At 44.3% G+C, this 70,732-nt stretch overlaps 3 protein-coding genes and 1 long non-coding RNA gene across 4 annotated transcripts; all 4 read right to left on the reverse strand.

Annotated features, from left to right (window-relative positions):
* Window positions 1-9,774: 9,774 nt before the first annotated feature.
* Window positions 9,775-16,495, reverse strand: GABARAPL1 (GABA type A receptor associated protein like 1). Its single transcript, XM_059817044.1, has 4 exons — window positions 16,350-16,495; window positions 12,536-12,614; window positions 11,460-11,578; window positions 9,775-10,009 (listed from the first exon to the last, which is right to left on the reverse strand). The coding sequence occupies exons 1-4, from the start codon at window positions 16,437-16,439 to the stop codon at window positions 9,944-9,946; spliced, it is 354 nt and encodes a 117-aa protein (XP_059673027.1). The 5' UTR covers window positions 16,440-16,495; the 3' UTR covers window positions 9,775-9,943.
* Window positions 16,496-25,758: 9,263 nt separating this feature from the next.
* TMEM52B (transmembrane protein 52B) lies at window positions 25,759-28,964 on the reverse strand. The gene is made up of 5 exons (XM_009807616.2): window positions 28,932-28,964; window positions 28,266-28,309; window positions 27,544-27,582; window positions 26,445-26,611; window positions 25,759-26,009 (listed from the first exon to the last, which is right to left on the reverse strand). Exons 1-5 carry the CDS (start codon window positions 28,962-28,964, stop codon window positions 25,759-25,761), a joined length of 534 nt encoding a protein of 177 aa, XP_009805918.2.
* A 28,851-nt stretch (window positions 28,965-57,815) lies between these two features.
* On the reverse strand, window positions 57,816-63,586 carry KLRD1 (killer cell lectin like receptor D1). Its single transcript, XM_009807618.1, has 6 exons — window positions 63,460-63,586; window positions 62,015-62,113; window positions 60,512-60,598; window positions 60,069-60,223; window positions 58,294-58,406; window positions 57,816-57,936 (listed from the first exon to the last, which is right to left on the reverse strand). Exons 1-6 carry the CDS (start codon window positions 63,584-63,586, stop codon window positions 57,816-57,818), a joined length of 702 nt encoding a protein of 233 aa, XP_009805920.1.
* A 4,180-nt stretch (window positions 63,587-67,766) lies between these two features.
* LOC104253993 (uncharacterized) lies at window positions 67,767-70,056 on the reverse strand. The gene is made up of 3 exons (XR_009483971.1): window positions 70,003-70,056; window positions 68,608-68,723; window positions 67,767-67,793 (listed from the first exon to the last, which is right to left on the reverse strand). It is a non-coding gene; the product is annotated as an uncharacterized LOC104253993 (long non-coding RNA).
* Between the last annotated feature and the right edge of the window lie 676 nt (window positions 70,057-70,732).

The raw sequence follows: 70,732 nt of genomic DNA on the forward strand, positions 1-70,732 counted from the left end.
ATCCAATCCATGTGTTTTACTCATTTTCCTGTGCTCTGGTGTAGGTCACCCACAGGCTGCAGTCCTTTTGGGGGTGTACCGGCTCTGGTATGGGTTGTCAACAAGCCACAGTCCCTCAGGCATGTCCCTGCCCTGGCATGGAGCTTCTCCTTCCAAGGATGCATCTCCAGCAATGTCTTGTTCCATGTGTCTCCTCACATATTTCCTCCCCTTTGTGGGTGCTGCTCTTTCTTAAATCTGTTTGAGCAGGGGTGCCACGTGCTCTGCCATGGATCTTCTGACTGGCTCTGCCAGTCGTGCTCCATACAGCGTTGTGCCCTGAGTACATGGTGCCACTCACAGTCGTACTGGAGTTTTCAGCTGGGGGTGTGTGTTCTGCAGAGAATGTGTGTGTGTGTGCGTGCACGCGTTTCGTAGCTAGAAAATTGCCAGCCACCCACTAACACCATCTCCCTTAGTAAATACATCTTAGATCTTAAGTCACTGAGTGGCATTCTTTTCTTGTGGCTACCTCACCCTAAATTGCCCAGCACAGCTTTCTTTCCTTTTAAAATTGTTTCTTTATTGTCTTGTTGAAGAATATGCTGCTAGACCTTGATGGCATGTTCAGATCCTCTCTGAGAGGCAGGCTCGGACCAGGAATCCTTTGCAGGGAGGTACCTTCAAGGAGATTTTTGTAGTCTGGACAACCCAACACCAACCGCAGAAAAAGAAGAAAATGTCCCTGCTGTGGGAGCAACCAACCTGCAACGCCTGAGTCAACAGAAATGTCAGTGCGCTACAGCAAATTGAGCTCATGCTCATTGCTACATCATGCTCATGGATGTGTTTTCTGCTTTCTGGAAAAATATGAGAATATTACAGCAAAAGAATATGCTAAAATAGACTATATGCTAAAATATGAATCTGCCTTAGCAGCTTTGTGATTTTTCCAGAGCTCAGAAGTTGGTCCAAATATGCACTTGATTCTGTCTTCTGGAATAGTCAAAGTTTTAATAAAAGGTATTTTCCCCTGTGGTTGAGCTGGGGAAATGCAGTTTTCTTACAGGACATCCTCGAGGCAAAATAAGCTGAAACCTTTTATAAGAAGCAAAAACATCTCAGTCACTGCCATAATGTCGCTTCTCCATTTTATTAGGCAGCCGTAGGGCCTTCAGTCTCTACCAGTGGGTAAATGCTTTCTCATCTTCTGAGGTCAAGACAGTGTATGATACTTTTCTCTAAGAGTCAAACACTCTAACAGTCATCTCCATGACATCCACAGCAAATGTGTAGATTTTAAAGTGCTAATTTCTTTTTTTTTTTTTTTTTTTTCCAGCCAGGAAATGCTATCCCAAAGGATAATGTTTCAAAAAGTGTCTTATGCCTGACTTTTTTATTTAGACAACCACAGCTGCATGTAGCTATATAGTTTCAAAACCATCAAGATTCTTTCTGCTTTGTCATATGACTGTGTCTTTAAAAATACTACAAAACAAAATATCACTGAAAGTCTGTGGCTACAATGTTGTGTTTATTTCAGCATTTTCATGAGTGAGTGGGACTTTAGCCCTGAAGATCTAGAGCTAAATGCCTAAATTCTTGTCAAAATGACATTAGGCTTCTAAATCATTTGGATCCTTTTACAAATTTTATGAAACATCTTCATACTGTAATAGAAGAGCATATACTTAATGCTTGGAATTTGCCAGAAAATCCAACAAAATGCAAATGACAATAAGAAAAAATGCACATTTTTTTCCACGCTTACACTGTGATTTGGTTTTTGTTCCAGAGAAAGAAGGCACTGATAAATGTATCAATGAGCTTTGAAGAGAGCTGTTGCTCAAAGACAATTGAGCAGTGTTTTCTTGGCAGTGTGTCAAGAGTAGGAGCTACCTTCTTTTTGCTGGTTCTGGCAAAGAAATCAGAGCTTTTCCAGGCCACAAATGGCAGAACATCAAAACATTACAATGCTGTGTTCCCAAAGATGATGAAGGGTTTCTTTCATTAATGAAAGATGATACAAATATACAGAATCCCCATTTCAAATTTTCCTGTGCAATGAGTATAATCCTGTTATTAGAGGTGCTAGAGATCAGCGGGACACGGCTATTTTTCTAACTCTGCTTCTAATTCGTTGCCTTGAGGCAAGCCAGACCGCATCTCTGCACCTCAATTTCCCCAGCAGCAGGCTGGAGACAAAAAGAACTACCCCACTGGGCTGCTGTGACTCCAACCAGATCAGTATTTTTGAAAGGACTGAGGCTGTCATATAGAACTTGTTATATAAGTGTGAAGTAATAAAATGCAAACTAATGAAATATGATCAGACCTGTCACTGCTCATTTTCTGTTGTATGCCCCTTGGAACAAATGAACTGTGAGGGAGACCTGAAATAGTCCAATGTTACATCTGAACAACCACAGTAAAATGGAAAAATAACTTATTTCAGATTCTAATCTGTATTAGCATCTTCTCCATCGTTTTTATATACGTAGTTACACAGTGCATTGCAGCTCGACTCCTGCCTTTCTTGGCTCTCATTCTAAAAGGCTTGTTTTGCCCGCTGTCTTCCAGTTCTTCTCTCCTAAATATTTGACTCTGTTGCCCATTGTATCTGCGTGGTGATACCACTCCTTTAACTATACGAATATTTTACTCTTGGGCTCAGAATAGCTCTTAAGAAAGAGGACCATCCCCGTGATAACTGTTCACTCCCTCGCCCTGCCACAGATTTCCTGCGTGATGTCAAGAAAAGGCATGTAATCCCTCCTGTACCCCTGTCCCCCCGCTGCCACAGAGGTTAATTGATAGCGCTGAAGTAGCACAATGGTCACAGGGAGCCCGGATGGCTGCTGTAATGACTATGCATGATAGAGAGACAGGTAGGTAAATAACCACGGCTTCACCGGATACTCAGCTTTGCGAATGAGCCCTACGTGCCGCTGCGGTTCTACTGGTAGCGACAGCAGTCTGGAGGCACAGGTACCTGTTGGAGCCACCATGCACCTGATCTAGGAAGAGCTTTTTCTGCAATACCTTTGGCATTAGTTTAAGCTGGCTGTATCTTTTCACTCCTGCCTTGGAGCCACTGTGTTATTCCAGTGCTGGGCTTCCCACGCAATTCTGCCGGGTTCACTTATATCCTGCAGCCCTTTCACTAGTCTGTTCTTGCTCTCCTCCCACACCTTGCTCTGCCAGTCTACTACCTTCATCTGCGCTCCACAAACTGCCGATACTCCAGTTTTACCTCCCTCCTATTCTCCCAATCCAATCCAGTTCTAGTCAGAAGGGTCCTGCTTTTCCAGACTCTAATTGTCACCTTCAATTGCAAAGGATAGAAGAAAAGGGGACTGCTGTTTCTTCACCTTTGAAATGCGGCTGTAGGTAAGAGGCTCCTTTCCTCCAAGGTGTCCTAAGACCTGATGTTTTCTTGGCGTCCTTTGCATTCCATAGATAAGAGGCAGTTTAGTGGGTGTAGACTGCGGTACCTTTTCTGAACGCTCCATGTTCCTTTTTCACTCCTACTTTTACAGAATCACAGAATCACTACAGTTGGAAAAGACCTGTAAGATCATCAGGTCCAACCATCAACCCAACACCACCATGCCCATTAAACCATATCCCACAATGCCTCGTCTACACGTTCCTTGAACACCTCCAGGGATGGTGACTCCACCACCTCCCTGGGCAGCCTGTTCCAATGCTTCACCACTCTCTCAGGAAAGATATTTTTCCTAATATCCAGCCTGAACCTCCCCTGGTGCAACTTGAGGCCATTTCCTCTCATTCTGTCACTCGTCACTTGGGAGAATAAGCCAACACACACCTCTCTGCAACGTCCTTTCAGGTAATTATAGAGAGCGATGAGGTCTCCCCCTTATGCTTGCTAACTTTTCTGTAGTCCCCTGAACCCCATGACTGTGTATTAGTACCCTCTGCATTTTTTCCATCCCGTGTTTCCCTGTTGATTTCCACTTCCCAGTGGCCATTTTTGCCACTTGCTCCACAGAATCACAGAATCATTAAAGTTGGAAAAGACCCGTAAGATCATCAAGTCCAACCATCAACCCAACACCACCATGAACAACCACATCCAGTTGCACTGAATACGTGCTAGCACACGATGTATGTTTGTCCATCATCCCAAGGCCGGGGTGAAAACCAGTGTGCACAGGCATATATTTTGCTGTGTTTCTTTCTTGATTGCCTGGATACACTATATTTGACGGAGTGACTGTACCTCAGGCCTGTAAAGTGTCACGTTCAGTGTGTGCATGCATCTTCCTTTTTCTTTCCTTTCTGCTGTATTTTTCACACGTGTTATCTATGTGGGGAGTTGAATTTTATTCTAAGTGTGCAGTGTATATCACTCTCTCCATTGCATCCCTTCTGCTTCCATGTGCTACGGTTGAACACTGTCAGACTGGTACGTTTGGCGTATTTGCTGCGATACAATGCTTGGTATGGGAACCGCATAATTTTTTGACAATATATCATGGGAATGCATGCAAATTCACTGTGGCATGGGGTACAACCGAAGACACAGAGTGAATTTTGACATGGTAATATTCATGTTGTGGCCAGTGCAGCATGTGAAGATGTACCTGTGTTTAATGCGGTGTGAGGCGTGGCGGAAAAGGTGCGTGTGTGTGTACAAGTGTGTCTGGGATGAGCAGGGTGTGGTATTTCCAGCATACAGTGCGGGATGTAGAATCAGATCAGCTTTTCCTTCAGCTAATAATCCAGTACATTCAAGCTTAATGCAGTTCTAGCAATGCCCTCACTTGAAAACGAGGATCTTTATGTTCTCCTGCTGCTTCCACGTATCACTATTTGTGATTTGTGTTATTAACAATTTTTAATTTGTGATTTGTGTTATTAACAATTTTTAATTCCCAAAGAACAATAAAATATCCAAATGACACTGGCCAGAGTGCAGAATCAGGGAGAATCAGACCCTTACTTTACAGAAAGGTGCTGCGAGATCCAGCTTTTTCCAGGGAACATTAACAAATTCCTGTAATGCGTGTATACCCGGGCATGAGCTGTGCTTTGAGACGCACGCAAGCTTCCAGGAACACAAATACCACACGACTTGCAACATCCTCCTAAAGACTGGCAGTGCAAGCTGGGGCAGCTGCTGCTCATGGTCAGATGTGCTCTGCCCGGGTCAGTCCTGCGAGTGCCCTGCCAGCAACGAGCTCTCTACTCACACTGTGCCTCATCCTGGGGGAGCGTTTATCTGAGATTGAGTGGCAGGAATGAGCTGGAGTTTCTCCCTCCGGTAGTCTTATTTCTGTTTTAATCAGTGTTTCTTTCATCTCGGACATGACTGTTTTATGGAAGTGAAAACATCAGTCTTTAGCAGAATTTGGGACTTGTTACGTTAGCCCAGCTATCCTTCCCGGTGATGTTGTGAGGCTCTGATGCCCCAGGCCATCTTTTTCCTTCGGTACTCTCTGCTCCAGGAGAATGTTTCCTTCCAAAGAAAGCATCCGAATGACTGGAGAGAAGATCCCAGGTGCAGCAATAGTGACCAAGGCAGAGTGTTAATTACTTAACCTCTCTTAACCAGCTGAGCCCCTGGTTTTCCTGCAGGCCTTGCTCCAATCCCATTTCCATAACCCACAGAAGAAAGGTGACAGCCTTCGAGCGCAGGCAACCATTTCACACAGGGACCAGGCAAATCACATTGAGCAAATGTGCCTGCCTGCTGTTTCTCTCGGGGATGGCACTGACGTGTGCAAGCAAAGCAGCAAGGCAGGTACAAACATCACCAGTGCACCGTTTTCCTAGGAAAGGGGTAAGAGGGGGATTGGGAGAGGCCTGCTTGGATGTGGCTACAACCCCATAGCTGTTTCCTACTTGAGCCAGCAGACAATACTACAACCTAGACAGCAAAATGTGCCCTATATTAGAAGCTGAAATTCAAATTATTTCAGGTGATAGTGCAAGCTTTTAGCTGATCTCTGCCCATCTGGCTGGAGTCACAGCACCCTTCTGCTGTACAGCGGGAGCTTGTTTTAGTCACGATGGTGGATAGAGCACAGAAACTGCTGCTCTGGGCAGGCTCCCAGTTGACACGGTGCAGGATGAATTACTGCCTTTCCCTCAGCTCTAGCAACAAAAGCTCACGCTGTGGCCTCACCCTGTATGCAGTGGGGAAGACAAGATCCATTAGGCCCAGCAAGTTTTATTCCTGTGAGTTTCAGTGCCGTTAACTCTTGACTTCAGTGCTCCACGCAACCCTCCCGCTCAGCGCGCGGCAGGGCGAGAGCTGTCCGTCGCTCCTCCGCAGCATCGGCGTGGCCCGGTTCTGCTGCTCCGGCCAGCGGCACCCGCACAAACCCGCAGCTGACGAGGAGGAGCGAGGAGGTGGAAGAAGCGGCACGTCCCTCGTCGCTTCCCCAGATGACAACGCGCATCCCTTTCCTCTTCACGTGCCACGGGTGCCTGACGCGGTGTTATGGCGCTGAGCAAATGGCGCCTGCTGGTCTCACCAGCTCTCAGCAGGGCTCCTTCCCTCTCAGCACACAAGTACCTGCAAGGAAAAGCAGCCTAGATCTGCCGCCACTGCAGGCTTACTTTTCAAGGAGTCCCAGATTTCCATATCTCTGCTTTTCCAATCTTTGGAGGGCCCTGAAGCACCGAGGGGCCTCCCCGGGGCCTCCCCCACACCCTCTTGCCCACGGCTCGGCATCCCACCTCAGCCTGAGCTGTCAGGAGCCAGCGAGGGCTGGTGGCTCCCCGAGGGACATGGCTGACAGGGCACCACGGGACCTATCCTACAGCACCCAACGGGGGGAGCAGGGCAGGCCCGGGTATGGTGGCCAGGCCCAGCCACAAGCCCCGACCACAAGGCTCATCATGGTGATGAGGCGGGTCAAGATGGGAATCCCATCTGCAGGTTAGGGTCAGGATCAGGCCCATGGGGCAGTGACGATCAGGGCTGGTGGTGCCCTCGGGGCCCCGTCAGCTGGCTAGGACTGTTCAGGGCCTTAAAATGGCAGAGAATGCCTCAGTGCATCCATTATGCTCCTTAAGACCGTCTCATGTCACCCAGGTCTAATTAAAGTCCACATCGGTGGCACGGCAAGACAGAGCCATGTGTGTGTGTGACAACATAACTGAAAAAAGGAGAGATGTGACTTGGCCTGGTAGACAGGACAGAAGAAATCTGAGGTTCTGGGAAAAAGTAGCAGCAACAAGTTGTGACAAAGCTGCCCCTTTATTTACAAGCACACATGTGGGGAGAAATGCTACAGTCACTCACTTTGGACCAAGCCTGTGATTTTCAAATGCATCTTTATTGATTGGTCGATTTAGCTCAAGTAGTATGAACTTTATTTTACAAGAACCTGCAGCTAACCAACACAAAAAAGAATTACCATCATTACCTCGTACAATACCAGACTAGCGCAAAAACAGAAGTAAATGCCACAATCCAGTTAAAAGAACCGTAAAATAACTAAATTAAACTGTAAACTCTACATGTAACAAACGGCTGAGATTAGTCCCACACATGTCACTTATAAACCCAGCAGCGGGAAGGGAGGGGAGGTCTGAACACAAAACCAACCACCCCAGATGCCAACTTTTTCTCCCCCGAGCGTACCTAAGCACGGGCTCATTTGAGACAACGCACAACCACGTGCTTGGCCGCACGCGCGTGAGCAAGTGGGACAGCGGCAGAGAGATGCACGCCATCTGCCCGCATCTTGTCTTTTACCCTAGAAAGCCTCCTGGGTCTGTTCTCTACTTCAGAACATTCAGAGCTCCCTAAAACAAGAGACTGATGCGGATTTGCACCCAAAGGATGTGAAAAAAGCCTGCTAATTGGAGGAGAGTGGGTCAGAAAGGGAGGACTAAGCACTGCAGGCAGAAACTGAAGTTATCTAAGTTGGCAGTAGGTACAACTCATCCAAACGCATTTATTCCAGATGAGCACATGATGGAACAGCGAACCTGAAGTTCAGGATGAAAAACTGGGGAATACTAACCCACTCATTTCATCCTTCGTTCCCCCGTTTTCTGTCTGCCCATTATGACTCCTCTGTCCACATCCTCTGCGTCCCTTCCCTTCTCTCCCATTCATCTGCTACTTCCTACGCCACACGGGCAGTGACCCTCCTGCCCCACGACACTGCCTCCTCGACCTTCACACAGTTCTGCCAGCGACTCCACACTCCCAGCCTGCTCTTCTGCCTCGTGTACCTCCATGGAACAACAATCAGAGAAGGCTGAAACCTGATTTCCTGTCTCCCACAATCAGAGGATCACTCGTCTTGATTTCTCATTCCTGAGGAACGCAGAGAACTGGGATCTAACTTCTTGTAAATAGAGCAAACACCTTCAACTTATTTTGGAATCTGCCTGTCTTCTTCATCCTTCTTGTCTTTTCCTCCCTCTTGGTCCCTCCCTTAAATGTAGGAATGTTTACAGTAATTCAGGTCCAGTTCTCTGATTTTTCGATAAAACCCCAGAATTTTCCTGAAGGTCCGCTCACTCCCCAAACCCCATCCCTTCAGCAGAGTTATGGCAGTTATGGGAAAATCTGCTGTTTGTGCCACTGGGAAGAAACTGCTTTGGCATGACAGCATAAGGCTTGCACAGGACAGCATCTATCTGGCACCTTTCTAAGAAAAACACTGGCTTAAAATAAAATAATTTAAAAGAAAATCTACGGAGAATATATTCCCCTTCAAGTCTAAAAGCACCTCTCTCGTGGCAAAGAGTGGCACTGTTGTCCAACCACAAAAAGCCAGCAAAACACACGTGGGAGCAACCGATTTCTTCTGCTTGTGCATGTGGTGCAAGAGGTCTACAGGGATGAGACATGGAAGGGAAGGCTAAACCCACAGGACTTCTGCCATCTTCAAATCTGCAGAAGATTGGTACAAGGACAACACTGATGATAGATAATTTTCTGTATTCACCACTAATAAGACCATTAGTAGTTAGTTGCCTTAATGCACAGCAAGGGAGACTAAAGTTAGGTAGCAAGAAAAGCTCTCTCACACGTAGGCTAGCTAGGAACTGGAACAGACTATCTCAGCAGCCTCCAGGATCCGCCTCAGTGAAGTCCACTAAGAACAAGTTAGATGAGCGGCCATGGTGGACATGTTTGGTATACTTAGTCCTGTCTCAGAGCTGGAATGGGCTAGTCATTCTTCTAATGTCCTTTCTAGCCCTATGCTTATGAGTTTATCAGTTGGCTTCACCGAAAAGAACAAAAAGGTTGTCTCAAATTTTTCTGTCCAGCACTTGCAATTAAAGCAACAAAGGACAAAAAAATAAATTCCTTCCTTTTTTCCCCAACCTTCACATCTCACAGCTGAGGAGTTCCCAGCCCTCAGAGTTAGCCCTTCTAATACTGATGGAAGCAACGGGAAACGCAATACTCTTGGAACGCTTCACAGGTAGCAGCAGCTGGATCAGCGCAGGACAGCCTTGTGTGGGCAGAGTGAAGTATTTCACAGCTCACTGAATGCTCACAGGTGTGCAGCCCGTGCCATGGGCAAGGCGTGACAGGGTCAGTGTACAATACACAGCATGCCTTCTTCATCCAATGAAAGGGTTACACAAAAATGGCCATCCTGCCCAGTCAGTCTCCTGGAGCTCCACCACACTGGCTTGTCTAGCAGCCTCCAGTACTGGCTAACTACTTCCAGCTGTGGCAAGAGAAGAACTACGAACAGTGAAGTCTCCCCATCCCGCAGCGCAGAACCCCTCGTTAGCCTTTCAGTTCACCCTTTCATACAGTGTCCCCTTACCCTCCCCCCCCTCAATTTAAAAAATAATGGTTATAATTAATGCATGGAAGGTGATGGCATTGTGCATGTGGTTCACTTCCAGTTCTCTTCCCCTCTTCTCAGGCATCCTCCTTCCTCCTCTCCAACACCCCCCCCCAAATCCATTCCATCAGTCCATCTCGCCTGCATGCCTGGGGGGCTGGTGCTCACTTGCCATAGACACTCTCATCGCTGTAGGCCACATAGAGAAAATAGTCCTCCTCGTGGTTATCCTGCAAGAGGAGAAAGGAAGAAAATAACAAACCAAAGCCCTGTAACTCACTACATGTGAAAAAGCCCAACAAGGGATCATTGTAACAACCAGAAGGGCATAACCTCTCCTTCACTGTTTCTCCCCCTTTACATTGAAGGCTTCCCTTCCTCATTCCAAAAAGAGCGTAGAGCGACTCCCTCTCTCTGGCCACAGCTCTACCTCTGAATTCAGACATGTCACATTTCTGGACACAGTGAATTTAAATGAAGAGCCACAGCCAGAGTGTGCTGCAAACATGCAACAGAACCAGCTCTGACTGTCGTGGGCTGTGTAGCAGAATCTCAGTGCTGGTATGGCCCTAAGATCGAGAGGAGAGACTTGTAAGGCTTTAACAAGTCAAAAAATCACCTCTAGATACTTCAGCATTTGATAAACGTGGTTGTATTTGTTATTTTTCAGAACGCTTTGACAAGTGGCTGTATTTCTAGTTCCGTTTTACACATGGGCAGTAAAGCTGAGATGCTAAGTGATTACAGCGACACAAAAAGTCTGCAGAGCGCCAGGAACAGAGTCCTGATCTCAGCTCTGGACAGTCAGACATAGTTCCTCCTACATGTGCAGATTTGGAAAACTCCCTGCGTGTGTTAATCTTATATAATCTTCATCAGTCCACATACACCTTGTCCAGTTATTGTCAGAAAGTGACAGGTCAAATAAGGCTCACAGCACCATACTGGAGCTCTCCTATTAAAACACACTAACACAGCAGAAGGAGAAATCAAGGAGAAATCAATCCAGGCTGCAAACCAGCCGTGATATAATGGCTATATAATTGAGGAACACTCCTCTGATGGGCACAGAATATGCCTTTAAGGTCGATCAAATAACACTGCTCAGTAGAAATGCGGGCCAGCAATGTTCACAGTGTCCTACAAGGTCCTCACATATACAGCGCAAGCTATGACAAAATAATTCTGAACAGAAAGTAAGTGTTCCTTGACAATGTATTTATAGACAGTTGGTTGCCCAGTGATAACTGTGTTCTTTTACCGGCTAAAAGGAAATGTCTTTGGTATAAACAGGAAAGCTCCTGCATATGTTCTGCCCCCTGCCCCAGAAACAATCTTTCCTATGAAATATAAAGTGGTTTATTTCAACACTTTATTAAAGTAGTAGGACCAACCTGTCACTGCTGGGGCAACTATTTACCACCTGATACGACAACCCTTTCAACTAGCACACAATCAATTAAAATGATGAGGCTCCCCGGGCTCCTCTTTGTAACTGCAGGATGAAACTTCCCTAAACAGATGATGAGATATACAGCCCAGGTCAAGGGGGTCCATGTTCAGGCATCTGTGACCAAACTGCACCCACTGCCAGTTGAGTAGTGCTCAGTTGTCCTTCAGTGAGGATATGCGTTCTTCTGGACACTCCAACGAAAGGAGAAAGAGATGGGCCAGGCTTACCTCATACAGCTGGCCCATGGTAGCACTGGTGGGAGGGATGGTATTATTGACAAAGAAGAAAAGGGCATCCTCTGGCCTCAGATGGATCCGCTTTCGGATTAAGAAGTAGAATTGGCCAACTGAAAAGGAACAGAGGAGAACGCCTTAGATGCAGAAAGAAACTTTTTGGGTTTTTTTTCCCTTACCCGAACCATGGTTGTTTTCTTTTGGTGGTGGAAGTCACATGCTGTATGTAAAAAGTAGGGAAAAATGAACAACGCGGGAAAGAAAGCAATAACTACCATTACCAGGCAATGCACTTGGAGCTGGCAGTTTCTCAGGTACATGCCTCAGGCCATGTACCCTCTAAATCCACACTCCACCTACTATGGTATGAAATGCTCTACTGCGGGGACTGGTGGGAAGACCTCTATCTGGCTTAACCTTTAAATCCTATAGATTAAAGACACCTTAGAGAGTTTAGCCTCAGAGTAAACAGTCATACCATTCATGAAAACAAATTCTTTACTATTTGCTTGAGCTATGTTGCACAAGAAAGTATTCCACGATCCATTATATACTGCAAGAAAAAGAAATGGTGTCTCTTTAAGTCATTCATGTTTTCAAATGAAATCAAATGTAATCACACACAAAATGGCCATGACCATTCAGAAAATGAACTTTGTAGCCGTGACTCCAACCACAGGAGTGGAAAACAATGGGACTATTTCAAGAACTTGTCTCTTCCTGCAACATGAATACAGCCTCCAGCAATTCTGCAGCTAGGTCATCACTGACTGATGATTATGCTACTGCCTATGATACACAATTCAGTTGTTTTCATCATGGCTAGAAGTCAGCAGTGACACATGCATGTTAGCTAAGTCACTGGGATGCCTCAGATGATCTCAGAGAATTCTGCATGTTGTAATCCAGGCTGTAAGGTACACAAATATAAGAAGGGCAGCCAGGTAAACTGGGGTAATGACAAGACGTTGAACCTGCCTGGATATTTTCTTGGCGCTTACCATAGAATAAAAAGCACTTCTGACACCTTCTCACTGAAAATCAGGAAGAAAGGAGGTAGACTTCGTTACCTGTGAGGTCAGAAGGCACAAGATACTTCCTTTTGTCTAGGTCAGGTACTCTGGCTTTTGGTGCTTTTTCCACAATTACCTGGAGAGAGAGAGAGAGTGAGAGAAAGCAAGGAACAACCCATGAGCATCATAAAACGAAATGGACCAAAAAGCATCAGTGGAAAAGGATATTACCCTTGGTGCTACAGGCCTTTAGAAATGTATTTAATCTATAAAGAATGCACAACATTAAAGAACAGATAGGTGAGAAGAAGACTTTAAATCACTGGCAATAGCTGTGCTGGGAGCCCAAGACTGCAGCAGTAAGCACAGCAAGTAAAAAATGGAGGCTGGAACAGACATAAAAATAAACCGTTATAGCCAAGAAAAAAAGAGAAATCAGGTCACCTTGATGGTCCCAATGCAGGTTAATTTTGTATGAAGGAGCTGCCAGGAGGCTAATGCATGAACACAAGAAGTACCACAAGTAAGTTGAACTGTTTCCAGGTTACACTTCCACACTGCATGGCACAAAATCAGCCCCAGTCCCAGTAGTCCCACATCCTAATTTCTACATTCACCAACAGCAAGTGCTCTAGAATGAAGCAAAGAATTAAAGAGAAACTACAGCTCATTGGGGAAGATATTTTTTTTTTAATTCCCAGTTCTTCAGTAGTTATCTTCTACTCTGAAGTTCATACCCCTTAAGGTTGTTTTCCCTGCTTCATATAGTTATGTACATTTCCTTATTCATCTAAATATCTAATAATTAAAAAACAGGCTACCATCTGGGAAACTGGACCCAGAGAGACCTTTGACACAAAATACTAATCCTCCTTCTACTCTAATGTCATTACGACACAGAAAAATACGAAGCCTAGCAGCTTTAAGGTCAAACAAAACAAAGAGATCTTCTGCTACAGGAACATTTTTGTTACAAGAGCTGGACAAAATGTTTCCCTCAGAAGCAGGAAGTATTCCCAAGTGACCTGAGCTCCTTCCATGAAAAGCCTTGGAAACCTTTCCAAAGGCTGGAGGTATGTTTCCATAGAACTATTAGGTTTGTGCAGAAAAAAATCACAAGCAGTTTTTTGGTTTGGTTTTTTTTTTTGGATATGTATTTTTGAACTGGTAAGAGATACATTACGTGATTCAATCTATGTGGCTCGCTGTTCTGCAGACGCCATTTTGACCATCTAAACAAGAAGCCGGATTTTCTGAACCTCAACTTTTTAATTCCATTAGACCCTGTAATTGTAAATACTTTATCTGAGACACAGTGGGAGTAATTTCTAAGGGCTTCATGCTCCCACAGCACTTTGGCAACCCAAATCAGCAACTCTATCTGTTGTGTAACAGAAAAGGCTGAACGGCTGCGGACTAAGCCTTCTTTGGAAGCAAAACGATATTGTCACATCAGCGAGACGCTATGCCAGAGGAAAAAAGTTACGATGATGAGCTTGGTGCATTCAGCCTGCACAAAGTGCCGTACTAACTCAACTCCTTCTAGACCAAGTGAGTATCTGCAAAGCATGTTACACCGTAGAGATGCTAGCTTGGACATCTCTTCACTGTGATCCATTTGGATGCTGCCAACACAGCCAAACCCCCTGAAAATTCTAAGTTTGTTTTTAAAATAGAAACGTGGTCATCTCTGCTACTTCAAGAACTTCAAGCACCTCAATTAGTACAAGGCATTCAAGCTCTTTAAGAGAGTTTGTGGTAGGACATGCATTTCCGTACAAGATGCAGTTGGTACATGCCGTGAAGGAAGGAGGGTTCCACAATCTCACCGAAAGGTGCAGGCTGAACAGCAACAGCACTTTGCACATTCTTTTACCCATGCATCCAACAAGGCAATATCTAGCACAAATTGCAGCGGAGAGAAACCTTTAGTTCTTGCCTCCAATTCCAAAAACGACTGACAAGCAGAACTGCTAGCTAGCAGCACTGATGTGACCACCCTGACTCAAAAGGGTGGCTTGTAGCTTGGTCATTAGATAATAATGAAAAAGATGTCATGCCTATAAGGGGTGAGAGTGTCGGGGCTTCTAAACCCCCAGGAAGGATTTAAATCACATCATCACTGATCTTAAGACAGATCTGATCGCAAAGAGGCAGGGAAGGAACGGAGGTGCTCTGCGAATCTATCAGCTGTAGTCAGTTCGCCTGATAACACAGGTATCCCTTCTGAAGCACTAAACCCTTCACACACACAAACAAACCTACAAAGAAAATCCAAAGGGCAGAAACAGATTATCCGCCTGTCTGCTGTTGCTGGGTGGTGACTGTGGTAACGTGGGACTGTGCCAACAGTATAACCTCAGCAAAGTGCTGAGATGTATCAGGGCACTGCAGTGTAGGCAGCCAAACGGACGTCATCTTCAAGGATCCTGCTGTCGGGAAGGGCAGAGATAGAAGTGGTGGAAAGAACAGTTGTCTATTGCATTATTTTGCTCCGTATGCAGCTCTGACAACCGGCTATTCCCGACAATTCACATCTGGGCCTTGCCATGCGTCGTTCTCATTTTTCCTTAACTATGGCACACCTTCTTATTTTGGTCCTGGCTCTCTCCACAAAGATCTGCTGATGCCCCTCTATCCTATCTTGACCTCTTTTACCTCTCGCCAGACCAGGTCTGGTCCCAGGCTCCCCACATGGCTCTTCCAGGCACATCTATCATGATCCGCTGTACAATCTGCCGTGCTAATCCTGAGTTTACAGCTTGTCTCACCCCTACAGAGCCCTCTGCGGTTCTCATCTTAAAACCCAGAAACGCATACGCTTCACCACCGACTCGCTGCGTGCTCAACCTGCTGGGCGATGCCAGGGCTCCCAAAAACAGCTAGGACAAAAGCACCCAAATACCCACTTCCAAAAACTTTTGTGAGTCCAGTTGACGGCCTCTCCCAAGATAGAAAAATGGGGTTAGCCTGCAGGGAAAACGTGTGGTGTAAGCGTTCCCCCTTGCCCTTAGGTCTGAGGGGAGCCCGAGTTACCTTGTGTGCAGTACCCCTGGGCAGTAAATCTAGGACAGACCTCTCCGGTGGGGATGGAAAGGAAGAACATTTGCAAAACGCTTATTAAAAAGGAAGAAAAAAAAAATTAAAATAATCATGATTAATTCGATTTGTCATTTCTTTTCCCCAATTATTAGTAATTATAAAGCTAGAAGTTTTCCACAGGCGCTCCAAAGGGACCTAAGGACGAGGAAGCGAAGTTTACCCAGATGACCTTGTTTTCCAAGTGACGTTTTTTCCACAGGATGATTAAACAGGAGGGCAGAAAGCCTGAGAAATATCATTTTTTTTTCTCTCTCATGCAAAGGAAACGAACAGAGCAAGACCGCACCGAAAAGACCGGCCGAAAAGAAGTAAAATAGAAATAAAGGGGGAGGTAGCAGGTGCCGGGGGCACAGGCGGTGTTTTCCATGAGGAGGACCCGGTTAACTCCCTCATTGTTCTCCTCCATTTTCACGGAGCTCGTGGTGAGCTCCTTCCCCCCCTCCCCGGCAGGCTGCCAGGAGAAGCCGAGCAGCATTCCCGCTGCCGAACCACTGCGGATCCCAGAAAAACAAGGCGGCCTCACCCCCCCCCCCCCCCCTCAGCCCTTCCCACACAACAACCGGCCGCGGCTTTGCGCCAAAGAGAAAAGCCGCCCGGAACGAGAACCGCAACGTCGAGGCCACGGCCGCCTTCGCGAATCCCGTCTCTTTTGCCTCAAAAAATAAAGAAAGAAGCAGCCGCCACGGAAAACGAAGGCGGCAGAGGGAGGAGGTCTGCCAGGCAAGCCGGGCCGGCAGCCATGGCCGCCGCCCCCCCGCCCCACACTCACAGGGACTCTGTCGGGGTATTTCTTCCTGATCTTCTCCCCTTCTTTTTTCCTGTACTCGAACGGGTGGTCTTCCTTGTACTGGAACTTCATGCTGCCGCCTTTTCCCTCCCGAGGGCTCGGCGGTTCCCTCCCCTACGGCCGGGCACCCAGCGAGCCCCCCGCACGCCCCCCGCAAAGACAGCGCAGCGCAAACCCGAGCCCTGCCGCGGGAGCGCGCCAGCCGCTGACGGCAAATTAGGCGCTGTGACGTCACGGGGAGGGACACCCCCCCCCCCCCCCGTCGACGTCACGATGGGGCGGGGGGGGGGGTGTCTTGCTGTTTGCGGGCGGGGCTCGGCTCCGCCCGGGGGGGGGGGGGGGCGCAGCGCCTTCACGGGGCGGGGAGGGATGTGCCACCTTCCAGCCCACGCGGGATGCGGGAGCCGCGTCGCCCCCCCTCTGCCGCGCAGGGTCGGGTGGTGTTGTCTGTTGATTGATTACGCGGCAACAAATAATAAATATTTTCTTTAAAAGGCGGCAAAATAAACATAGGGTTGAGCAACGCCACAGTCCCCCCCGCCCCCCCGCGTGACTCAGGGGTTATAAATACAGCATGAGCAGGCACATAATCCACCCGGGATCGCGGGCATGGCCGCCGTGCTCCTCCCTCTCTCCCGTGCGGCGCAGCGGCGTGGGGCCGTGCTCCACGCGTGGGACCTGGGGGGGGGCAGTCCAGGGCTCCGTGTCCCCGGTGGGACCGGGGTGGGGGGGGTGGTCCAGGGCTCCGTGTCCCCGGTGGGACCGCGGGGGGGGGTGGTCCAGGGCTCCGTGTCCCCGGTGGGACCGGGGGGGGGGGGGGTGGTCCAGGGCTCCGTGTCCCCAGTGTGATTCTTGACTGCCTCAAGCCGGGGGGGGGGGGTGATGAGCCTGACCTAGTCTGAAAGCGGCCGGGAGATGTCACACGCCCAAAAACTGATGCTTTTTGTGCCTGTCCCTGTCGCTGTTGGGTCTGGTTTATTCCCCCGTTTATGCCATCTCAGCTGAACAAGAAGGGGCAGAAAGTGTGTCACCTCATGGGCCGGGCCAGACACGGTACAAACAGTGGACACTTAAAGGGAACTGTCTGCAAAGAAGCCAAAATAGCCAGCCAGTTTTAGCCCAGTTACTCAGCTGGTGCATACGTGGAATATCTTTGGGTTTTTTCCAGGAGTAGTTGGGCTCACATTTATTTACTGACCAGCAAAAGAGAAGGTACTAATGAATGGATCAGCACGCGCAAATCAGCACAAAAATTACAGAATCACAGAATCACTGAGGTTGGAGAAGACCTGTAAGATCATCAGGTCCAACCATCAACCCAACACCATCATGCCCACTAAACCATGTCCCGCAGTGCCATGTCCACACCTTCCTTGAACACCTCCAGGGATGGTGACTCCACCACCTCCCTGGGCAGCCTGTTCCAATGCTTCACCACTCTCTCAGGAAAGACATTTTTCCTAATATCCAGCCTGAACCTCCCCCGGTGCAACTTGAGGCCATTTCCTCTTGTCCTGTCGCTAGTCACTTGGGAGAAGAGACCAACACCCACCTCCCCACAACCCCCTTTCAGGCAGTTGTAGAGAGCGATGAGGTCTCCCCTCAGCCTTCTCTTCTCCAGACTGAACAACCCCAGCTCCCTCAGCCCCTCCTCATCAGACTTGTGTTCCAGACCCCTCACCAGCTTCGTCACCCTTCTCTGGACACGCTCCAGCACCTCAATGTCTTTCTTGTAGTGAGGGGCCCAAAACTGAACACAGTATTCGAGGTGCGGCCTCACCAGCGCCGAGTACAGGGGCACGATCACCTCCCTGCTCCTGCTGGCCACACCATTTCTGATACAGGCCAGGATGCCGTTGGCCTTCTTGGCCACCTGGGCACACTGCTGGCTCATACTCAGCCGGCTGTCGATCAACACCCCCAGGTCCTTTTCCACCGGGCAGCTTTCCAGCCGCTCGTCCCCCAGCCTGTAGCGTTGCATGGGGTTGTTGTGACCCAAGTGCAGGACCCGGCACTTGGTCTTGTTGAACCTCATACAATTGGCCTCGGCTCATCAATCCAGCCTGTCCAGATCCCTCTGCAGAGCCTTGTTACCCTCCAGCAGATCAACACTCCCTCCCAACTTGGTGTCATCTGCAAACTTGCTGAGGGAGCACTCGATCCCCTCATCCAGATCAGCAGCAATTAGTTGCTGCTACCCTGGGGACAATGGATGGGAGCGTATCAAATAATTCTTTCTTTGCATGCCTCATCCAGAGAAGCAGAACTTTCTCAAGGATGATCTTTTATTTGTGTAGTAGTTTTAGCTGTGCTGGCAGGCGCTGGGGGGGACAGCAGCCTGCCTCGGATGCGTAAGGTGACTCTCCAAGGCCACACCAGCGGCAGAGGTGAGAGGACCTGGGTTTTCTATAGCTGATTCAACCCTGTGCCAGTGTGTTGACTCCGAATGAACAAAGGTAGGAAAAGACACCGCCGCTGTTTTGCTGGCACTCCGCTTCTACAGTGTGGTTAGAATGGAAAAAATCCAGACTATAGCAAAGAGTCAGCTTGAATCCTGAAGAAACTGAAGAGCAAGCTGGATGCACCTTAATGATAAAAACAGGATCGGGGGAACATAAAGCCCTGGTCGTTTTCTAGAAGTACTCATGTAAATCCTTTAGGTTGCCCCAGGAGACTCATAGGACTAGTGGCTTTATCCCTAGATACAGATTCAGACACTTCAGTTGCCTGTGGGATGGGACTCACGCCGAGACCAGGAGTCGGAAGGGCCTGTTAGAAATCCGCACAGCAGATTCGGGATGTTAGCTCATGTCCTCTGCCTCGCAGAGAGCTGTTTCATATACCGGCCCCCCCCCGTCCTTGCACTCAATAGCACAGTGCTCCTTGAACTCAGAAGCCTTTTGGTAACGCTTCCTCTCCAAGCCCTGGTGCGCTGTGGTCTCTCACCTTGCACGCATGGAGGAAATATGTGGAAGAAATACATTTACTTAGATGCAGACCTGCTCAGATGGTGGCAGCTCCCAGATAATCTTGCCTGGCACAGGAATGGAAACAGGCATAGGATAGAAATCTCCCTTACGCTTAGAACGTAGGCATGTACAGCTGAGCCTGTCACTTTAAACTGCCTTTATAGTCAATGGCGATAAATGGGGTGGGATTTTTCTCACCTGAGTCATCATCTACTTTTGGATGACTGAAGCGTGCCCCCAAGAACTCCTGCAGGTGCCTTAGTGTCTAAGCTTTTACTACTCGGTATGGTGCAGCGCGACCTCCCGCACAGCTCAATGGTCAGCGCCAACAGCTGCATGCCCGAATCTCTTAAGGATAGAGCAGCCCAGGCTGGGAATGGCATAAATCAGTGTGTCCTCCCGGCCTTCGCTAGCTCACGTGCGTTAAGGTTCGTACAGGAAGCATCATCGACTTGTTCCTGTCTGTCCTAGGACACGTGAACATTTCCCCGTGGTTGCAGGGAGTGTCAGAGGATCTCAGAAGCGTGAGTCAGAAGGAAGGTATTATTTTTATACAGTACCATAGTGAATAGCCTAGACTGAAGGAATCCCAGGGTTTAGACCTGGGGAAAATTCTGGTTTCATGGCATTGCACCTTTTTATAATACCTGTGTTTGGCCACCTTGCTTCTAACTGCCTGCAGCACAGCAGTTGCTAAAATATATTGAAGGTCTGTAGTGATGTGGATGCCACTTCTCCAAGGACAAAAGAGAGGAAATTTTCTAGCCTGTTTCACCCAGGTCACCAACACATTCTGGAAATTTTAACAGGCTGATCTCAAACCTCTGTTGTCCTGTAAATCTCTGTTTCCCTCTCTGGGACTATAAGGAAGGCAGCGGAGCTAGCGTCTGGTTTGAATTTCTGTTGACAGAGAGGAGTTTCAGGGTTCTTCCGTGGTCTGCTGCAAAGACACAGCCTGTGAGAGCATTGCTAAGGTGACTTCTCCCCCCCCCCCCCCCGCCCAACAAATCCCACGTGAGGATCACAAATCTCCTTACCGAACTCCTCCTGCCCTGATGAGCAGCCCTGGATGTGCAGCCCTGGATGTGTAGCCACAAGCCTCACTCCTCCCACTTCCCCGATTCCTCCCCACCAGGCACCGAAATCCCAGCCCTCTCCTCCGGCTCAATAATAACAATAACGTCACCGGCACAACAGCAGGCAGGAAGATGATACATGCAGAAGCAGTGACAAACAGCTAATCATCTGACTTAGAGTTCCTATTCAAATGTCAACCCATGGGCATGTGACAAACCCCACATTCCGGGTCCGTGTGCTAGAGGGAGGAACTGGAAATGGGGTTGGCTAGTTTTCCTACCCTGGACTGCGAGCACAAAGTGGTCCACAGAGTGTCGAAATAATGTACTCCTAACCTAGAGCGTCGGAACACCTCTGAGCACATAGTGTGTTGCTGCGTCTGCAGCTCATGTGGGCGGAGGTTCACTCTAAAAGGGATTCCCCAAGCGTTGCCAATGCCGTAGCCATAGAAGCAGGAGATAAAATTATTTATACAGAATCTGGGGGCAGGGTTTGCAGCCCGTGCTGTGCCACCCCGCGCTCCAGGGGCACTGCTAGGAGCTCTGCAGGGCACTGCTGTGAAGTGAAGCTAGCTTAGGTACATCTACACAACCAGCTAAAATTCTGTGAATTAAGGAAAAAAGTATCCGTTATTTGCCCTGTGTTTCTTGGAGATGTCATCTGGGTGGATGTCTCTTGGGAACCCCCTGGAGCTACTGTTCAGCTACCTATAACTCTGGATTCCCTTGGATATTTCTTTCCTTAGTACCTGCTCCGGGTACTTATTCCATTTCTACCTCCACAGGCTAAATTTTTTTTCTTTTTTTTTAATCTTTAGCGTGGTTTCAGCATATCAAAGCCTCTCTTGTCAGAAAACTTCTACTTTGTAGTCTGAATGGTGATTAAACCACGGAAGGCATACCTGAAGTCACTCGTGATTCTGCTCGGTTTGATGTCCATGCATGGCACAGTCCTTGCCTGGTGTCTCTCCTGCACCACTCGTGACTGGTCACCGGTTTCACTTGACGCTGGATCTATAGCAGCCTCAGAACCAGTATGGACACACTGGCCGTGGGTTAGTCACTCCCAGCAAACAATGGCTAATTGTGTAGATGTTTTCCTTTCCGCTAGGAAATGGTTCTGTATTGTCTATGCTGAACTGCCGTCTCACTGCTCTATTTTCTACAGCTTCTTATTTTTTACAAAAAAAGCTGCCCATTCCTCCCAAACTGGTCGCATGGCCCAGCCTCAGCTCAGATTGCTTAAATGCAGACAAGTGATGTTATGAGGAGATTAAGGAAAACACCTTGTTGCGTGGTGAAAAGCAGCAGTAAAGGACAAAAACCTGAGATCTGAATAACACAAATCTGAGATCCCTTTGTTCCAGCCCATGGTTTGGAGTGGCTTGTTGGGGACGAGCATCATTGTTACCTACAGTCCTGTGAAAACAAAGGAGCAACACACCAGTGGGGTTAGTGGGGTGTTTCTGAAGACCAGTCTTTCTCAAGTACCACGTGTTCTAGGGGAACCTAAGGGTGACGTGGACAACTCCTTTGCAGCACCTGGTGTCGGTGTACTCTTGTTCCCCTCGTGTGGTTCCAGCCCAAATTACTGCATGTGCAGGCTAAAGGTAGCTGCTGGAGACTGGTTGCTCTTTCTCCTTCGATATCAGTTCTCCTATGCTTGCTCAGGTCCCACCCTTTTCCCAGTGTTTGGTCAAGGGTTGAGCGAACAAGCGAGCCAAAGCCGAGCCAAGGGCCAGTGACTTGGTTATGATATGGTTATCTTCAGTACTTGGTGCATCGTTTTCCCCATCTACAAATGGAATATTAAGGCTTGTCTGATGCGTAGGCAGCTTGACAACAAGGTTAAAGCCTGTAAAGTGCATGGGGATCTTTGGATGCAGATACTTAATTATTCATAACTGAAGAGAATTGCTTTTGATGGTATTCTTTCCCTTGTTGTGCAGGATATTGGAGTGCTCTGCAGAAAATGGGTATGTCAGTGCAGCCAACTTGACACCAGTGGCTGTACGCAGCAGCTGAACAAACCCTAAAACTATTTCATGATTAACAGAAACCTTTTATTTATTTTCCAATGTATGTTATTCTGTATTTGCGAGCAGTTCATCTCCCTATTGCTCTTAACCGCGGGGAAATCAGTTGCTACTTAAATATTTGTTTAAATGTTGTATGAAAGTATTAGTACTTGACGTTTAATCATATTTAATATTTGTACCTAATTTTCAATCTGAAAGCATAGAAGATTTCAAAGTGCTTATTGGTCAATATAATACAGCACACAAAGTATATTCAAAGTCTGGACTCAACAGTGAGATGGAACGACCACTAATGGAGTAGAAAAACCAGCTGAATAGCAGCAAGTTGCAGTACCAAGTAGCAGTTTAACTCTGTAAATAAGTAAACTTGCTATATTTTTATGGGGTGTGGTCCTGCTTTTTCGCAAAGTATGTGTGATCTTCTTTATTGACATTTTTGGATTCTTTGTGAGGAGAGAACATCTTCGAATCATAACAGATCTGAGGGCGAGAGTGAAGTGTTTCCAGTCACTGACACTTGGTCTTTGCTTCCCTGCACAACCTTCCATGGTTGAACAGAGTGTCTGTAGCTCTGCTTCTGGTTTTTGTTTGTTTGTTTTAATCTGGTGTTTTATCATGTCCTATGGGCTCTGAGTGCTCATCTGAAATCAGTTTAGTAGGAAACAATCCCTGAGCAAGTGAAGTTATATCTATCATTATTGTCACTTGAAATATTTTGGATGTCTTGCCAGTAAAAAAACCTTGAGGGTACCTGCTCTAGCACCTAACAACTAAGAGTGAGACAAGCAAAGAAGGATGTGAGCAGATGGGAAGGGACAGCAGAGTTAGACAATACTGGCTGTGGTCAAGGGAAATACGCTGAAACCAGCACGTAATACCCAGCTCCGGGTACGAGTGACCTGTAACTTTTCCCCTTGAAACTGAGAAAGGAGATAGCGGAGGTGATTTGATGCAGAGGAGGGGTAAACTCAGAATTTTAAAACTTCCCTGTTTATTGCACGTCTTAGAAAAAAAATACGGTGCAATTATTATTGCAAATTATTAAAAATTGGGCATTCCTGTTTTGCTAGGCAGGATTGATGCCCTGTGGAGCAGGGCTGCCATCTCGTGTTAAATGCACGCACAGCTTGGGGCTCCTAGGCAGGAGGAAAGGGCAGGAAGCGGCGGAGGAACAGTATGTTCCCCCTGGAAACAATTGTGAAGGCTTCCAGGAAGTTTCTGGGCTTGATAGCGCTTGACGCATGTCCAGCAGATCCAAATGTCTCTGCTCGCTTCAGAGCTTTTACTGTGGAGTAAACAAGAGCCTGCCAGGAAATGTTCTGCAGCTTTGTGGGGAGGTCAGGCTTGAACTGGACTTCACAGAATCACAGAATCACTAAGGTTGGAAAAGACCTGTAAGATCATCAAGTCCAACCATTAACAAAAACAAAAAAACCCAAAAACCCCCACAAACAAAAAAACACACCACACCCCACCATGCCCATCAAGCCACGTCCCACAATGCCACATCCACATGTTCCTTGAACATCTCCAGGGAGGGTGACTCCACCACCTCCCTGGGCAGTCTATTCCAGTGTGTTACCACTCTCTCAGTAAAAAAATTTTTCCTAATATCCAGTCTGAATCTCCCCTGGTGCAACTTGAGGCCGCTTCAGAGAGCGGCTGATGAAATAGGTAACTCCAGTACATGTTCCGCAAACAGTTATTATTATTATTTCAAGCGTGCTGTATAGCAGAAGAGACATAACCTTCTATGTCACTTATTTATTTATTCCATTCCAGTTTATCACTCATTAGTGGTACAGTTAGATATTGACTAGGCAATTCAGGAAGAAGTTTATGACCTAGGAAATCAAGACCTGCATTAAATTCCCTTGGATACAAAATTCCTGTGATTGGACAAGGTCTGGGACACCATCAAAGGTGTTTTGGTCATTCTGTTCTGCTTTATGCTATCCCTGGCGCTGTCTTATCAACCTTCTCTAAAATTCTCCATGGCTGTAATCTCAACAGTAGTTACGTTCCTTAACATATTTGAGGACCTGGTCCTTACTCTCCTTATCCACAAAGTAACTGTATTTTCTGTATTTTCACAGGAGCGTTGTGAAGATCAGCATATTAAGGACAGTAAGAATTTGGGTAGTCCAGTAGGAAGGGCCATGCAGGCACTTCAGAAAGATGTGGTATCATATCATATCAACATTAACATATACATGCAATTCATTCATGACTGCTTATCATCCGATATTGGATGTCCTTCGGCTTTAATGTTTTCAGTTGCTGAACCTGGGGTAGAGACAATACTGATGTAATTCAACAGTCACCTTCTCATGAGTACCTAGTCCAGGAAAAACATTTTACAGATGGTCCATAGCTATGTGCATCCTAACAGTTTGATTAATATTTCGGGATGATTCAAGAGATTTGAATCGATCAGGAAAGACTCACAAATTATTTCTGTTTGAGAAATGGCTTAAATATTTTAAATGGCCTTATTTAATTTGATCTGCTTTTGACAGCGACATTAGGAATAATTAACAAATGATACAATATGAATGCGACTAAAATACGATTGAACTTGACTTCAGGGGTAGCGTTCCTGCTCCTCCCCTTGTTTGATGTGTTATCGCACATTCATTTCTTTAATTCAACTAGAAGAGCTTGTGACTACTATTTCAGAATTGCTATATATCATATTCAGAACCAGTCTGTATTCATTCTATATATCCTGTAGGGCGTTTAGGGCACTATACAGCACATACTACTAGATGTATACTATCTTTTGTGTACATGCAGATTGTGTTCCTACACAGCTCCTTTGGGGTTTTTTGTTTTTTTTTAAATTTACTATAAATGGTTGGCACTTTCCAGAAGTTCGGTGTTATAATTAGGTATGAAGACCTTCTCACACGCCTTTCTTTTTCCTGTTGTGAAAACCTCTCTGCCATACCCAGGAAACTTCGGCTGGACGCAAGCAGAATGAGACAGCATCTGCAATCTCCCTGCAGGTCACTAGCCTGCAAAGTGGCTCAGCACCTTGATCTGCTGCCTGCTTGTTTGTGCAAAGGGCCATACTAGTGATGTGTGTGCATGCAATAAACGGACACGGGGAAGGACAATTGTCAGTTATCTCAAGGAGGTGTCAAAAGGAGCCATCAAAATATGCTGCATCTGAAACTATTTTAGTCTCTTTTTTCCCTTTCTCATTAGACTAAGGAGGTTAATCTGATATTCCTAACCCTGTTCAGAAGAATTAGTCTCCGCACGTAACTATTCTGTGTTATTTGCCATTCAGTAAAAACAGGCACTAGTGTCCTGGGAGGGCTGGCTGGGCGTCCTTGCCCTGGGCAGATGCCTGCAGTTTTTCCTCCGGCACTGGCTCCAGGTCTGGCACTTTCTGCCCCGCCTTGGCGACTGTGAATCTGCTCATGTGCAGAGCTTCTTCGTAGACAGGAGGAGTGTCTGAGGCTGAGAGGGGCGGCGTTCCCTGCGCAGCGTTATGGGAGTGTGCCACCGCTAATATCCTCCTGGCAGCAGGCCCAAACACAGAATGGAGAGCTGAAAGGGAGGAGACAAAAGCCGTTTGCCTCATCCTGAAAGCACCATGCGATTAGAGGGGGACGCGTGTATCTGCAGCGCACAGGCTTTTCTCTCCCCACAGCCTGAATGTTTTCCTTTTCCTGCCCCTTTATCTTTCCCTAAAATGGGGCGTGTGTGAAACCCCATCAGCAACATCCCACAATTACCCCTTCCTCAAATGCCACCAAGGCCCATAGCTGCCCTAATTCCACCCAAACATGTCTCACAGCTGCATCTGCTACATGAAGCCTGGTGAGAACCTTAATTTGTACGATGTACAGATGCCGCTTTCCCTGCATCCCGCCATGAACTTCCCTCTGCCAACCTTGGGGTGCCGCAATCTGGGCTTTTTACAGTGCAGCCCCTCACGTTGGGCTGTGCTGAGGTCCCCAGCCTCTGTCGAAGTCAACTCACAGGTAATGGTGCTCTGGAGGGTGCTGTCATGATCAAAAGCAATGACGGTGACCTCGTAGGGCTGAGGACCCGATTCCTCCCCTGCCTGATTGCAATGAAAACAGCATCTCACGCAGATGGAAACCAGGCCACACAGGAGCAGCAGCCCACCGATCACCACCACCAGCCTGGAAAGGGAGAGGAGACAGAATTAGGACTGAAAGACTTTGTTTGCAGGGGACCTTTTGAGGTCTATCCCTGCTTGAAGTAGGGCTAACCTCCAAGCTAGACATGGTCATTTTGGAGCCTTGTCCAGCAGAGTTTGGGCAGTCTCCAGGGATGGAGATCCCGCGTCCCCTCCAGGCACACGTTCCAGTGCTCCACCACCCTTGGGGGAAATATTTTTTCCTTCTGTCTCATCAGAATTTCCTTGGATGCAGCTTGGCCAGTCACCTCAGGTCCTTTTGCTGGGCACCTCTGAGAAGTCTCTGGCTCTATTTTCTTTCTCTATCCACCTTAGTAGAAAACTGCAGTTAGGTTGCCCCCTTAGCCTCCTCCAGGCTGAACAAACCTGGTCCTCATACATCATGTCCTCTGGACCCCTGACCATTTTATTTGCTCTCCAGTGGACTTGCTCCAGTTTGTCCACGTCTTTTGTACCGGAGGACCAAAACCAGACTAGGTATTCCAGGTGTGTCCTCATAAGTGGCAAGTGGAGAGGAAAAATCGTGTCTCAATCTGCTGGCTACACTCGTATTGATGCAGCCTTGTAGAGGTCCAATGACTACCGTCCTTTTTAATCTCATCCTGGTGAGAATTACTAAGGAATCAGACTGAAATTGCTGAAAAAATGGGCCTTTTAAAGGGCATATTGTGCCATGAACGCTTTGTTAATATTGTGCATCCAACTAAATTAATACATGGAATAAAAAAGGAGGCCTGTGGTGGCAAGTCAACATTTGTCCAAGATGATGTGATAGCTAAGGGGTTGCGTTGCTACTGTAGAGCGTTAGGGGATGCCAAGGGAAAGGAGGGGTGGCATCGCACTTGAGCAGGTCACGCTTTGCTATGGAAAATGTCCAGAGATGCAGATATTTAAAGTAAACATATGCCATCTTACCAGATATACCACAAACGGTCCCACTCTGTACCTGAACAGCTGAGAAAAGGGTACAAGAAATAGTTAGTCAGAGAATACCAAATAAATGGGAAGATCCCTACTGTTTCCTCTTCCAGCTCCCCTCATGCTCCTCACTTACAGTCCAGCTTCTAAATGGCACAATGATGAGAAACTCACTGTGCTTTGTGGAGGAGACAGTTGTCTGACCTCATCAGTGTCCCAGTTAGCTGAGTTTGCCTTCTGTTTGGCTTTCTCTCTTTATTGTTTCCTTGATATTTGTGCCTGCCCAATTCCTTTTGCAAACCTTAGGGATTTGCATTCACATTTGTTTTGTCTTAATTTCTGTTATTCTTACAAATGACATCACCAAGAGTATTATTCACCAAAGCAGTATATTTCAAACCAATTTTTCAAGGAAAGGTCAATTCCAAATTCGTAATCTCAGGCAACCAAAATTACACCAGAAAGCTCTTCATCATTACAGTTATCCAAATAGGTAGCAGGAACAGTACCACATGATCAGTATCTTGAATAGATAGTAATTAACAGTAGTAGATACACTTCACATTCAAAGCAACAGAAATTTTATGTGAGTTTTCAATAGTTGCAATTAAAGTAATGTTTCTGGAAAACGTCAGCCACCATGTCATAACACTGATGTCCACTACTGCCTTTGTCCTTCATTGTCTTCTTAAAAGAGTGCAAGATCGACAAATACTCACAGTTCAGTGTTGAGACAGCCTTCCTCACCTCTCACTTGGGGGAACTAGGAGAAAAACAAGCAAGACACAGCTAGAGTGAATTAAGTCTTTGTCATATACAGCTTTTATCTCTGTCACCTGGACTATTACCAGTCTGAATCTCCTACAGTAGGGACTTACTGTTACCTATTTTCTGTTGTTTCTATCATATATTCTGCTGTAGATTTGAAGTTATTGTGATACCAACTGCATTGTTTCATATCTTAACTTCCCGTAGTCATTAAAAACCTACTTAGCACTGTTCCCGGCACAGACCCTGACTTAACAAGTTTCCCTTTCCCCACCACAAGCCATGTCATGCTACAGGTGGAGATCCTTCTCCAAGCTCCCATATTAAGAGCCTTTAAACATCCTGCTTCATATTATACCCACACTGACTTAAATTCTGCTCTGTCCCTCCAGCACTCCCATCCATCTCATTCCTTTGCCTTGGGTACCCTGACCTCTGTGTTACCACCCCTGGAATAGCAGCAAATACTCTTCTGTGCGTCTGCCTTTTATATGCCAGTTCTTTCTACTATCAGGGAAGTTCTTGTGACTGTCAATTGCTAATGCCCCTCCATCTTTCCAAGGTAACTCCACAACTGAGCAGAGACCCCATAAAAAGGAACCTGAGGTGTGACTTACCCATAAGAAACACCCTAAAACAAAGCGGATCATGACTGGGCTGTGCATCCCCGTAGGGTGGTTCTGTGGCCTCTTGCTGCCTCAAGCTGCTTGATGTCTTCTTGTCCTTTCTCCTTTCAGTTCATCCTCACCAGTCGACTGACCAGGAGAAGGGGCGGATTCCTTGTTGTGTGTTGAATCCAATCTCTTCTTCCTGCTCTACCTCTTGCTGTCCTCCCCTGGGTCTATCCTTCTTCTCTGCCCTTCAGGTTTTTGCTTTCTCTCTCTCCCTCTTTGTCAATGGCAGTTCCTGTCCTTCTCTCCCTCTTTTGAAGGGATCTCTAAAGCCTTCCAGTCAGATCAGGAGAAAAGCAGTGGCTACGAGTTCATACTTCAGATGTTGAACTAGTTCAGTGAAGGGCATCGTGAGACCTCTGCAGACCTGACCCTTCTCTTCTGTGAGGAGAAAGGGTCTCTGAGTTTGTTCATTCCCAATTATTCCTCTCCCCGCCCCTACCCTGAGGGGAGTGGGTTGAAGGGCATGTTATTGACCTGTTTAAATGGAGTTCAGATTCCTCTCCCTCCTCCAGTACCTTTTCTGTCCCTGCACTCACATTGTCCTGCCTCTGTGGATCCAATCTATTGACTTTAGCCATATGATCAACATCCAGAGTGCATGTTACAAGCAAGATGTTCCTGCTGAAGTGAAAGCATTTGCAATATAATAATTATATACAGCATTTTTTGTCTAAAGTTATACACATATGTGTATGTGTATATGAATGCAACATATATATACACATATATGTATGCATATGCATACGCCTCTTATATCTCCCATTTGAAGGCTCTGCCACCGTCTCTCTTGCGTGGTAGCCTCCTGCTATGTCAGTCCTGCATCTGACAGTCTGCTCACTCACAGGTCCCACTCCTGAACTTCCTGCACGACCAGCCCAGTCCCCCCAAATACTTTGCATCACAGGGAACATATGTTGATTCTCCTATCCTGGAAACGGTTTGTCCTGCAGCTCGTTAAATTAGTGGGTTCCATTCAACGACCCATTAGTTTTCTCTCTCTTGTAGAACTGCTTTAGATTTCTGTTACTGCTCGTGGCTATTCAGAGTGTTATTACGTGCATACAACTGTGTTCACCTTCTCTTTCTCTTTTGAATAGCTGAGAGAGAAAAAAAATGCTCTGCAGTAATGTGTTACTATTTGTGTTTGGGAACCACCTGGGACTGGTGCATAAATGTATGTTAAAGGCAGGATAGCAACTAGAGGAACTTGTTGCCCCATGTTGCAATCACAATGCATTCACATTAAACTGGTGAATCATTAGCCTTGGTGATGCATATCAGAGTTGCAGAGCAGAACCAATGGATTCATGAACATAATGTATTCTCCCAAGGCAGGCTAAAAACCATTTACCATTCTCTAATTATAAAAGTAGTGGTGCAGTATAAACATGCCTTAGCATGCACTTCTCTATCTATCTATCTATCTATCTATCTATCTATCTATCTATCTATCTATCTATCTAAAGTAGTCTGCTACTGGAAGAAGGTTTCTGAGTCCTGGTGGACAGATAAGAAACATAGAAACATGAGCTATTGGCTTTGTATTCACATGGGAATTGCCCAATATTCGTCTCTTTCTCCTTAAATTCTTTTGTGTACTATAAGAGTTTTAGAAGAGAAGACCCAGCAGAACTGTAAAATAAGCTTTCTGGTAGGTACGGCTTTTGAAACTGGTGGGATTCAACGTGGAAAAGAAGTGCAAATTACTGATGTTTTTCAGGGGCTTTTTATTATCAGTGTGATAATTCAATAGATTATCACTCGATTTTTAAATGAAATTCAGTCTCATGAAAATTTCAAATTCTAGAAGGATCAAACTGGAGAAATATCAGATAAAGTAATAAAAAATTTCTCTAAAGAAAAAGCAGCAGTGTGACATGAAACAGTGACCCCTCCAAAAGCATATCGTAAGTCATTCTTGCTGAAACTTATTGATCGTTCTTTTTCTATTTCTATGGCATTGCCATTAATACTGTGCTTCCAGTCATCCACCTATGGCCCTACTAGCCTGTCATCCAACCATGGTTTAAATTTCTCCACATTCCCCTGGTATTGTGCCTCAATTATCTCAATATTTTATTTTTCTTTATGTTATATTGAAGTCACTCTTCTCTTTCAAAAGGGTTTAAAAATTTGATCAGACTCTTACAGAACTGCTAAACCAAACAAAGATATCCCATCATTGACTTTTCGCTGTTCTTTGCCATTGTTTAAAACCTAAGGATCCAATCCATAGTGAGCTATGTGATTTGAACGTATCCTTCCTGGGATGCCAGAGAAGGCAGATTGTGGTATGGACAGAAGATACTTCTGTCCTCTCTGCTTCCCTGTTTTGGTTGTATCAAGGGCTGCATTTCAAGCCTGTTCTAACTTTTATTTCTTAGGTAGCATGTTCTTAACTGGGAGTAAAGCTTCTTAAAGAGCTGAAAAAAATGCTGTTGTAGTGCTTTTAGAAGTTGTTGAGAAATTCCTGCTTGTTCCCTGTTACTCTTCAAGGGAGTATTCCACTAGAGCCAACTTGATTAGTCATACACAATACTTCCCCACAGGCATTTAGAAATGTAAAATACGGGGACACATTTGGGGCTCACAAGGATCCCTGATACTTTTACAGGTGTAGTAAGACATGATCAAAGCTTTCATGTATTTTAGACTGGATGATGATAATCCAAAAGGGCTCCGTTGCATGTAAAACAAAACCAGACCATTATTGAATAAACAGCGCATGGAGAAGCAGGACACTTCTCTCCCACGTTCCACGATCTTTCCACTGGGGACCAAAGGGTTGTTACCTCCCTTTGACAGAAAATGTGACAGGGGGTTCAAAAGCAGCAGCTCACTGGAGGCAGGGTAAGGCACTCCTGTAAATTAGCATGTATTGGTCTATATGTGTTTGCCCAGATGCTGGAGTCTAAGACGCTGTGCCCAGTTTTACCGCCGTAAGATAAAGTCCGGGAATGCCTTCTGCCCTGTACCCAGGGAGCTTTGATCTCCAGCAGCCTGGGTTGGCAGAGGCTGGGAAAGCCCCCGGTGAAACGCGCTGCAGGGAGGGTAGTGTTCTGTGCTACCTGGTGCTCATCCTTGTTCCTGGGTTAACAGCTGGTGAGACCAGCAGTTCTTGGGCTGCGTGTGGTAGAGCCATATGAAATAAAACTGAAAATTCAGGTCTCATGCCTGTGGTTTTGCCAGCAGACCTAGAAATACCAGGAAACGTAGGAGTAGTTAAGTTTCTCCATCTTATTCCTGGTACTCAAAGTTCGAGAGAGCATGGTGCAGGCGCTCACGCTGACCGGTGACCCCTCCTTGGATGCAGCAGCAGCCCTGGTGCAATGGCATGCTGCTGCGCTCTGTTGATCACACTTGCTAAAAGGGAGAGATTATCACATGTGACTTTGCCTGGACTGCTTTCAGGCCAGAGCTACTCCAAGAACACAGCAACGTACTCCGGTACATGAATTTTCTACCCAGACTCCCCGTTAGTTCAGCAGATTTCTTCGGCGCATTCCCTTTTGCAGTGCAGACATACTTGGAACGGCAGCTGGCAAACCTGGATTCATTTCTTTGTGTCCTAGGAATGGGCAACGGCTGTGACAAGTCTATGTGCTAATCCATCAGGACAAGTGCGATGTGCTTACAGGCGATAAGCAAAGGGGATCAGTATGTTTCTCCCTCCGGTCCTCCTGTGCCACTTGAGAGATTGAGGAGCCCTTCTGGCTGAATTTACTGAATATTAATCATGGTATAATAAAGCCAGGACCCCCACCCCCCACCCCCACCCCCCCGATGCTGAAAAACGTCAAGGAACTGTTTAGACTTAATCCAAAATTAATGTCATTTCCTCTTCACCTCTCCCCTTCCTTCTTTTTCTTTCTACAGAAAGGATGTACCCCCAAATTGGGTAACTCCATGCATCTGTTCCAGGAACTGAGAACTGTGAGATTTCTGTGCCCCATTGCATTTTTGCACACACAGGAGGGTTAAATACTATTCTGGGACTCTGCTGCACGTAAACAACCCCCAGCATCTCTGTGTCATGAAATCCTTTAGTATGAGCCAAAAAACCCCTTCTGACTTTTGCGTGAATCACTGTTAGCTCCCAATGACACGGAGCGTTCGTTTGATCCCAGCCAGAACCTTATCCCTGTTTCGCCTTTGGGAGTAAGCAGACTTTTGAATTCTCCTGTAACCTTGCCAGAAATGACAAGTGAAGAAGTGACATACGCAGACCTGAGGTTCACGACACTGGAAAAATCCCAGGACCAGGAGCTCCAGACTGCCAGAGCGAAAGGTAGTGGTGGTCTTGGGGGGCAGTTCTCTCCAAGGCAATCTCTCACCTTGGAGAATGTTTTTTTAGGTGACACGCAGAGAAGGATGTCACCTGCATATTGCATCTCAGCTTCTGGGAACCCTTTGGACTCAAATCTTCTAAGAAGCTGGAGGGACAGAAAAAGAGCAGGAGAATAAAAAAATTGGAAGGTTGGAGAATGTGGAAAAACTGTTTAGACTTGAGAGGAGAGATATAATTAAGGTTGTGGGGTGCAGTTGAGTAAAAATAAATATGTTCCAGTTAGACATTAAGTGTCAGCTCCTGGAAGTTAGTGAAGTAATCTGCCTAAGGGACCTTGCAAGAGTCCTTCAGCTTTGCTCATTTAAATCTGACTAACTGAATGAAGTAAATGCTAGGGAAAAAATACATTTTCTCTCAAGGGAAGGAATAGATGGACAAATACCTTTTTGTAATTAAAAAGCATACAAATTATGCTACATAGTTTCACAGAGGAAGGGAGGAATGTGACTGATCCCAAATCTATATTCTTTATGCTATGCATTAGTGCTTTAGAATCTCTCTGTATGAAAGGTAGTAGCGAAGCAAAGAGATGTTATGTTCCAGCCTGACTAAATGTCTGGAGATGAATTTGATAAATTTGATAATGATCTAGTAGATTAAAGAGCTCTTTCTGAAGGAAATTTCCCCTTATTGCCTAGGCAGTGATTATCTTATTCTCACTTTTTGAGTGGTCCTTGAGTTTTATACTTGGAGGCTGAAGCTGAACTCCCAGTAATCTAGTAGGGTTCTCCTCAACTGTTTCAATAAAGGGTTAGGGAGCACAGGGAATAAAAAGCAGAAATTCCACAGGTTAGTATGCCAGTTATTTCTGTTGGTGACTTCAACGTAATATTAGTATTCACACTGAAATGTCATACTGGAGTCTAGTAAAAGAACACAAAAGTCGTAAATTAGAAGCAACCCTTTCTTCTGTGTTTTGGGACTGTGTAAATTCACACGGGTGCTTGCGTTTGCCCACATCGCAAGAATGGGTGTGTGCATTTTCAGGTGTGAGACTGTTTCTGTGCAACTGCAGGGACGCGGTCTTGTTCACATCTGTATGCCCTAATTTCAGATTATTTTGCAGGAGCCTGGCTTTCGTTGGTGACTGTTTCTGAGGTTATTTTCTGAAAAGGTGAATTCACTCCCGATTTGGCAGGTTAGGCACTCAAAAGTGAAAATACTACAATACCTGGCTGCATATGGAAATTTCAGCCATGTTGTAAGCACGAATATTTCCGTCATGTTCTTTCCCCACATGTGAAATTCTGTGCTTTTCAGCTTTATTGGTCCAATTCATTTTCTCTTAAAAGCTCCTGGCTAAGCTAGTCTCTATGGCTTGCTCACTTCCCAGCCCCCAGCTCCTAAGGAGGAGTGGCCACGGCCAAACGATGGGAGAATTTTCATAATGTAATACCACCTACTGGTCTGAAACTCAGCAATTCACTGGACAGACTACCGGTTATGTTGTCTTGTGCAATGCAGGATCTGCAGATATGAAAATGAGAGGTTCCTGTTCTTGCTGCTTTCCTTCTTTTTGTCTATCCCAGATTCCCCCAGTCCATCTTCCTGTTGGAGACTGGCTACGTTGGCGCTTGGGGTCTTCTGCCTAAGTTCAGTGGCAGCCGCAGGAGTCTTGGCTGCCAGGTGTAAGTATGGTCACAGAAGGGGTGCTCAGAGTTCAGTATGAACAACTAGAAGTCTAGGAAATTAGTTAAGGAAAAGAATTAGCTTAGGGGATTAATGATGCAAAAAATGTCCCTTGCTGGAAGTTTACCCACTCAAGAGATCTCCCAGTCTTTGAAATTGGGTTGTATTACGTCTTGCTCTTAGGTGTGGACAAACTGTATGCAGGTCAAGAATATTCAGTCACGGGGAGGTACATGTGTCTTTGGTAAGTTTATTCAGGTTGCATTGAGCAGTTTAGCTTTAATATTAATGGCACAATTTCATTCTTGTTTTGCTGTGATTCAAGTCATCCTGGTCTGCCACCTTGTGCGTGAAAGGGATGAAAACTTCACCCTGCAAAAGGCAATTATGGAAACCCTCAACCAGCAGCTGGAGCTCCTCCAGGCTCAGAATTTGAACTTGACAGAGACTGTAAAGCAACTTGCCACCTCCAGAGGTACATAGTGGTGGGAAGATGGTGGTTCCATCACATTATGGTAGCCACAGATTGAGATTTTTTTCTACCAACCATATTGGAAGAAAAAAATTAAAATCTCTAAAATCGCCCTGAATTATTTAGTTTAAAAAAGAATTTCAAACGAGTCAATGAAAAGGCTGCATTTCCATTTTGATCATTTTATAAGTATCAGTCTTTCTGAAGTGTGTTTATGGAATTTTTATAATGGAGCTGGTTTATACTCTAAACCAAACATTTTAATTCAGAAAATACCATGATGATGACACTTTTTTTTTAAAAAAAAGTGTTTCTTATAGGTAAATCCATTGATTCTACCATTCATTGTTCCACAGAAAGTTTTAGTTAATTATAGTAAAAAAAAAATTGGTCGAAAATTCCTACTGGCTTTAATTGTCTGAAATGCTTTGACTCCTCAAGACAGCTTCATTCTGTTATGCAGTAGTGGATGCAGCAGTGTAAGTATTGCTGCTCTCTACCAAATAGAATTGTAATCACTGGCTTTAACAGTTTATAGACTATATGCTGAGGGTAATTTTTTTTTTTCCTTGTGCAAAATAATGGTGTGAAACTTTAATGATGTGTGAGCTGAATATGCTAGATTATCATATAGCAGGGGAAGAGAATCATAATAAATTAACATCTTGTGAGAGAGTGGCAAGGTTATTAGCTATGTAAATGTCTTAATTTGAATTTAGCACAAACCAGAAGCTACTTGTAAGAGTCAAGTGCACTGTGCTGTGCTATCTATTGCCATCCAGCATCAAGTACTGGCATCCCCAGCTGACACCGGTTTGTTACAATATAAATGGTCCTGTGAACTGTAGGGCAACAAACATGGTTCAATCTATAGTTGGGACCCAGTTCTCAGTCATCTCCAAAATATTTTGTCTGGCAGGTCTTTTTGCTGCTTGCCGTTATTTCAGTTTCCAACTAGAAATGGAGTTTCCCAAACGGTGCAGGAGTGAAAGAAAGATCCAACATTTTGAGTTCTTTCTGGCTTCAGTATTACTCAGGGTGCCGACAGGCAGTTAACAGAATAACGTGGCAGAAAGAATCAAAGTGCAGCTGTCAGAAGGTATTTCTTTAAGAGCAATGGGCTCATTATCTTTCACTTTGGCTGGCCATCACTACCTGACACCTGCACACTGAATCCACAGCAAGTATGAAATGCTACCAGAGAAGTTTAAGTTGTAAAGCATATAGCAGGTAAGAGCTGACCCTGATGTTGTTAACAAGAAGTTAAAAGTAAGTTCACATGAATAGAGACGTACCCATATGACTGAAAGTCTGTATTTCCTTTGACGTCCACCTAGCTCCATGTCTCTGTGAACATGGCTCAACCTTCCAAAGTTTCTCCTATTTGTGTTTTACTAGCACCTTCCAGGTTTGCTGGTCAGAGCCAAAAAAATCTTTATTATTTGTTTTTCTGATTTTCATTTAGAAATGTTTTTCTGGTCTTCTGGCAACTGGGTTTATTAAGTCTCCAAGGAAGACTTGAATTTAGCTGCAGAATGAAGGAGGAATTGTTGCTCCTCTGTGATAGAGAGGCTGTGCCCTGCTCTAATGATCCCGCAGGGATCCACTAGACCACTAGAGACTGCTGACACTGACAAACCTGATCAGGTGCTCTTTTGTTTCCAAGGACATAAATGTATTCCTTGTCCTGAGAACTGGCTACAGTATGGAGACAACTGCTACCACTTCTCAAAGGAATGGAAAACTTGGCAAGAAAGCAAGGCTCAATGCTCTGCTCTGGAGTCCAGACTTCTTAAGATAGAGAGTAAGGAAGAGCTGGTAAAGATTATTTTTTTCTCTCTCTCTAATGATACACTCTGCATTTTACCGTGGCCTGAACAGCCATGCCATCCTTCCACTGGTGCAGTATGCTATGGCATGCGTGTGCAGGACCAAGTGGCAAAAAACTGTCCATGACCCTTTGGAGCCCCTCTACCTCTACCGTGGCCGCACCCTCCCTTGTGCACCTCTACTGACTTCGGGGGAGTTAACTGAGACACACCAGCTTGGGTCTACATCTAGATCCTCATCCCACCTCAGGGCAAATATAACTGAGCTAGTACCGGTTGGCAGCTCTTTTGTTGTCTTGCTGGAGCAAACTACCTAGCAAACATAAGAAGCCTGGCCTTCAGCTTCTTGCTGTCCACAACTAGAAAGCTCACGGCCCTGGTCTGCTCCCTGGCCTCTTCTCCCACATAAGCAGAAGAGGATCCATGTCTTTTTTTGACTCCTAAGTTGCAGATGAAGCAGCAGATAAAGCACAGCCAGAAGAGCTCTTTGCTGTGAAGGAATTTCTACCCAGACCCTTAATGGCGATGGGATTGTGTCTTGAACTCCGTGGTTTTACCATCTGTATTTTGAATTTCCTGTGTACAATGATAGCAAATGATGCAAAGGCCTTTTCCTGCCTGACTTAGGCAACCAGAGTGTTGGAAGGAAGCCGTTATCCTATACCCATTACCCAGCTAATGTGCAGGCTTTGGTTATCTCAACTGTCCTTTTAGCTGAGAGCTACTGAAAGCTCTCAGCAGGTTCATTTTCCTTATCTCCAAACCAGCACTGACTGCCAGGAGTAGAAGGGACTGCCCAGATTCACTTGCAAAACAAAGTCTGTTAGGCACCGGTGTGCGCAGCTCACTTTCGTGTGCCTCTCTCTTTCTCCAAATCATAGGCCATTATGACTGAAGCAGGGATGCGATTCACAGGCTTTGTGTTTATTTCCATACAGGACTTCACCATGCGATCAGCACAGTCTTACAGTTCTTACTCTTTCTGGATCGGGCTGTCTCGCGACGGAGCTGAGGGGCCCTGGCTGTGGGAGGACGGATCAGCTTTCTCCCCAGATCTGTAAGTCACTGCATACATAGGAGCAGACCATGTCCAGTTCACGTCCAGCCAGCAGACAGGTTACCCATCGCTCACTCGCTTATCAACCTAGGCATGCCCCCATCAGAGAGCTTGTACGCTATTGTGGGTCAAATGGGTAGCAGCAGTCGGCAATTATTGTATCAGCCTGTGGCTTTTTCCATGGGATGATGAATATCTCTGTGATTTTTTCACAGGTTTCAGATCCAACGAGCCAGCTCAACTCCTTTCCTAGATTGTGTGTGGCTTCAAGGTGCAAATATAGACACTGCACGGTGTGGGGAGTACAAATTTTACATTTGCGAGAAAGTGGTGGATCCTGCAGCAGTCGAGCAAGTGAGCTACTCGGACAGGCACTAACGTGCAGACCTCTGCAGAGAGCCCAACCTGGGGTACGCCGTTGTGGGGACGAGTTCTGCCCCAGGGTTTGCGATAGGTAAAACGAGCCTGAGCTCAGGTTAATGTAATATCAGGGATAATCTAAGCTTAACTTGCTCTCTGATGGTGCACATCAGCCAGACTCCTTGGGCTTTTTCTTCAACAACTTTCTTTCTTCTTTCAGCCCTTGCATTCTTGTGTAACCACTTCTATCCACTTCTCATAACTTCCCTTCTAAATGAAACAGAATTAAGTATATGATTCCAGAACTCTATTTTAAAGACTCATACCTATCTCCCAGAAACAGGAATCAATGACCGTTTGTAAGAGCAACATATCATGCTTTCAAAATCCATCCATTGGGTATTCACAGATGTGAGCTCCCAATTTACAATAAATTTCCAAATATTTGATTTAATTTCACTCCCCACCTAGAAGGTGCAACAGAATCAGACCCTGCATTAAAAGACAAATAAAAATATTTATAGTTCTCCTGTTTAGAGAGAAAAGCTTTCAAATGGGATTGTATCCCCTATGGGCTCAAAAAAAAGAAAGGCAAACACAGAACACATCTTTATTGAGGAAAGTCAGCAATATTTAATACCCAGGAATGCCAGTCCAGCTGCTAGTAGATTGTTCTGCTGCATTGGGCATTAGCGGTGAAGGTGCATTCCTCTAAGACATCTGTCGTGATAATTATCCATGTCACATCTGATTCGGTTCTTTGATTTCTCAAATCCGTTTTCCATTCTGTTGCAGAATTTCACAACTGGAATAAATATTGCTGCTACTGACCTTTTCTGTAGTGTGTCTTTTTAGTGGGTCACTGTGCAAAGTAGGCTCAATAACCATCAAATACAAGGGCTTTAATGATGGAAAGCCTCCTGCTGTATAGGAGACTGTTCAAAGAGAAGACTGCGTCAGAGAGAGCGTCTCTCTTCTATGGCACTAGCAAACAACAGAGATCCTTGAAATCTCTCAGGAACAGACAAGTTTATGGTTGCGACTTTTGCTCCTGTGTGTATTTTGTACTAATTTGAGCCATTCAATGAAAATTGAACTGTAAGTTGGGAAAGGTGAAGGTATTTAGGCAAGCCTCTAATTACGTTTATTTCAGACATAAAGCTGTGTATCAGAAGTCTGCAGTAGCAACAGCCAACAAGTGTGCTGCATCCCTCACTAAATGAGTGTTTAGCAATATGGCAATTATCTTAATTATGGATATGAAGATGTAATTTAAAGGAGCAGGGACAACAGAGAGTGTCTTGCTACACAACTATCTCATAGTTTGGAAATGCTGCATTTCCTAAGTCTAAGCACGGGGCCTCAGCAGCTGTGGAGATGCTACCTGGGATCCCAGCACTGACTGGTCTACAGGGGAAGCAGGTACGACGTGAATGATGGAAGGGGTAACCCATACAGGGCTGTTGTTCTAACACATACAGGCCATGGTGGGAGGCCCCGTCTTATAATCCGTGATAATACAAAAGGGTCTTAAAGATGACACCAGGAGGAAGCAGGAGAGCCCTCGCTGAGGGGGCTGGTGTGAGGAGGAGCCAGTGAAGAGCTGAAGCAGTGGGTGAAACTGATGTGAGGGAACTGGTGTGATGGGCATGGGGTCAGAGGACCGGCGAGGGGAGCAATGTTTGGTTGTAGGAGCCTGGCTGAGGGAGAAGTGTGGCATGCAAAAAACACTGGTATTATGGACTAACGCTGGGAGTGAAATGCTGCAGAAAATGAAGGAAGGAAACGTTGAACGGAAGTCTGCTGTTCTGTACTGCTTTTGGGAGGAGAATCCATGACCCTGTCTTGTATCCCTGACCGGGGCATGAAGCACTGGTCCCCGTGCCTGGCTGCTGAATATTCACAAGCTCAGGAACTTATAAAACAAGGGGTAAGTTCCTGGTCCTCATTAATGTCTGGATTTTTTCATTTTATACCACATCTTCATGCCTCAATGACTTGTAATTATAACCACTACATGATGAGCGATGAGCCAAGTTGCACAGAAGAGCATATGGCATCCAGTAATTGCCCTGAGAAGTGCAGTGTACAACCTGTTTCCGTGTGTGTTTGAGTACTACCTAACCCTGAATATCCTTCATATGTAGTGTAAATCAGTTCTTGTATTTTGGCTTAAACCAGGAGAGAAAAATTTAGCCTTATACATAAGATGATCACTTAAATCACAATGCAATAATTATTTTAACAGATTTCATATCTTTTGTTATATGAGGTTAAAATGTTCAAAACTTTAAAGCAATTCAGAAATAAGCAATTTCATGCACATATCTTCTGCACTTTACCCTTTCCCATAGTCACCTACACTCATCGGACCAGTGGGTGTTGGTATCTTCTCCCATGTAACTAGCGATAGAATGAGAGGAAATGGCCTCAAGTTGCGCCAGAGGAGGTTTAGACTGGATATTAGGAAAAATGTCTTTCCTGAGAGAGTGGTGAAGCACTGGAACAGGCTGCCCAGGGAGGTGGTGGAGTCACCATCACTGGAGGTGTTCAAAAAACGTGTAGACGTGGCACTGCGGGACATGGTTTAGTGGGCATGGTGGTGTTGGGTTGATGGTTGGACTTGATGATCTTTCAGGTCTTTTCCAACCTTAATGATTCTGTGATTCTGTGATTCTTCATGCAATTCTTCTTAACTCCCTTTGAAATGTCCTCTTCAGAAATCTTTCTCAGATTGCCCAGGGTCCATAAGCTAGTTTGCTCGCAGGAGTCTGTTCTGTGCTGCTGTGTAAAGGGAGTATTCTCAGTAAGAAATGAGTTAGAGAAACAGTCTTTCCACTTAGCTTTGCAAGTCACGCTAGCCATTGCATTTTGCACAGCTATGTGTGAAGTCTGGTCCGTCGAAATTACCGAAATTTCAATGCTATTTTGTCTTAAAAGCGATGTCATCCCTGGTGTCATTTGGCTGCAGAAAGCATTCAAAACTGGCAAAATTCAAGACAGCATGCAATCATACCTTTAATCAAATGAATGGAGTCATTTCAAGTCACACAATGCCCATAGGCAAGTCTTTAGGTTTTGTTGCACACTGAAAAAGACAAAGGGTGAAATTTTTTTTTGATAGCCACCACTAGATTAGTAATTAGTTGCTCTCTGTTATTGCCATAAGGTTTTATTAGCACAGCCAGTTCTGTATTCTTGATGTTATGTTGTTCGCAGTGATAAAAAAATCTTGAGTCTATAATTAGCCTTTTCAGTTCAATACAATGTCCATTAAAATCAGAGTATAAGCATTGTACCCATGCTATGCTGTTACAAAGCAAGCCTTCAGCTCACAAGCCACTCTTGAATGCTTCTTGGCAAATAATTTCCCTACTGTTCCCAACATAAGTATTCGTCTCAATAGATCTACCAAACTCATGAACGTTTTTCTTCATAGTGCCTATGTGTTTTATAGACAAATTGTTCTGCTTGCTTCTTTTTCTTACATTGCTTTCAGTTGCTTCATATTGACGTATAGCTGCACAAGTAGCTCATTTTTCGGCGAAGCTCAGAGGTGCAACTTTGAATGGAGTGTCACAGCTTTACTTTTTAATGAGTTTTCTTCTCCGCATTGTCATGCTCTTTACCCTTGGTGGCAGACAGTCAGTAAACCACCTGTGTCATAAAAACTTAAACAAATCCAAGTGGGGAAAAATGTTCTTGTAGCAAGATCCCAATACTCATAATTAGCAGAGAAAATAGATGCGTCTCATTTCATGTGGAGACAGAAGCTGCTGTCTTTAAACAGCAGGCCTTGCAAAATATACTGTCATTTTTCAAGTTGCACAGCCACGTTATATACGGAAAATGCTGCTAAATCACCTCTGCTAAGGACTGCTGAGAAAACAAGGAAGCAAGGAGAGAAGCACAATGACTGGCTGAATATATCACAGTACATGCAGCTGCATATTGGGTGCTTTGAGCGAAATATTTAAGTTTTCTGAGGTTTTCAGTTTTGTTTAAAATGAGTGTTCATGTCCTAGACCTAAAATTAAAGCCATGAAGGATGGTCAAGAGACTTTTTTTCTGTGCACTTGGAATTCTGCAGACAAAGCCAGGATTTTGGGAACCTGCATTTAAACCTATGCATTCAAGCTTGTTTAGTCTAATCTTTTGCCCTCTCTCTAATCTTTGATTCTCTTTCCACCACCATCTCATCCCTAACCCTCTTGGATAAAAGAACCAGTTTTAATGCTAAAAAGAGAAGTAAAAAAGGAAACGTTACTCATCCTCCAGTTCTCTGTTTAGAGTCATGTGGGGATTTCTCCTTTTGCTAAATTAAGATTCCCATCCTGTAAATTTAGCAAAAAGAAACTTGTGATTTTACATTTGAAAACTAAAATGCAGGCTTGTCTAAATGCTTCCAGAGAAGCCTATTTCTATTTCTGTTTCAGAAATTCAGAGTCAGTGGTTTGCAATCACACATATGCCTGCTATCCTGAAAACTTGCCTACCCTTCCTGCTCCTCACCATTCTGGAGGCCCACCAGGTAACTGAGCAGGGAGAAATGCTCACTCCTTCTGTAGAAGGGTTGCCCTTTTGTTCTGGTTTGAAACAAAAATATTCAGAGTTGTGAAATATTCTTTGGCAGAGAAAGACCACATAAGTCTGGTTAAGCCATCAGCAGCAAAGCCAGTATTTCTCCCTGTTCAGTGATTCCTGTATTTTATTCCTCTCTCATTCTTCAGATGTGTTGGGGTTTTTTTTTTTTTCAGAAGAATAACATGATCACCTGAAACAAACAGACTAAAGTGACATATGGAGTTGGAGCACTCAGTTGGAACACACTTAAATGCACAGGTGGACTTTGTGGGTAAAACATTTTCCTGGAGATGGACAGTCAAATGACTATGCTGAAGTCATATTTGCTGCTATTTATAATGTCCAATTAAGTTGAAGGCTTGTCATAGCACAAACTGTGGTGCAGATATTTAATAAGAATCATGTAGCTGGAAAGCAGGATTTTGTAGGGGAAAGTAAATCAATAATTAACATCAATTTGCCCATGTTATGATGGCAGAGGTCTTATGCACTTAAAAAATCTGCATTTTGAAGTATAATATTACAACCCAAGGAAAGGGAGCAGTTTCTTCTGCTGTATAAGTAAGATTGTATCACAAATATCACACATTCATAGACCAAGATGTGTGATTATTGAATGTGGTGGTTCCAGTTGCATCCCTATGCAAAAGGCATATAGAAATATGCATCAAATTTCTAGACATAATGTATTAAGTGTCACAAAAATATATCAAAATGTCTTTTCCAGTTTGTCCACTTGACTCTATTTTCCATCATGAAGTAAAGATCCCAGAGTCACTTTCAAACTTGGAACAATACCAAGGGGATTTTTGTGGTCAGTGTTTCTACTGAAAATGGCAAGCACTATTAAATTGAGCACCTCATTTGAACATGGCTACATCGGTATCACAGAGAGATTTTATTCACTAGTGTCTAAAATTTGAGCTCTTGAAAAAACACAGAATCACCAAATGGTTGAGGTTAGAAGGAACCTCAGAGCAGAGGACTGGAACAGCTCTCCTATGAAGAAAGGCTGAGAGAGTTGGGATTGTTCAGCCTGGGGAAGAGACCTTCTTGCGGCCTTTCAATATATAAAGGGTGTTTATAAGAAAGATAGAAAGAGACTTTTTACCAAGGCATGTAGTGACAAGACAAGAGGCAATGGTTTTAAACAAAAAGAGGGTAGATTTAGGTTAGACAAAAGAAAGAAATCTTTTGTGATGGGAGTGGTGAGACACTGGAACAGGTTGCCCAGAGAAGCTGTGGATGCCCCAACCCTGGAAGTGTTCAAGGTCAGGTTGGACAGGGCTTTGAGCAACCTGACCTAATGAAAGATGTTCTTGCCCAGGGCAGGGGGGTTGGACTAGATGTTCTTTAAAGGTCCCTTCCAACCCAACCATTTTGTGATTCTATGACCTCTGGAAGTCATCTGCTTTAACCCCCCTGCTCAAGCAGGGCCACCTAGAACCAGTTGTCCAGGACTATGTCCAGATCGCTTTTGAATATCTCCATGGATGGAGACTCCACAACCTCTCTGGGCAACCAGTGCCAGTGTTAGGTCACCCTCACAGTAAAAAATGTGTTTCCTGATGTTCAGAGGGAACCTCCTCTGCTTCAGTTTGTGCCCATTGCCTCTGGTCCTGTCAGTGGACACCACTGAAAAGAGCCTGGCTCCATCCTCTTTGTAGCCTCCCTTCAGGTATTTATACACATTAAGAAGTTCCCCTCCAAACCTTCTCTTCTCCATGCTAAACCATCCCAGCTCTCTCAGCCTTTCCTCATAGGAGAGATGCTTCTGTCCCTTCATCATCTTCGTTGGCCTTCATTGGACCCTCTCCAGTATGTCCATGTCTCTCTTGTACTGGGGAGCCCAGCACTGGACCCAGCACTCCAGGTGTGACCTCTCCAGTGCTGAGCAGAGGGGAAGGATCACCTCCCCTGACCTGCTGGCAACACTCCTCCTAGTGCAGCCCAGGATACCATTAGTCTTCTTTGCCACAAGGGCATACTGTTGGCTCATGGTCAATTTGGTGTCCACCAGGACCCTCAGGTCATTTTCTGCAAAGCTGCTTCCCAGCTGGGTGGCCCCCAGCATGTACTGGTGCCTGGGCTTGTTCCTCCCCAGGTGAAGGACTTTGCACTTCTCCTTATTGAACTTAATGAGGTTCCTGTCAGCCCGTTTCTCCAGCCAGTTGAGGTCCCTCTGGATGGCAGCACACCCCTCTGGCCTATCACCCACTCCTCCCAGTTTGGTGTCACTAGCAAACTCTGCTCTATCATCCAGATCATTAATGAAAATGTTGAACCAGGTCAGATCCAGTGTTGACCCCGGGGTGCACTGCTAGCAACTGGCCTCCAGCTGTAGAATTCATGCCACTGATCACCACCCTCTGGGTCCATCTGTTTAGCCAGTTTTCAATCAACCTTACTGTCTGCTCATCCAGTCTGTACATCAACAGCTTCTCTATGAGGATCTTATGCGAGACAGTGTTGAAAGCCTTACTGAAGTCTAGGTAGACAAAATTCACCGTTCTCTCCCTGTCTACCAAGCCAATCATGTCATCATAAAAGGTGATCAGGTTGGTCAAGTATGACTTCCCCTTGGTGAATCCATGCTGGCTACTCCAAATCACCTTCTTGTCCTTCATGTACCTGGAAATGGTTTCCAGAAGTAGCTGCTCCATCACTTTCCCATGGCCTGTAGTTCCCTGTGTACTCCTTCCTGCCCTTACTGAAGACAGGAGTGACATTTGCTTTATTCCAGTCCTTGGGCACTTCTCCCAGTTGCCACGATCAATCGAAGAGTATCGAGAGTTGCCTCGCAATGAGATCTGCCAGCTCCCTCAGCACTTGTGGGTGCATCCCATCAGGGCCCAGGGACTTACGCATGTCCTCTTCCACCATGGATACATCTTCCTTGCTCCAGCCTTTCCCTCTGGTCTCTGGAACCTGGGATTCCTGGAGGTCGGTCTTGCTAGTAAAGACTGAGGTGAAGAAAGTGTTCAGTACCTCAGCCTTTTCCACGTCCTGTGTCACCAGGTCTCTGGTCTCCTTCAGCAATGGGCCCACATTTTCCCTAGTCTTCCTTTTGTCACCTAGGTACTTGTAGAAGCCCTCCTCGTTGCCTTTGACACCCCTCAACAGATTCAATTCCTTTTGGGCTTTGGCTTTCCTAACTTCATCCCTGCACGCTTGGACAGTGTCTCTGTGTTCCTTCGAGGTTACCTGTCCCTGCTTCCACCCTCTGTATGCTTCCTATTTGTGTTTGAGTTTTGCCAAGATCAGCTTGTTCATCCATGTAGGCCTCCTGGCATTCCTGCCTGACTTCCTACTTGTTGGGACAGACTGCTCTTGAGCTTGGAGAAGGTAATCCTTGAATATTAACTAGCTTTCTTGGGCCCATCATCCCTCCAGGGCCTTATCCCATGGGACTCTTCTGAGCAGATCTTTGAAGACGCCAAAGTCTGCTCTCCTGAAGTCCAGCGCTGTGAGCTTGCTTTTTACCTGCCTCCCTCCCCTCAGGATCCTGAACAAGATACACCAGATACACTTACTTAGATTTAGAAAATCATCCATTCCAAAAGACAATTAATATATAATACCAAAAATATGTGTTTTCCAATACGTTGGAAAATTCAGTTCCCCATTCAGCAATTAATACTTTTCTGAATACCATCACAGCATTCCAGCTATCAGTGCAGCCATTCATGCCACGTTCATTCAGTGTGCAGCCATTCATTCCACATTTCCATCCTTTCATATGATGAGATGCATTAGGTAAAGGGATGGACATATTCTATGTTAGCTTAAGACTAATGGCCCTCAGATGGCATTCTTGGAAAAATCCAAACATTATTCCCATTCTCCCTGCATAACTGCAATGGTGATTATGATAATAGCATACTGTTTATTAAAACTCATTTAACACTGACTTCTGGGCATTCTTGGAAGGTCATATGATTGCGTGCAAAGGAAGAACATCATTCTCTGGAAGTAAAATTTGAACATATCTAGAATTCTTATACCATACCCAGTCAAGAAGAGGATGAGGATGCCAAGTGATGCTTCACTGCCAAGCAGTGAACAAGGGAGCCACATGTCTTTGAGTAGTAAAGGAGAGGAGAGCTTGCCTTGGAGTTTTAGAGGAACATAGAAAAACTGAAAGTGAGTGTGCTGAAGAGAGGGCTGGAAATAGTTAAGAGTTATTGGAGGTTAGCATACCTTTACAAACAGAAGTGAGGGAAGACTCATCATCTGAGAAAGGCCAAACGGACTAAAGAGAGAGCCTTGGTAGAAATGGGTATACGTGAAATTCCTATCGGAGTGGCAAGAAGTGGTCCCACAGGCCTTTACACTTCTGATTTCTTTGGCTGTAAGCAATGCTTAAGATTGTCAGCATCGCTAAGGTAGAGGTTTCTGAGCTAGAACAATGAGATTAATATCTCATCTCTGATTAGTAGATATTTGTTACTGCTGGTTCTTTTTATCTGCAAAGGCTTTCTGTCTTTTCCATTTTTGCGTTTGTGTGAATATGCTAGGAAGAAAGGATGGACTCGGCTCTGAGTTTCTATTAAGCATTCTTTTATACCCCTTCTTTGAAAAATCTGAACATCAAAATCTTCTTCATACTCTTCCAGTTCTTTTTCTGCTGATAATGTTTTTAGATCAGCTGGACTGCTGCCTTCTCACAGATCCAGGGATATTTCTCATAACAATTCTCACTGTAAACTCTTGACTTTTTATAATACAGGTATGCACAGTTTTGCTCAGAGGACAAATCAATCCTAGAAAAAAAAACACCACACCATCATGTTAAAAACTCTCATGCACAAATTTAAGCAAAAACCATAAAGCCCTTTTGGACAATCATACATTATTGCAAAAGTTGCTTAGTCATTTTAAGGTTTGTAAAGGTTTATACAAAATATTGAAGAGCATAACAGGTCATATAATTCAGGTCTGAAGGATCATTCTCCCACCTGCCTTCAACTCAAAGATGTAAAAAAGAAAGCCTGTGTGTGGAGCATCATCAAAGCAGAAAATAGTACCTGTGGTTATGTCACTCCAACCATTGCTTTACATAGTGGTAATTTGGGTCTGGAAACTGCAAGGCAGTGGTCTGCCCAAACAGAAGGCAGATCATTCTGCCCGATGTCTGCTAGCTGCGGGAAATATAAGAGTTTGCAAGACAAAATGAGCACGTGTTTCCAAGGAAGTGCTGGAGAATCTTCACTTGAAGAAGGTTCTCCAGGCCCTGAAGAGGACTCTCACATTACTGCATACAGTGATCACTTCACATGGAACAGAATGTGAATTTGATTTCCCCCTCCCCCGGTTAGTAAAGGAGAAATACACCAAGTAAGATGATGAGATTTTACAGAAAAAGTAAACAGGTTGTCTCCACCTAATGTTGACTGGTTTTGTGTAATAAAGGTTTCAAAATGTTGATGGAAGAGAGAAGAGAATTTGGGATAATTGTGGCTGAGTAGAAGAGGCAGGTGCAGGTAGGCTTTGCAGGAGGTAGGCTGTCTTGAAGGAAGTGTGGGTTGCTTCCTATAGAATCGTGGGATGTTTCATAAAGTGCATGGGTTTACATAGTGAGAGCAGTCACTGGTTGCACTGGTTTGTTGACTACTACTCCCGCTCACACTTCCAGTTTTCTGAGACTCTATTTCAGGGCTTCCACACCTAAAAAAGTATTTTAACTTGAAATATATCTGAGGCTGTATTCTCGAAGCTTTGCCATTAATGGGATTTTGGCTTCCTCCTCCTTCAGGGCACAGGGAGGATATTGTACAAGAAGAAATAAAACCCTACCAATTATTTAAGTTCAGAAAACTTACCAGTCCATTCTCTTTGTAGAAAGTTTCGTATCGTCTATCCAAGACCAGCCATCAACTCCATATGATAATCCAATCCAATAAGATTTTTTTTGTGATATTTGAGATAAGCTAATCTATAAAAAAATGCAAAACCTTTATCACCAAGGAGCTTGTGGGTATTTTTTTTGCTGTACCTAAACAACTACTGTTGAGAAAGGAGATGATCAAGAAAGAACCAAAGAGGGTAATTTGACAATGATTCTCTGAAGTCCTCATTAGGCCCTCACAACAGTTTCCAAGAGACAACATCTCTATTTGGCACCCAAACAGGAATATTTTGTGTCTGGTGTCTCTACTAAATGTAAGACTAGGGCAACAATTCTTTTTAGAGCCCTATCTCTCAGAGTATTCAAAGAGATTTCCTGAACGAAAGACTCACTGCTTACATCTTTCACAGGATCCATGTCACTCATGTCCACTCTTTGGCTGAATAATATCCTGTGTTGCTAGCTACCTCATCGTTACCCGTTTGTGGTTAAATGCTCTGCAGTCTGCGTTGCCTCAGACCTTGGGGACAGTGCCTCTATTACTATGTAACATCAAGAGGTATTTGCTGTCTGGTGAGGAGTTTTGAATGGTTGATACCAATGCGAAGAAATACCAGTATGGTTGGAACCGTACCAACTTGCTTTTCGTTTTCACTGTAAGAAGGGTGGCGTTCTGGGAGAAGCAAGACTCTTCACTTTCCTGCCATGTGGCCTCCTTTTCTGAAAAGTAGAAACAGGTGTCGCCTCCAACCCATTTCCAGTTTACAGGGCAGAGTGAACACACGTGTCCTAGAACAGAAAGAAACCATCAGTCCCTTATAAACAGCCAAAGGAAGAGTAGAGGAGTCTACACCCATAGGCCTGGAAAGTCAAAGTGATGCAGAGCTCAAACATATATCACGCTTTATGGGTCACATCTATGCTTATTCTTTTTTTTTAAACTCATTATTTAATCTGATATAGCATATCACACCCTTGTTTAATCTGATATAAGGCCTAACAAATAGATTTCAGGCTGTGTGAGCAGTAGTTCTACTTACTGTCGTTCTTACTGTTTGCGTCACCCATCAAGCACAATCTCTCCTTTAGTCCTTGCAAGTTTTCATAATGTCCTGCAGGTGCCTTAGAACCTCCGAGACCTGGAATTTTTAAAGATATTCTTCATGAGACAAAAAAGCTGTGACGATGCCACTGCATGACACATGCTTCATCATATATTGCAAATTCACTTTTTGCAACAGCGTGCTCACATTGCAACTCTGATGCTACAGTGTCACATATTGTGAGGAGATTAGCAGATGAGAAAATGATGGATAAAGAGATTTCCAAATTTTAAATGCAGTTTAATCACAGTGCCATTGTAGACCACTTGGTAACCTGATCAAAGATTAAAATAATGCAAAAAATATGCTTAGGAAGTACTGTCTTGAACTAATCATGTTGATCTTAAAGGAAGTTTTATAAGCCTTTGAAAAAAACTAAAATTCTAAACGTACTTCAGGTTGAAAAAACCTTTTTTTCTTAAAGGCTGGCAAAACTTCTCTGAAGAAAGTGGGGACAGTTTTTTTATATATCTTCCTCAACAGTATTTAGATACTGGCTTTTGGGAGCAATGGCTTAGAATCACTATGTCCAGGCTCTGTGATAGAAGGTATAGGCACAGTCATGTTACACATGATAAAAACTAATATGAATACGAGAGTCTTCAGTTCTCTTGCACATCTCAGGTAAACTGGGATGACTGAGTGAAAGAGGCAGAAAAAGTGAGATTTCCTCATGAATCTAAGTATTAGAAGTACATCCATTTTCAACATACTAGTACGAACTAATTTAAGACAGTAGTCTACAAACACGAAAGGTTAGTCTACAAACATGAAAGGTTTACCAAAGGAATGAGACAAGAACTGCTGTTCCAGCAGAGTAGAGAGACTTGAACAACAGGGGAAGAGGAGAAGGGAAACAACAAACTGCTTTATGGAAGTCAACATTAGAATTTTATAACTGAATTCGAATTAGCAAATAAATGAGTAATAGGAGGACAAGGACACAATCCATTCCTCCCACTCTTTCCGAAGTATATAATCTTGACTTTTATATCCTTGCTCTGGGCACAGGTCCAGACTTAAAAAAATTGCTTCTTTCAAAGCCTTATGTGCACCAAGCTGCAGAGTGTTCATCGCAGGCAATTAGGAGGAGAGGAAAGGACAGTACATGTGCAGAGGATGAGCTATGACAGCCCTTGTTGCAGTCAGTCTGCCACCTTTCTTCAATGCAGTTATTCCCAACATGTTAATACGAATAAAGGGACACAGTACATTTCGGCACTTACCTAGGACTACCATTCCTATGGTGAGGGCCAGGCAAAGCGCGAACAAAGTGAAGATAGCTGGCCACCATACAGCAAAGGGAAGAGAGCGCCCTGGGAGAAATCAACAATTTACCCTGTTCATCAGCACTCCCAACCCTCCACCCCTCCATGAAGAGCCATCATCTGGTGACTGTTGAAAGAGGTCCCCTTCCAGGCTCTATTATATCTTAAGTATCAACCCAAATGCAAGTTGAGAAGATGTGTTGCCTCTATTAAAGAGGTCTGTTTGAAAGGAGACATTGGACATGGGTTAAACGGAACAGGTGGGGTTTTCTTGCCTTTGACAAATGATAAAGCTATGAAACACTGTAGTGATCCTTCGACTTAGAAGTAGGCGATGCTCCTGTTCTCCTTTGGCAGTACTGTATTACTCTGCTCTGGCAGAGCGGAGTAGGGAAGTGTTTGCATACCATCTTACACTTTGGACAAATCATTCCTGCTCTCAGGGCACACAGTGCTCGGGCTGTGTGCCAGCTCCAGGCTGAAGCCCAGTTCAGGAAAATTCTGGAGTTCAAATTATCCACTGAGGTTTCCCTGGATTGAAAAGTTCCTGAGAGTTACCATCACCAAACGGTCATGGGAATGCAGTATGATGGACCTTTCAGATGAAGAAATATTTAACTCAAGACTCAAGACTGGATGCCCTCTTGAAGTACATCGTTTAGCCCAGCTGGAGCTATGGGACTTGAAGAAGGGAAATGACATGACCTATGCATTCAGGCCTGGTGCTGCCTCATCCCTTCTGGCCTTAAAGGCTATGAATCTTAAGCATTTTATGAAAATTTGAGGTCCAGAGGGAAAAATGTGAAAGTTTTTTCCTATTAAAGTCAGATTGTCCTGTCTCTATAGCCATTTCCTATAATAATAAATAAACAATAACTAAAACTATCCACACTAAAGCTGTTTCCTACATTCCAGAGTTTGATCCTGAAGCCACCTGTCTTTTCCTACAGAAATTTAGGGCAAGTAATGGCAGCAGTTCCACTCTATGCATTTTCACATTCATGCATGCTGTTTTTTGTCAGACAAAACAATACAAATAGTGCATTAAACCTATAACATTAAACCTATGAGTACATAATTTTCTTATTTACTGAGCTGGACAAGAGACACTGTTCCTATTGTCATTCTCTACCATAGCACAGAAAGTTCAAAGAGCCGGTGTCAGTCATACCTTGGTTGATGTTCAGGGACATGTAGTGTCTGGCTGGATGCTGTGGCAGGTGATTTAAATTAGAGTATCCATCCTCTTCCTCTGTATTCGTATGCATTATCTGAGAACTCATTCGTGGTTCAGCAATGATCCTTTTAAATGACAGACTGAATGATTTGTGAAGGAGAAGCAAAAAGAAAGGCAGAAAGAGGGAGGGGATGGGAGAATGAGTCACACTTCAAATGCCCTAAGGCAAGATATTTGTATTCAAGTGTTATGCGTGACTCATCCTTTTCCTCCCTCATGGGAAGAACTCCTCTCTTCCCACCCATCACATCTCGGCCTGCATCTGCATACCCAGGTCTAGAGACGCGTAGGGATGACATGAGTTCCAGTAAATGCATGGCCTGGTAGTTCCTCTCTTTTCCATTTAGCCTTCCCATGACTTTCACCTCCTTTGAACTTCCCACATTTTAAACCAGAACAAACACCTTTCATTCATCTCAGAGGCAGACTAACTTCATCTCTGTGCCTTTTTCATTATTCAGTGTTAAGGGCTAAAAATCCAGGTGTTTCTATTCGATTGAGGGCAAAGTTCGCAGCTGCAAATAGCTGCTGAAGCTATTTAGTCACACTGAGGAGGTAGGAAGTGCTGTCCAGGGTCTAATGTCATCTTCTCAGAGGGAGAAGTGGGAAATCAGAGTGTGGGGAAAAACTCACAGATAGGATTTACCAAATAAGAAAAGTGAGCAATTCTGGCAAAGGCTAACCACATTCCAGACCGACCTAGCAAGAGTGTAGCTAACAAGGGTGAAGGAGGTGATGATTCTCTTCTCTCCATCACTCATGAGTATGCAGCTGGAGTACTACATCCAGCTTTGGGCTCCCCAGCAAAAAAAAGAAAAAAAAAAATCCCATAAAACACGTAAATACTAAAACTGGTCAAGGGGGGAACCACCAAGTTGCTTAGGAGAGCTGGAGCACTTGATTTACAGGGACAGGCTCTGACAACTGGGTTTGTTCAGCCTGGAGGAGGGAAAGCTAAGGAGAATCCAATCGCATTCTTTCACTGCATAAAGGGGCTATGGAGAAGATGGAGCCAGACTCTCAGAGGTATAGAGTGAAAGGACAAGAAGCAATGGTCCTAAGTTACAGGTAGAGTGGTCAAATATTGGAAGAGGTGCCCAGAGAGGGCGTGTCATCTCCATCCTTGGAGATGTCCTGAACTTGACTGGACAAGGACTGGGCTTCTCTGATCTAGCTTTGAAATTAGACCTGCTGAGCAGGAGTTTGGACCAGATGGCCTTCAGATGTCCCTTCCGAATTAAATCTTTCCATGACTCTGAGATCTATGAGTACGAAGGGAAGAATCACTGCGATTTTTAGGGGAGAATGCTCAAGGGAACAATAGTAGACCACCTGAAATAGCATCATTTCTTCTCCTGTCTTGTAACTTGGAGAGAAAAATTTAGAAAGTGAGAAACAGACTGGATACTACTTTCTTTAGTAACTCCAATTCTCTGCACCACGCAACTACAGTAGGAGCCCATTTTTCTTTGTGTAAAGCTTGGCTCACAGCTTGCTGGCCCTTCTGCACAGTGCTGTGCACTCTTCCATTTTTCCTCTGGAAGTTCCCCTACCAGGAGAACATAGGATGTATTAAAGTCATGATGACAAGAGAGACAGTTCTGAAAGGTTGGCACATCACCTGCTGCATCAAATGTTCCAGGTAAATAGGGGTTTATTTAATTTAAAGCAAAACAAAGACAAAAACTGACCAAGTGAAGGCAAGGACAGAGTGAAAGACCATGCCCCAGGGACAAAATAATACCAGTTGAAAGATCTTGTTAAGGGCAGAAGATGCTATGAGAAAGACCAGGCAGGCTTAGAGCGATGTGACTCTGTAGGGTGAGAGTGAGATTGTGTAACCGGAAATCTGTCATTAGAGATGCATGAACCAGAGCTGAGACCTGTGTCAAGGAGTCTGGTCACCTCCAAGAAAAGATGTGTGGCAGAACCATGGTGTCTTAAGTCTTCAGACTTATGTCTTAAGTGCCGTTGTTTGAAAGGAACCTCTGGAAGTCATGTGGTTCAACCCCCTGTTCAAAGCTGGGGCAGCTTTGATGAAGTTGCTTAAGGACTTGTCCAGTCAAGTTCACGCAGTCTCCAAGGATGGAGAGCTCCCAGCCTCTCTGGATACCTGTTCCTGTGTTTGGCCACCCCCACTGTGAAGAATATTCTCCTTGTGTCTAACTGGGATTTCGCTTACTACATTTTCTGTTAGTTGCCTCTAGTAGTGCTCTAATCAGCCCTGACAGAGCTATGAAGCATGAATATGGGGACAAGACAGAGGGCTCCAAAGGAGCACTTGCTGATAAAGAGATGGTCCCATGTCTGCTGTTGTGGCTGTGCTCCTGGGCACCTTCTTGTAGTCTTTTAGTCACCTTTTACTCATTTAAAAACGTATCAGTGAAAGATGGTTAAATGTTTTAAGATTCTGATTTGAAATAGAAAGAACAAAAGGAGAATGAAGATCCAGGGACAGATGAGCATTGAATTCTGTATTAAATTGGCTGACCTTCACAGGGAAGGGGCATTTTTCTTTGTTGCTTTCTACAGACCGTGTCTGTGAACACAGACTGGCACCATATCATTTAGCATCTTGCTGACAGTGCGTTTCAGCCTGTGAGCACAGGCATCTACTGGCAAGTCTGAACCCCCTCCAGGGCAGTGGGTGTGCTCATAACAAGGATGATGGAGGCCATTGGGAATGAGACAGGATGGACTTGGTGTAGGGCCTGGAGCAGAGAGTGTAGTGGAGGATGTGAAGACGCACTATGTAGCTGGGGTGCTTGGTTCAACGCTTTTATTTCTGAACTTGACTTCCTGACATCCATGAACTCTGCTTTTTCCTATCCAGCAGCTGACATTTAGGCTCCTCCCATTTCACTGTCTTGATTATCTTATTGTAGATGGGCAAATGTGAAGCTGTCATGCTCCTTCCACTTCAGAACGGCACTGCAGGGCTCATTCCCCCGATGCACCCCTTTATTCACTTCACCCCTATCTATCTTCTTCACTGTCCATGTCCTGTTTGAGGGGATGTTGAAGCCAACAACTTCTCTTTAGTTCCCAAACCTTTCAAGATTTATGATGTCTCGGGCTCTATAAAGAGCTTTACTCTCACACTTAGTATACAATACCAGGTTTTATTTTCCATACAAAATGTGCTTCAGATGAACCTCTTCTTTGAACTTCCCAGTGCCATGGAAAGATTGTGGACCTCCCCTATGCCCGAAGACAGTGGACCTCCCTGAGCAGCCTGTGTCTTGGGCTTCATACATGACTAGTCAGGAGAACTTTGACAGCTTCTGAGATAGAAGGCAGACTGGATGAAATAATGGATTTCCTTGAATTTAAAATACTAGATACTACAAGTTCTTCCCTCTGAAATACACCACTGTTAAGAGGGGAAAAGCCCTTTCCAAGGGCATTTCCACTGGGCTAAGACCAAATGGAGTTTTCTATATGAAGATATGGAAATAGTTTATAAAGATCATCCAGCCATAGAAACAAAAGAAATGTACCCTGCAAGTTAGCACCGCTGACCTGACCTTCCTGCAGTAATACTGAATGCTCCCTAAAAAGTCACAGTAAGCAGTCAGCAGGAAGCCCAGAGGCTAACATTTGTTTTCACAATGCAGCCATCAAACAAAGGTGTATAGAAGATTGCTAGGGAAAAAAATCAAGTGTTAATTTATCAGAAGAAAAAGGGGTAAAATGTGGCAGCTTAGATGCCTGCTGTGAATTATTTTTTTCAAGTTGAATGGGCTGAAACAGATGAAACATTGTACCTTACTTGCACTGTACCTTGCATTTCCTACTGCAATAGTAAGGAATACTAGATAGTTCAACTGGTAGTTGTGCCCATGAATTATGACTTGGCTCTGCTGAGTATAGTGAATTTATTCAGTTCACAAACATCTTTTGGCACATTAGGAAGAAGGATTCATTTTTTTACCAAGGAACTGCTTCAGTCTTTGAGAATATTTTCCAAGAAAATATTGAATATTAAAGACATATTACTATTTTTTTCATTTATTTTGAGGAAAGTCTCCAAATACTAAGGCGGAAACATATGGATACAAGGTATATAGATACAAGGAATATATGCATTTGTAATACAAAACAGACGCTGACATACAAAACTTCAAAGAACTCATGCAATGAAACTGCACCCAGAAAAGTGGAGGCATCATTTTGTTTCAAGAAGTACGTCAAGTGCTTTAATAACACGTGATGCATAGTGTGTGCCTTGGGCTCAGAGATCCCAAACAGTGTGGATATAATACAAGAGCTCAGGTGAGACCTGTGGCAATGGATTCTCCATCAGTTTGAGTACTGGTTGTGTGTAGCTCTGAATGGAGCACAGAATTATTATCCTCCCTGCTATTTGCATAGCAGTTAATGTTTTGATAGCACTGAAGTTATTCAGGTAATGTTTAAATCCAACCACGACATTTGACTCTCCACAGAGATTGCTTCCAGGGATTCCCTGTAGTCTTCTCACAAATGTCCTTTTGTTCCTACAAATATTAATGCATTAAAGAATTTTATGGATAAATAAAGCTTTCTGTTCTTTCTGTATCCCTGTACATCAAACAGAGGAACAGTTGGAAGAATAGATTTAGGAAAGAAGGCATGCCTAGGCAACCTGCTCTGGAAGACGATTATGGTGGATGGTAGTTAGTGTGTACGGTAAGTAATTCAGTGAGTAAAATGATCAAGGATGTAGTTGGACTGGTTTATGACTGGCAGGTGTTAGTGTAAAATGCTGACTGAAGCTCAAGAAATATAGAGATCCGCGAGACTGTGTGTTGTCAACCTAGAGAGTCACGCAAGAATCATTGCTTGACTGTAGGTAACTCTTTCAAACTGCTTCCTAGGCTTGTAGCTTTTAGCTTTGTAGTTTTTTTTTTTCTCTCTCTCATTTGTGAGCCTGGGAGGGAAAAAGCAGACAAAGAAGAAGATTTAGTCTCTAATGACCTGTCCATTTGAATCACCATTCTGAGAAAACTTCATGATAAAAGAACAAAAATAAAATTATATTTAAAACTTCCGGTTCCTAAAGTTGATATCTCACAGTGGCAGATCCCACGTCCCTTCTTGCAGTGCTTCTTCAGGTGAAATGAACAGCCACTTTCTCACAGATCCAGAATTGCTTTGTCGAACAGGAGTGGCTGGCATAAATAATCTGTCCGTATAAAGAGGCACAGAAGATGTTGTCATATAATATTACCCTAGGAAATGAAAAGATATGGCTTAATGACGTTCCAGTTACATCATGTGATTTATATTTGGACCATTTGAAATCATACTGATTTGCCATTGGAATGTAGAGTTATTTCCCCCTTGGAGCTATTTTATTTCTGCTAGGTGGTCCTTTTGGGTCTGGTGCATGTGATCGAGCTGTACTTTGCCACCCATCATTCCTTATACAGGACACAAATTCAGAGCTCAATAGCAGATACTATGGTGTCCATGCTCCTTCGTCATTGCACATGACAAACATGGGAAAGTAAGAGGAAGCACAAGTCTCATAATTAAATGGGGCCCATCGGATAGAACCACACTGGTCCTAAGTTACGCAGGCTTACCAATTGGTCACTTCTTTTGAAAAAGCTGTTCCATCCTCCCAGTACCAGCCGCTCCTTTCAGATATGTATGACAATCCAACCCAATAAAACTGTGAATCCTGTGGCAGAGAAACCTGTAGGTATGAGAAAATCATCACAACAATATTTCAAAAATAAGACTGAAGTTCCTGTATCTTCCAGCTGTGAAGGTTCTAAACCAAAGGAGATAACTCTTACTCAAGAAGAGAGTAACCTATTGTCCATGCTTGTTTTCCACGAGGCAGTGCTGACTGCTCTGATTATAGGATCATTCAAATATTGTTGTTTATTGAATTGCCACAAGACAAATGCACCCTGGGTCTGTAAAAACACTGCTTTTTTAAAGAAAGAAAGAAAGAAACAAACAAAAAAAATCCAGCTTTATCTGGTCTGCCTTTAGGTATCTACACTGCCTTTAGGTATCTGCAGTTTAGCTATAGATATGGGAGCGTCGTTTAAGCCCCAATTAGAGTCAGCAGAGATCTGGCCAATAGATCCAACGGAGCCTGAGAAGTGATTCAGCTCACCCGGTGGGATTGCTGACTGCACTGGCCGTACCTCCCAGTGACTGTAGCTCTGAAGTTGCAGACCGCTTACACTGTAGATGCCTGAAGTTAGGTGAGATGAACACCAGCCTAGAGGGCACCTCTTGAGATTCTTCAACCTGTCTGAGGTCTTCACGTATGACTGACAGATGAGACCCAGAACCTATGGGAGAACTGGGCCTTGCTGAGGCATTATTTGGAGGTCAAAGAGAATACCCCCGGGCATCTCAGATTGCCCTAGAAACCTGTGCTTAGGCACCTGAATCGTTCCCAGGTATCTAAGTGCTAAGAGGTTCCTCACAGCATCTTAGCCTCTTCAGATCCTCCAGATACTCTACTGCTGCTTAGTAGCATGTTTAGGGACTCATCCAAAATCTAAAACCCACAGCTGGCTTGAACTGGTCTGGCCTCAGTCTGGCTGCAGTTGCGTGTACCAAACCTGGAAGAAAAAGCAAGCACCCAGACATCTGGAATCGAACTATCCAGGGATTTATATAGCATACCAAAATCGTCTCTTGAATTCAGCATTGAAGGTGTGGTGTTCAGGTGTCTCCCAACAGTGTGAACCATGATTCTGCCCTCAGAATGCCGCTAAACTCAATAATAAACCATTTTTCTACTTTCTATTTTGTCTCTACCCATCTGATTTTCACTTTAAAAAAAGTAAAATCCAAAAGGCCAGCCTTTATGCCTTAAAATAAAAGAGTTGAGAACCCTCATCTGAAACTAGCTCCATCTGGAAAAAGTAGAGAGATTTCCAGGGAAGCTTGTTTCCTTGTGGAAGTTTTATGTAGCAAAAAGGAAATAAGGATATTTTGGATTTGTGTAAGCTTAACAGCTGTTGGAAAAGAGGTTCCCAGATAGGTGTGTAAAGAAAGGGAAAATATGGTCTTGACAGCAAATTACAGATTTTTCATTAGTCAGCAAAACACCCCCAAATTAGTAAGACTACTTAAAACTATCAATTCCCTAAACCTTTTTCTGTCATCGTAATAAAATCCTATGCTGTCTAGCCTTTGTGCCATCATTAGCACCACTCTGGGAGGGTATAACACAAGGTCAGAAAACAACCTTTTTATAGTCACTTTGCACTGCAGCATACAAAGGACCGTACCGTGGTGAATCAGTAAATGACCGAACTGTTTTCTGCCTGCAAGATTGCTGGAAGTTAAAACACGTGATATAAAGGAATGCATGAGGTTAAGACTGTACCATCTTTGCTTTGTCTTTTAGCACAAGAAGAGTGGAGTTTCTTGAGGAACAGAACTCCTGGCTTTGCTTCCATGTTTTCTTCTGCTTTGAAATGTAGAAGCAGTTGTCAGCTCCGCTGTTTTGCCAGCTGGCTGGACAGAGAGCACATTTTGTTTCTAGAAATCAGAGAGAGTATTATGCAGACCTGTGAGGAATACAGGGGCTTTAGCTGCTGGCACGACTGAGACAAGATTAAGGGTAGCCATGGGTCAGCTGAGCTTTTGAGGGGCGAGAGACAAGTTGCTTTGCACGTTAGTGCACACATATCCACATCTCAAATACTACCACAGTTAAAAACAGACACCAACAGATCCGATCTTTTCCCTGTGATTTTACAGTCTCTCAGGGGATGGGCTCTGAAAAAGGGGGTGATTTGTGCTTGTTTACGTAATAACCACATTTACCGTTTTTCTCCTTCCCTTCAAAACACAATGCTTCCCTCATTTCCTGCAGCTTCTTTCCTTCCTCAGGATCCTTGGAAACCTGAAAAACTGAAGTGCATGAAAGTGCTTATGATTGTTTTTAAAAAATTGTAGCTTTAACTGTCGCTTTAATTTATAGCTTTTGGCATTCTTCTATTTTTTGTCTACTTCCTTTGTATGTCCACCATTGTGTGTACATCATCCACATTTTTTCACCAGGAGAGTTGTGCAGCACTGGAAAAGGTCACCTGGAAAGGTGGGGGGGGGCACCTCCGCTCTTGAAGATTTTCCAAAGTCATCTGGACAAAGCTGCAGATGAGTTTATCTGGGGTTGGTGATAGTTCAGCTTTGAATGGTGGGGAGGAAAGGGTGGGTGTCAGACATGAAACCTGAAGAATTGCCTCTGAGCTAACATTTCTGTGATGCCACGAACCACCCTGAGTGTTCGTCCTGGGCACTTGCCCCTGCCTAAAAGAAGCCGGGGACTCTCTGTCTCTGCTTCCAAATGTAATGTGGCATCATCTTTGGTTGTTAATCGAAATGTTTCTATGGAAAATCTGCTGTTACCGTTGGGCAAATGCGCCCGTCACAATGCTTTGATGCCAGGATTGCCCCCCCTGCAAAAAGCTTGCAATCCAAGAAAAAGAGGGAACTGTAACTGTGCAATATTCCGGTAACGGTCACGGGGGGGCACCGTTATCCAGCTAGTGCGGGTGTGGGATGAGCTAGCTGTGAAGACTAAGCATTTCAGAAATGGGTTAGGGTTAGGGGTTAGAGTTAGGGTTAGGGTTAGTCAGTGGCTAGGTTTAGGGTTAGATTTTAAGGTAAAGGTTAGGGTTAGGCTTAGGGGTATAGGTCAGGGTTGGGGTTAGGGTTGAGGTTGGGGTTAGGGTTAGGATTAGGGTTCGGCTCATTAATGAGGGGTAGGGTTAGGCATTAGGTGTTAGGATTAGAGTTATGGTTTAGGTTGGGGTTAGGGTTAGGATTAGGGTTAGGCTCCTTATGATGAGGGGTAGGATTAGGGTTATGGTTTAGGTTGGGGTTGGGTTTAGGTTTAAAGGTTAGGTTTATGCTTAGGGATAGGGATAGAGTTAGGGATTAGCCTTAGTGTTAGGATTAGGGTCATTAGGGTTAGTGTTAAGGTTAGGGGTTTAGGGTTAGGGTTAAGGTTAGGGTGTTAGGGTTAGGGTAAGGTTAGGCGTTTGCTTTAGGATTAGGGTTAGTTAGGTTTAGGTCTTGCATTAGGATTAGTGTAACCCTTAGGGTTAAGGTAACTATAAGCACAGATATTAGTGATCTCGAGTGACCTGTGCTGACACGCAGAGTTTCAGGGGGACTTCTGTGGGAGAGCTGTACTGTTGCCCTTCTTGCCGTATGATTTCCATTGGGGGAACAGGGACACCAGGGAGAGTCTGCAGGGGAACAAGAAGCAGTCCTACTGGAATTCATTCCCACAGCAGCAGCTTGGGACGCCACAGTACTTACAGAGGGTCAGCAGGGCTGCCAGCCCTGTCAGCAGCACCAGGCACAAAGCGAGGAAAGCAAAGGCCACTGGCCGCCATAAGGAAGGTGATGCAGAGGCTCCTGGGACAAATAAAAACCCCATTCAGCAACAAAACCAGCAGCTCTCCTCACCACGCAGTGGTATTACCTCCTCTCTGACATCACCAGTTCATCTTTATCCCATCTGCAGAGCCTATTATTTTCTTACTGCAGTTTTTGTTATCACTGTTCTGAATTTCCTGCAGTCATTTTGAGAAATATCTATTTATCCACTGAGAATGTTTATTAACTGGGGCTCTAGCATTTTAGACTGAAAATTCTCATGAAACAAGTAAAGGGATTCGATTTTGCACTTCCCACAGTCCTGGAAATAATAAAGCAATCTCTAAGACTTCTCCACCTTGAAAGGAAAAAATTACCACCTAGTTTTGGATAATTAATTCTGGAACCTGTGACTGGGATTTCTAAATGACTGCAATGTTTGAACATTAAACTGTGCATCTTTCTTTAGGCTCTTTCTCCAAATTTCCATTGTGCTTCAATGTCTAATCATCAGGAATATACTTCTCCAGAATTTTATAGCTGACGAGCCCCTGATTAAAATCTTTTGTGTATATGCATTTTTTTCCTTTTGGGAAGCAGTGCTCTGCAATTTTCTGTAATACTCTTTCATGTCTATTTAGAGCGTTCAGGTTAACTGAAAAGTATTACACACATCGAGTATTTTACTTGAGTCCAGTGCATCAGAGCAAGCACCTCCAGGGAACTAACCTTTTGTTAGGTGAGAAGAATCACCCTCCAGAGGCGCCCAGAAGTCCAGATAAACTTGGCGACTAAAACTTACATAGCCAAAGTTAAGGGAGATGACCCTAACCCTCAGCCGTTAAAGTAATTTGAAGAGACTGCAGATGACACCACATTGGGGTGGTGACTGATACGCCGGAGCGTAGGGTTTCCTTGTGAAGAGACCTAAAAATCCTAGGAATGAGCTGTAGGTGCAACAGCTCAACAAAGGCAAATGTGAAGTCCGGCACCTGTAACAGTACAAGCTGAGGAAATTGCTTCCATTACCAAGGCCTGCGTTAGCTGATAAAACTATAGTGCCTCCTTCTCTTGTAGTGCCCTGCTGTAATAAATGAGTCCTACCAAAATGAAAAAAAATCCATAGAAAGGTGGAATTTGTCTTCTGTGTTGTAGTAAATGGAAAAAATAATTGGAGTAAAGATAGGCTTCAGAAAATATATCATCTGTAATTGTAAATAATAGCACACAAGACTCCATTATGATTATTCTTTCTGCTGTTTCTATGAACATTAGCTAAGAACATACTATGAAGTTTAGAAAGACTCTAAAGCAATCAACATGAACATGCAAACATAATTTATGCCCTGATTTAGCTAGAAAAGCTAATTTCCATCTGTACTTACTGTCTACTGTAACACAACTGGCTGGAGCCTTAAAGGCAGAACATTTGTTGCTGCTCGAATATCCAGGAGTAACAACTGAAGCTGAGGGTTGTAAATTTAAAGCAGTGTAGCCTTCCTCATCCTCCATCTCCAGCTAGTCGCACTTCTTTCCTGCAATAGTAGGACTTTGGGAGCAGGGGCACCCTGCAGCGAGACCAATGCCGAGGCGATGGGAACGGTTCATGTTTCAGCATTTCCAGTGAAACCACGGAGGAAGCTGGCTCTGTTCTGATTACTGTGTCATAGTGAAAGTGTAGCATATTGAAAGCACTTAAGGAGTTGAAGTGGCATTGTCAAGGATGGGTGTTTTCTTCCCGAATGTGAAGATCGGGAGTCTTGGTCCCTGGCTGGAACCTAAGACTGTTTCATTTAACTTTCCACCTGATCTGATCCTGTATTCATACAGCAAACATCAGGATTTTCCACCTCCTTAAAATAAGATGCTCTAGAAATAGTTGCTATTTTGCGTTAAGGTATGAAAGATATCTGTTCATGTATCAGGGCACAAATGCAACACATCAGCTGCACTGAAAGCAATAGGCTGCATTTCCATACACTGTTATGAAATAAATGAAAAATGAAGTTATTTTACAAAAATTCACTGAAATAATGCTACAACAGGAAAAGCTGAGCTGAAAGGAAAGTAAGGCCAGGAGCTTGGCAGGATTCACATGACCGCTCAGCCTGTGTCAGAGAAAGACCAGACTAGACTGATAACCTCTTTGCTTTTGCACTGTACGCAGCAGTCACTGTGCAGAAGTGGCTTATCCATCCTCGCTCTCCATCTCTAACTCATTGCAGTGCCTTGCTCCAGTGCTGAGCTGTAGTTCTGAAACATCCTCAGTCACCAGCTCTCCTTAACAGAGCACTTGCCCAGATGCGATGAGTCACGTCGTGGTGAAACAGTGAGTCAGAAGGAAATTGCAAGAGAGGAGTTTCTACCGTAGCTGTTTCTGCAGTTGTGTGAGTAAAGTTCGGAGTCTCCCACTTGCAAAATAATACCAACAGACTGGAAATACGCTATAATGACTGGGCTATTCTTCCTGCCTTGCTGTGCAGATGATAGATTTTTTTCAGAGCAGAAATATCTCTGGCTGCATGTATTTCTTGTGTTATATTTTACCCGTATGCAAAGAGAAGGCGTGAGGGAAAAGTTGGGAGTCAGTTTTGTTACACGGACAGGCACACAAGGAGTAACATTCACTGTGTATTCATCGTGTATCCATAATACCTTCATGCTAAATACAGTGCAAAAATCCTTGTCTATCAGACCTGAAAACTATATACTGGCACCTTAGTGTAAAAAGGGCTTTTCTGCAGACAACTGGGAGAAAAGTGTGTCTATGCTACTGAATTTGGTTGCGGGTTTTCATGACGGTAACCTCTTCAGTCTTAGCAACAAATTCTCAAACATGAAATTAATCTCCTTTGGGGAAAATTTTCTCCAACCTGATTTTACTTCTGGAGAGAAAACAGGAGGTAAAATAATTTTCTTGTATTATTTTTCTAGCTCTGAATTCAATAAGCAGTCTTAATTATATCACTTTTTTTGAGTCATCTTTTAAAACAGATCCTGCTGCAAGAACACAAGTAACAAAAGTGTTAAGATGGAGCTTCACCATCTTGCTCTCTGTTCTTGGAAGGATCCAGGGCAGGCAAAATTTCTTGGTTTTTTGGAGTAAAATGAAAAGAAAGGTAAACTAAGGCAGGACGTTTGGGTCTGCATTTGAACACAGCCCATGTATAAATGTTGTCAGTAGGCTGGACTAAACAGCTGTGGTTATTAACCAGAATGAGACCTTACAAATTGCATTAGCTAGAGTTTAGGACTGGGGGGTGGGGGGGGTGGGGGGGGTGTTATGCGGGAAGGAGTGGATTTAAGACATGGGAAACATACTGTTATATGGAACTGTGATCCAAAAATGCCACCTCAGCCAATACACAAACAGGACATTTCTATGTCTCTTCCCCCGTAAGGAAAAGCTCCTTTCAATGGAAAAGGGGATACAGTAAGAGAGCGCATCCTTAAGCCCAGTTTCAGCCTTGTTGGACGTGGCTGTTTGCTGCAGCACTCCGAACGCTTGCAGTGAAGGGCAGGACGCTGCCTCCTGTTTTTCTTCTCTGGGGTGATTTTTTCTTTTTCTTTTGGTGTTTTTTTGTTTGTTTGTTTTTGTTTTGTTTTGTTTTGGTGTTTCCATCATTGCTTTTTGAGGAGAAGAACCTCGCTCCTCCTGTTTCAGTAGCACTGCGCACTGTGAAACCGTACTCTAACCCCACCCGCCTTTACAGTTACAAATAGAGTTGCTTCACCAGAGATTGCTTTTGGGCTGACAGTACATTGACCCAAAAGATCAAGGCCACAGCAAGATATGGTGTAGCTTTTGTGGCTGCCTGTCAGTGTGGGGAGCTATCAACCTCAGCTCACGTTTTGTCTTCAACAACCTGCAGAAATAACATAGGATTCACCCCTCTCGTCTTAGGCATGCCTCATTAACGAAAAAACATCCTGGAAATATCTTTCCTGTTTCCTCACAGTCACTCTAATGTAAGAGAAAACAAGATCAGAGTTGGTTTTTCTCCTTTTTGAATTTTTCTGGCAAATTACTGCAAAGCCCTTCATTAGCAAGAAAGGATGCGCCGTGAATACAGTTCAGGATACCTTCCATGTGAGATTTCTTATTTCAGTGTAGCTGGTATGAACGCTGAGAGACACTCTGGGAGGTCACCAGGGCTGTGTCTGCACTGCGGGATGGAAGCACTCTGCATTTTCACCCCCCAAGACAGGAATGGCTAGGAGAGGAGCTGAGAGGAGCGGCTAGGAGAGAGGTTACATTAGAGATGCAGGTGATGAGCGTAAACAGCAGAGAAGAAGGGAAATCCACTAAGGTTTCTGGAGCATGAAATTGGTATTTGAAAATAACACCCGAAACGTTCACATGGGTGATCAGAAACTGCTGTGTAGAGCTGAGAGCAGTGAGACCCTAGAACAGCCCCTTGAAGGGAATGACTAATGCTTTAGCAGCCCTGCCGCTACAGCCCCCCAGCTACACCAGTGGTAAATGATCCACAATAAATAATCTGGGATGCAATCCACAAGGAACTCACAAGTCTCCAGAGGGGACCAAGCTGGGAATTTGTGAACTTTTTGCTCAAATCGAAACACTGTTATGATATCTTATTTCAACCTGGCTGTCATTGTTCTACGGAGATGTGGAGGGAGACATTAACACTGCTTGGGATATTTTCACTATGGTTGGGTTTGTAGACCCTTGCTCAGCACATTCAGTTAGTAGTATGGCATTCTAGGAAATATCCTAGAAATACATAAAAGGAGGTTCTGTTCATGCCTCTGATTGAACCATAGCCTAACTCTTGCAATAGATCAAAAAAGTAGAAAATTAGAAAAGTAGAAAAAAAGAGAATTATTACTAGGGGGAAAAAAAAAGAAAAAAAAAAAGAAAAAAGAGAACTAACAGAGCCAGAAAGAATTACAGAGCATGGAAGAGAGCTAGCTGAAGGTTATCTTATCCTGTGACACAGGCACAAGTCCTTATGAGGACTATGAATCCCTGCGCTCCAGAGCAAATACGTTTATTAATATAGTTCAGGAAAACCTTGGCCCACCTTCTGAGGATAATTGTGTTTGTTTGTTGTATACGCCAGCCTACTCGTGTATTAAAGCAGTCAGATCAACAAGACATCAGAAGCGTCTCCTGAATGGAAGTGTTTAATCCTCATCGCTTGTGTTATGTTACAGCTGTACAGTTATGAACTGAGAAGTCGTATTAGGACTGTAACAGCGGATGCTGGGAGAGGAGCGGTCGGTCTCTTTACGCGCTTGCCTTGTCACTGTGCTTTTTTTCCTGGCCATCACTTTTGGCCATTTTGTCCATCACTTGTGTTGGTTAAAACTGAATAATCATTTGGCAGTTTTGGATCTGGAACAACAGACTTGGGTTGCTCCTGGAGCCTGTCCTTAGTATGAAGATATTTTTACATATGTCTAAAAGAGAATGAAAACAGAGAAATGTAATAGGTCCGATCCAACATATTTAGATTCTCATGTGATAGTTCTGAAAAACAAAATAATAAATTCCAACCTTGCAGAACGTCTTCTAGCTTCTGATAATCATTTTGATCTGACAAACCAGTCCTCCTGCCAATAGTTGTTACCTCTCTGTAATCGGATGGCAGGCTTTTCACAGATGTAGTGCAGGTCTTGTCTACATGTTTGGATATATATGACAGTATAATAGAAATATCCACAGTGTTGGTAGGAGTCTAGATGCTTTACCCTAGGAAAGAAAAATCTTTATTATTATATTTCACTTCCTTCAAATGGTGCATCCTTGCCCCTTCCAAAAATAGCCACCTTTGCAAGAATTACTTACGTGGCTTTCATTAAGAATATATACCCCCAACAAAGAAATAAAGCATTTAGTGACATCATGCACCAGCTCCTAGGAGGCTGACCCTGTCCTGAACATGCCAACAAGCACCCCCAGCAGACGCTAAGGGTGGATCCTAAACCATTTCGTGTACCTGACAGTAGGAAACTCTAACTCCTGGGTACTGACTGGAGGGTGTCGGTGGCTGTTTCAGCAGAAATGTTAAGAGGAGACTGCCCAATAATGAAAAGGAAAATTGGCAAAGCAGGTTTGAAAACAAGAAGAAAAATATATTGTATTTCTGAAATAACATGTTAAACCAAAGTGAAATGATTCTAGAGAGTAAATACTGTCTTATATAAAAATAAAAAAGTATAAAATCAAAAGCATGGAATGAAACACCTTTCCATTGGAGTTTTTTCCATGTGTCCTCACTGAAACAAGATGCCAAATGCAAGAGAAACATGAGACATTTATGGTCAAACTAAATTGTGGAAATAAACTTTCAGGGTACTTTTATTGCCCAGTAATAGTGCTTAGATCACCCTCCAAGCAGTCCTGAGTGAGGCCAAGGAAAATCTGGAAAGGAAAAGAGAGACCCAGAATACAGAAAAAGCTGCATAAATGTTGGCTGTTCAATGTTCCCTTTGTGTCAGAGAAACTGGGAGTTCCATATGGGTGAGGACCAACTTTATGTACTGCGGGAAAGCTGCCTACTTACCAAGACTTTTGTTCTTCTGTAAGAGCTGTCATGTCTGTCCAATACCAGTCTCTCTTTTCAGCTCTAAATCTTAATCCAACCCAGTATACTTCTCTAGAAAATTTTTTTACCTGTTCCTATGCAGAGTAAGCACAATTCAAAACAGATATTCAGGAAGATATTAAAAATAAATATTTAGGTTCAGAAGTTGAAAGCATTGATGGAAATTGCTTAAAGAACATAAATACCACAAATTATTAACCTGTCAGGATAAGTTGTGCTCTTAGAGGAAAAGCCTAGTATCAAAGGAGAAACGATAGCAGAGCTGTTTTTATTCAGAGAGAAGATACATTTATAGCTCTGAAAAGCAATGTCACTCTCATCAACCTGATTTAAACCCTCTGGGTGAAACGCTGGATCGTTCCCCCCACTTTGTCATGAATTATTCCTTCCCCTTTACTCTGTCCTTAGCATTTGTCAACAGCGAAAAGGAAGCCTCTGCAGGGAGCTGTTGAGTTTGATTTGTTGAACCATCACACTTGGCTCTAGCATTGTTTATTTATTCCCAAAACCTGGACCATGAGAAGTAGAGGAGGTCTTAAGCATTTAGCGATACTCTGTTCTTAAAAAATGCTCTGAGTAGAACAGGTAAGAATGTAAACTTAAATAACGCTGCCTTTCTCACTGCTGCTTGATGGAATTCTCTGAAGCTTTGAATTAATTTTTTTCTGTTGTTCTCCTCCTTCCTTCACTTATCATTGCCCCTCCCAATGCACTTCTCCATTTTCTCTTTTTCCTCATACCTCTCAGGGCCGTGATTAGGACAGCTAGAACAGACTGCACCTCGCAATCTTTGCTGTCACCAGTTTGGGAGGGTGAGAATAAAGCTGCTCCCCTTTCCTTCTGGGAGAAACCTCATGGCCTACAGCTCATTGAGAGGGGAATTGGCATTTGTCAAGTGTTGTCGCTGCCAAGTGGTTTACTTTTGATTTATAAGATGAAATCAACTTTTGTGGAATGAACTTCCACAAAATGGGGAGGACTATGGTCACCTGTGGGGAGGTTTTCACACGAATGTCTTACCAAAACCTTGTATGGGTCTGTAATATTTGTTAAATTAATGAAATCATTGCCCATGACAAAACAGCCATGAACCCGCTCTCACCAGTCATCCCAGTAAGTAGCCAGCCACGGCAAACCGTGGCAAGACGGGCTGTCTCCAACTGCCAGCCGCTCGAAGGGCAGTGCTTGTGTGGCGACGACCAGTCCTGTGCCTTAGCACTGCCCAGGACAACCTGATCACTGCAGAAAAACTCCTGCTCACAGTGCCATTTAAGAAAATTACGTGTGAATTAAGTAGCTGATAGAGTTAATGAACTTCCTCCATGCTGAACAGAGTGAGAAAGCAGTCCATACCAGCTTCGCTGCCTCTTTTATCAGAAGAAGAGTAGAGTTTTGTGAGGAACAAAACCGGTGACCCTCTTCCCACGACTTCTTTTCCTTGGAGTGGTAGTAACACGTATCACCACCTTCCCACTTCCAGTTTGCAGGGCAGAGTACACAGTTCTGGCCTGGAAAAGGAAAACCATCACCCTGTTTCTGTTCCCAGGCTGTCCCTCACAGAACATTGCTGCTGGCCTGTGACTACAAGATCCATAGGGACTGAGGATGTTTGAGACGGTCCTCATTCAGTCAAAATCCCACTGTGGTCCCAGAAGGTTCAGGTAATGAAAGAGATGAGAACTGAATCATCACCCTATGTCTCCCATTCCTGTAGCATTGGGAGGAGGTTCAGGTGTTGCAAATGGGATTTATTTTGCCTAATTTTAGGAGTCTACAAAGGTGACATGAGTCAACCCACCTGGATTCCCATTTTGGTCAATGGACAGAAGTAGGTGTGTCTCACAAGTGCTTTTTCTGTCATTTCAGGTGTCTTTCTTAGGAGAAACAGGCTGTATCCTTGCACTACCAATTTCTCCTCATTGACTAAAAGGGAGACCTAGACAGTTACCCTGTCTGTGGAACAGTATCTGGACAAACGAAATCCCCTTTCCCAACAGTCACAGCCCCTTCTCCTCAGGGTATAATTTCTGAAGAGAACTAATTCTCTGGCTGGCTCATTGTTGAATGCCACTTAAATAACCGA

This window comes from Gavia stellata, chromosome 4 (assembly GCF_030936135.1).
Source record: "Gavia stellata isolate bGavSte3 chromosome 4, bGavSte3.hap2, whole genome shotgun sequence".
Taxonomy (NCBI): Eukaryota; Metazoa; Chordata; class Aves; order Gaviiformes; family Gaviidae; genus Gavia; species Gavia stellata.

Excerpts from the sequence above, each read along its gene's own strand:
- GABARAPL1 (XM_059817044.1), bottom strand. The coding sequence starts at position 16,439 with ATGAAGTTCCAGTACAAGGAAGACCACCCGTTCGAGTACAGGAAAAAA. Across the intron at positions 11,579-12,535 it reads TGTGCCTTCTGACCTCACAG|TTGGCCAATTCTACTTCTTA; the intron begins GTAACGAAGTCT and ends GTTCCTTTTCAG. Across the intron at positions 10,010-11,459 it reads CCATGGGCCAGCTGTATGAG|GATAACCACGAGGAGGACTA; the intron begins GTAAGCCTGGCC and ends CTCCTCTTGCAG.
- TMEM52B (XM_009807616.2), bottom strand. The coding sequence starts at position 28,964 with ATGATCCGCTTTGTTTTAGGGTGTTTCTTATGG. Across the intron at positions 26,612-27,543 it reads GACCGTTTGTGGTATATCTG|GCTGGTGGTGGTGATCGGTG; the intron begins GTAAGATGGCAT and ends CTCCCTTTCCAG. Across the intron at positions 26,010-26,444 it reads CCTCCAGAGCACCATTACCT|CTCTCCATTCTGTGTTTGGG; the intron begins GTGAGTTGACTT and ends CCTCCCTTTCAG.
- KLRD1 (XM_009807618.1), bottom strand. The coding sequence starts at position 63,586 with ATGGAGGATGAGGAAGGCTACACTGCTTTAAATTTACAACCCTCAGCT. Across the intron at positions 60,599-62,014 it reads GGCAGCCCTGCTGACCCTCT|TTTTTCAGGTTTCCAAGGAT; the intron begins GTAAGTACTGTG and ends CATGCACTTCAG. Across the intron at positions 57,937-58,293 it reads TCAAAAGAAGTGACCAATTG|GGTAATATTATATGACAACA; the intron begins GTAAGCCTGCGT and ends TTCATTTCCTAG.